A 71,774-nucleotide genomic window follows, 5' to 3' on the forward strand; every position below is an offset into this window, starting at 1 on the left:
CTCACTTACATGTGAAAACCCAAAACTCAGGTGTGCTATAAAAGGCGGCAGGTGAGTTCACCTGCCTTTAACAAAAATGGAAGAAGAAGAAGAAGAAGAAGAGTGAGAATGAGAGGGGGAGCTCAAAGAGGAGCAGAAGGAGGCCCAGGAAGAGGAGAATGAGAAGGTAGAGGAAGAGGCCTAGGTAGAGGAAGACTTGAAGAGATGATAGAACCTGAGCAAAGAAGACAAAGACCAAATTTGACTCAAGAAATCCGTGCATCACTTATTGACCATGTCATCAACCATAGACTGACACTGATGGAATCTGGGCAAAGAGTTCAACCAAATCTCAGCAGAAATACTGTTGCGTCAGTTATTCGGACATTTCATCGAGGAAACTGGTAAGCTAACCACACAGTACACTGAAACTGAAGCTTGCTCTACTTATCAATATTGTTTACTGTGACATTTGACAGTAGGCTGCATGTGTATTTTTTTTATATATATATATATTTTAATTATTATTATTATTTTTTTTACATAGGATTGAGGGTCGAGGACACCAAGGTGGAAGGGGCCCTATGTTCACTCGTGTACAAGAGGCTGCCATTGTGAACATGGTTTTGATAAATAATTGTATCAGGCTGCAAGAAATCTAGGCCAATATGTCAATGATGACCATATTTTCAATAACATCCAATGAGTCTCTCTGTCAACACTGGGTCGAATCCTCAAGAAAAATCAAAACTACATGAAGCAACTGTATCGGGTACTGTTTGACAGAAATTCAGAGAGAGTGAAACATCTGCGCAATGAGTCTGTGGAGGTACGTATTCATCTTACTCTGGTGTGGTATTGCACTGCTTAATGTTTTGGCATAAATACTGTGCAAAAGATACTGACATCACCCTTTGCGCTGCTGTTACACAAAATGGGGTCCTCCACCACTATGCAAATCTTGGACCCTATAATGCAAATCTAATACTTGCCTTTCTTGACAGATTGCATGAGATTGTCACAGCATTAAACCAAGTGGACCAGATGTGGTACATTGTCTCATTCCACCGGGCGGCTGTGGTCCAGAATTGGTTCTGTGAGCACCCTGAATTTGAAGTCGTATACCTTCCCCCATACTCCCCCTTCCTGAATCCAATAGAGGGTTTTTTTTTTCTTCTCTCCCCAGCATGACCTGCGGCCCTATGACCGTTTGCCCCCTCATTCAGGCCAGGGAGCAGACCTGTGATCATATCACAGCAGCTTCTGTGCAGGGGTGGATTCATCACACAAGGCGATTCTTCCAAAGGGGCCTTGCCAATGAAGACATATCCTGTGATGTGGATGAAATCTTAGGGCCTGATCCAGCCAGATGGAGAGATGAATAGTTACAGTATTGTTGCTTTTACGGTAGTTTTTTCTTCAGAGTCAAAGTGTATGTACTTCATGCAGTAATTTTTATTTGTTTCATTGTAGGTTGATTACTGTAACTGATTATGGTAGGAAATACTGTAAGTATTGAAAGAAATACTTGAAATATTCACTCTAAACCTAAAATGAAATTATTCTAGTTTTGCTTTATTGTAATTGAGGTCATAATGTTACATAACAATGCTCCAAATCATTAATATACATTATAACTCTTCTTACACTTTTTTTTTGTTTGTTTTTGTTTTACTTTGTAGATTCCCAAGCAACTTCAAACTTTTGTGCATGGGATATAAATGTTCTTTAACACAGAGCAAGCAAAACAGCAAAAATATACACGAACACGTTATTAATTAGTGTTTGCTTCCGTCTAGTGGTCATTCTGTGTAACGACAACTTCACATCTATTAAAGGCGTGTGAGTGTGTCTTCCTCAGAATCAACCTGGGACCTGGTCCTACTTTTAAAACTCTAGAAACCACTAGTGAGTCTGCACTTCCAGTGTTCTGTCATACTTTAAGTATGGGAGATATGACGGATGGTGGATGATAAGGAGAAGCTGCTTAAATTCTAAACTGGTTTTCAAAAGGAGCCAGTGAAGTGAAGATAAAATTAAAGAAATGTAATGTGTCTTGCCAGTTCCCACTCTGATTGCACTCATTTTGGATCAGTTGGAGGCTTTTTAGAAAGCTATTCTCATGTTGTACAGGTGAGGTTATTTACTACTTTAGCCACCTTGACCCGAGCGTCTCCCATACAGGGGGCTGAGGTGAGTTAAATGCGCATGATAGCATGCACCATTCCGAACATGTAATGCACCAAAATGACAGAGAGCCTCTATAAGGCATTGCCACCCAAAAGAAACACAAAATATGTGATCTTTGTGTTTACTTCACTCTGGATTGTCATTGGTGGTTGCTACGGCAAATCTGGACATGGCTTTCGATTCGCTAAACTCTGATTGGTCAATAGGTGTCAATCATTAAAATTGACTAATTGATTGTCGAGATACTCTCCTCTGAGTTTCGCAGAAGGCCTCCTTTTACACACGGTCTGGGCGAATGAGTTAAAACTGTTGTATTTGTTATTAGTGATATATTAGTGAACCTAAATGAGCTTTTCAGACTGGTACCTGAGAAAGGTCTAATGACACATATGGTACCAAAGTGTGAGAAAAAGGCATAATTGGTGGTTCCGCCTGGACATAAATGGGCTAAACATCTCGAAAACTACTTTTGCATGGTTACTCGTCAGATTTTTTCACTCTAATGTGGACTGTCCCTGAAAGAGAGGCAAAGCAATTAAAATGAAACACAAAAAGCATACAAGGGAACTACAGAAACACGTGGAAGGACCACAAACACAAAATAACCAGTCAGACTCAAATGCAAACAAAGAGGCAATGTAACCAAACTCAGATTCAAAATGTGACACATGAGCGCAAAATGTGATGCAAACTGTCAACAGAGACACATCCGCAGGATTCTCATCTAGAGGGAGGAATCAACTACAAATGACACAGCTGTGTTGCTTTCAGAGCCAAATCAGCTCATGACAATAGCACAGAGACAATGAAGTGGGAAATCTATCCGAGACAAATGTGTGAAGTTGGACTTTATTTGATGTAATTAAAATCAAGTTATCAGACATCCTGGAAGTCATCAGCGTTCGGGACAAACAAAGTTTAACTGGACACAATGTTTTGACTTTCAAGTCCTCCCTGACTGCACATTTAATGAAATATTGCAACAATAGTAGGTCTTTTTTATTTAATTATTTATTTTTGTGCTCTTGCACCGAGTTACTACAGTGCTTTATCAACATAATGCTGGGGAAAAATGTTTTCATTTAGTTGTATTTTGGGAAGTCCTGAGCATTAATAATATCACATTTGACTAAAAATAAACACGTTTATGCCATTCATATTTTAAAATATACATTTTTGGTCAAGTTGTGCAGCCACACCATCCACTGACATGTTATCATGAGGCTATCATTAAAAAATGAAACAAAAAAATTTTGCAAACACACCAACAGCTACACAGTCTGTTCTTTGCTGCACAGTTTGCTACAGTTTAAGGCAGAATTATGTTCCGACATGGAGGCAAACCTTTAACTCTTCATATATTCCTCTCTTCTACCTCGAACAACCTAGTTCACATTCACAATGACAGCTGAAAAATAAAGTTATAAAAATGTATCGTCTCCCTGCTTTTGAGATGGCCTCAGGTTGATAATAAACTGGACCAGTCTTCGTCTGGCTTTCAGTCTGTCTGTGACATATGAATGTACCCTAGAAAAGGTCCAGATGTTCCTCAGTTGTCAGCAGCTGTGACTGAAGTGGAGCCTGATGTTTCTGCTGCAGAGCCTGAGGCAGCGACCTCACTGTTGGTGTCCACTGAGAGCTCTTGCATGGAGTCTGTGGCTTCCTCCACTGCTTTACTCTGTTCTGAAAACGCAACAAGCCATTTAAGGTTACAGTCAGCCAACACCATGTTCACATTAGTTTAATAAAGTCTAATTTGCTGCTCGTCATTTTTTCACTTTGCTTATTGAACTGTATTGAACATGCGCTAGGTTACAACGCGTCACCCATTTTGTCTCATTCAAGGAAAAAAACAAAAACACAACTATTATAAATGATCACCTGACAAGAGAAAGGCACTGCTCATGAAGTCAGTTCATCAGTGATGACAGTCTGTTTTTTGTTATTTACTAAATAATTAATAAATCTAAAAACGTGGTGTTAAAATCATATTTCCTCAATCACTGGAGTAAAGTTCACCTTTATTACCCTAGATTACTGTCAGTATGGAGTAGGAGTTCTAAAGTGAGTTTTGTGCAGGTCAAACTATTGTCAGAGTCGAGGTCGGTGGACAATAAAGTGTGTCCCAAAGTCATGATGCAAAACAAAAAAATTTGCTCTGTTCATGGTCCTGAAATATTGCAGACAACTGCTGTTAAAATATTCTGCTGCGCCCAGGAGGATGTTGCTGTTTCTTTGCATACAGAGTACAAAACTGAGATGATATATGATTCGCTAAAGACGTATATTAATGTCAGGTGTGAGCACAGGCACTAAAAGTTAGCTACTTGCGATCAGATTGCCCAGGTTCTGGTTCTGAATAAAAAATGGCAACAGTATCTAATATAAGGACTTCATGATCAATGGACATTCAGGCATGAAAGAGTAATGAGAGACCTCTATACGGCGGAGAGACGACACATTGTGAGTTTTTTTTGTTTCACAACCAGTCATATTTGTTTCTTTAGCTTGGCAGTAATTTTTAATCTTTTTCATTCATTTTAGACATTATGGAAAAATTCATATTTCTGAAAAGAAACCAGATGAGCCTTTAGTATATTTTTCCATATGCGTTAGTGAATAACTTTCAAATATTATTAATATTTCTCAAAAGTTTGTACATAACTTAACCCGATTAATGGCTTAAATATAGCCCTTTCACATCCAGCTTGTGATAAAATAATAAAATTAAAATAATAAATGTAACTCTGATTTTAGTCTCTCATTGCTGACACATCATCAGCTTCTTCCCATCCTTGCAGACTCCTTTCTCTCACTGATTACTGGAAAATTACAATAATAATCCTAAATCTTAAGAATCAAATTCTGTTCAGTATTAATGTGGAGCAGCCTTGACGCATCTGTGAGCAGCTGGGGAAGTTTAAAAGCTGCTCTACAAAGACCTCATATTACTAATTGATAGGGGCCAAAACTCAGCATTGAGAGGATTTCTCCTACAAGTGGTCGAGGGTGTGAATTTAGTAATTCATAAGCAAAACATCTGAAATGTACTGTAGTACATCTAACCATTTTAATGTCATTTCATGAAAGAAAACTTAAACTTGTGTTTCTTATTTTGGTTCTTTGATAAATTACCTTTGCTCCGCTGCATCCTCAGTTTGGCTGTTTCTGCTTCTTGCTTCTCCCTCTGCTCTTGGAGCTTCTTACAAACTTTCTTATGGGTGAACCAGTGCATCTTTTGGCAAGCTTGGCCACAGTAAATCACCTGGTGAAAAAACAAACAAACCCTTATTTGAGTGATTTAACATAACCCCCCCCCCCCCCCCCCCCCCCCCCCCCCCCCACAAAAAAAAAAACAGAGTATTAGGCTTAGCTGCATTTCACTAATAAAATGATCTAAATGAAACCGATCTTTTTTTTGTGTCTGAGTCAGACATGTTCACATCAATGCTGTAGATCAGTGCTGCAACTTTTTTCCAACTGATCAGGGCTTAACCAGTGAATCGATACAAAATTGGATTGCAAAGCAGAATTGACAAAATCGAATCAAATCTTTTGAGTTTTGAGCTTTACCATTTTACAGATTGAGCATCTCTTTTCGGCTCCTTTCTCTCCACACGAGGTGCAGAATTCTGCGTCCATGAATCCCACCTGCCCTGTGATGGCCTGAGTCAGCACTGACAGAGCTGTGGGGTCATTGCCCTGCAATGATGTTAGAAGGACAAACTGGTCATCAGTCAGTGCAAAACGAAAAAAAACAAACAAGTTTTACATCTGGATCAGACTCATTCAAATTTTGTGCAAAATGCTGCAATGAAAACTAAGGGTTATACGCTTACAATGAGGAATAGTTACTCAAGTCATTTTTCAAAAAGATAGAGTAAGAGAGGAAATATAGGTTTTTAAAACTATTTTAAAGTTTTGATATTTGAACTTACAATCTCCACAGGAGCAATGCTCCGCACCAGCTGCTGCAATAAAGTTGCATCACAATAAGGGAACTTGCGGATGCACTCTCTGATAAACTTCTCCAGATACACAGGGAAACCATCACTGTCCCGACCCTTCAGCAAACTGGAGAACAAGGGAATGGAGATCATGACTTCTGAACGAAATTTCAAAATTTCAATCTTGACATTTAAAGTGAAAGTTAAAAGTTAAAACAGACAAAGACAATGACTAAAGCCCCTTTCACTTTATCAGTTTGGCTCAATGCAGCCTCAGTGTGAACAGGAATGTTGTATCGACCCGGGTTTTTCGCTGAGACGCTGATGTATCTGCCTGTCACATTCTGACTCTACAGCCTGACAGACTGTATCATTGTAGAAGCTTCAGCTCAAAAACAAGTGTTGGTCTACTCCCATAAAGATCGATCTCTGAAGGGCTCTGAAGGAGATATTTGTTCGTTTTTTTCAATCAAACAAATCAAATGTGTTGTTACACAATCGTTAATGGAAGTGCACTGGTGAACGGCGACTGTGTTTACAGCTTGTATAGCGACCTCCCACACTTTTTTTAACAATCATGGCAACGCTCTGCATTTGAGGAAAAGAAGAGATTTGACAGCAGATATGGGGATCTGTGCAGGACACAGTGATTTATTCTAATATTAGCAGTCTTTTGAAAGAGCGGGGGTTTGAGCATTCTTCAGGTTATCAACGAACTGCAATGTACGCGATGACGTATGAGGGAGGAAAAAACAGGCACACAGCTCTCACAGCAGGAGGTCCGACCCGGGACTTCTGGTGATGTGAAAGTGCACCAAAGGTGAGTCGACCTGGGTCTGATGTGAATGATTGCACCCCACTGTGGCATAAATAAAGGATTATCATATCATATCTTAAAGAGTTTTTGAATTTTTAAAATTTTCTTATAGGATAGGTTTTGCCTAGGAACTTCTAGTAATTTGTAATAATTGCAGAGTCATCTGTTATCTTAATCTTGTGCTAATCGGCTAATGTGTAAAAACTAAAGGAAAAATAGTAAAGTAAAGTTAGCTTTACCTGAGGACGTCCTGTGATTCAAATATTCCACCCTACGTCTGCTTTCCATGTGGCGTATTCACATTGGACAAACAAACTCTGTGTTTTACTCAAATTCAGCTACTTTCCGTCTCACTCCATTGCGTGTCCAGAGACAGTCTTAATTACTTTTTCAAATTATAATGAATGATAAAAATATATTTTTGAAGAAATTGCCAACGACCTGGCGGTATTTAAATCAGCTCCACTTTTGCCAATGGATATGTTATTGGTTGATTTAATGAATCAATCTGTCTAAACGGGTGAATAGTTCAGCGACTCTGCACTGATATCTGTCCAAATTATAGCACAGGCTTCAGAATTATGGTAGTTAATTTGCAGTGTAATTTTTACTTTCACAGATATGGATGATCTGCATGGGATTAAGATCACAGATGACCTTAGTAATTATTACAAATAACCGGGGATCCCCTAACTAATCCTGTGGGAGTAGGGCTGTAGTGCTGATAAGCTTTAGAATCATTCAATAAAAGAAGTGTATTTTAACTTATCTGTTAGTTTAAAGCAAGAGAAAAAAATAATCACGGAAAAGTTAAGGTAAACTGCTCCTCATCTACTCTTGTGTGACATCAATCAGCTAAAACAAAATATTCTTGCCACATGACCTCACCTCTTTATGAGGCCGTCCAGCTGGTCTTCACGGTCCTTGAGGAAAGAGGCGCATTTTCCTAACACGCAGCTGATGTAGTGCATCTTCATGGCCAGCACCTCATTCATGTCTTGCTGCTTTATGCACTTCTCACAGATGAGTTCCATCACTCGGCGGCATTTATCCAGAGCTTCCACCTCCGCCAGTAAGGGGTTCTCCTTCACCAGCATCACCATCTAAGAGGAGAACAAGGTAAACTTGTCAAGGCGTTATACTATTTTTCACATTGTTTTTCCTTATAGCAGTCACCAGTTTTGTTTTTCGTTTATATGGACAGCAAAATTATTTTCCAGTGCATATTTCAAGTGTTATAAACTGGTATGAATATATGAAGGCTTCCTAGGCAAAAACAAAAACATTTATTACAATGTAAAATGTTTGCAGATAAATAGCCCACCTTAATATTTCTGGTTTCAAAAGGATTATTTAAAAAATTAATAATCACAATAACATTTTCATTACAGTGTTGGATTTACAGGTGTCAGGGTGATCATGTTGAATTCTGAGGTAGTAAAATATTAAGTCAAAAACTATGTATAAAAGTCCAGACTGTCTCCTTTATTCACTCATTGTGAATGCAGTTTTACTTACTGCATTAAGGAATATAATAAGCCAAGGGAAATGGCTGCTGGTGTGTTTGGTATGATGCATATGATAAATTTTACTGTTAGAGGTGTCAGGGTGCAAAGAGGATGTACAAAGGTCCTTGAAGAACACATATTTGCTCCGTGTAACCCACATTCCCACATTCTACCTACCTACCTACCTTTACAGGGTTCAGGTTGGTGCTCATGATGACTTTGTGGAGGGGCCCGGCCAGTTTGGGTGGCAGCTTCGGCTCTTTCTCCAAACCCTGAGGTTTCGTGTAATAATCCAGGCACGCACGGGAGAAGAAGTTGTTGATCACTGTGACACAGTCATGCTGCCCTGAAGATGAAATAGGGGAAGTGGGTTATTTTTGAGTACAGCATGATGGCACTGGGAGTGGTGTGTGTTTATGGCACAATGTTTATTGTCACCATCTAGTCTAGTGGTCCAAAAGCCATAAAATCACATGTCATTGTATCACATTAGACTTAGACAGACTTTAATCATCCACGAGGGAAATTACTTGGTCACAGTAGCTTCATTGCACATAAAAGTAAAACTCTTAAAAACCACAAGAAAAATAAAATAAAATAAAATAACAAAAACTAAATATCATCTAGTAAATTAAAATATACAGTGTAATAAAAAAAATACAGAATTAGAATTATGAACAAATGTACATGAGTATCACGCCACATGGCGTCTCCTTGTCCGCTGCGGGAGGGACATAAACGCCAACAGAGGATGTCCACCTGTAGAATCCCGAAGCCAAGCACAGACGTACTGTGGTCCATATGAACCCATTATTTGTGAAAATCAGTTTAAACTCTCCTAGGAAACAGTGCGTTTTGTTTTTAGTACATACACCAAAAAAATTCCAATAAATGGCTGTTAACATTAATGTAGTGTTGTGAGGGTCGCTCGTAGCTTGGATCCAGAAGCTCCAACAGACAGAAATGTGCTGGTCATCCAACACCATCAACTCATAACTCTCACTGGAATATTTTTTGAATTGACGCTGAAACTTTTGTCTTCTTTTAAACACAATGTTCAGTATAACGCAGATGGCTCTGAGAGGACAGGTGTGGAGCCCAGTGGGTCATTGCAACAAACCAGCAGCGGTTCAATTTGTGGAAATACTTCACTTAAGATGACGCCCATTATACCAACATGCACAATACATAAGTCAGTCCTGAAATACAACAAATGTACTACTGCAAAAAGGAGGCAGCACAGGAGTTGAATTTCATAGTTTAAAGTTATTAGATCTATAGCTGTTATACACAGAAAATGATTCCGAGATATACCATTTTTTAAAAAATTTTTTTTAATCCTGGCTACATTATTATTGTTACATTATTTTACAACATGCTGTACCATTAAAAACTACTGACTGTGTCAATTTATATAGGCTAAACATATCTGCAGCACACAGTATTCACACAGTATTAATAAGCTCATGTGTTTATGTTAAGTTATGTTGTGTTCTGCTCATTGACATTGTTGCTTCTGCCAGAGACAGAAGTTATGGTAGAGCTGAGAGCTGAGCTGCATAGAAGTGTTAGAGTGACAAAGTTTATGGTGTTCAAGCTTCAAAGTACATTCTGAGTACATTCATTGTTATTACCAACATGTGTAAACTGTAATTCTTCACCATCAAACAAAGAGAACTAAAGGCATATATTTAATAATTGTAATACATGTTAGTTTTTCTGACTGATAAAGGGCATACGCGGTTTTAGGATTTATAAGTCGCAAAAACCTTGAACTCTGTGAGAGTGAGGACAAGTTCGATCCAAACATACCTACAAAAGCTGCCATCTGTGCGGCGGTCCTTCCTACAGAGTTGACCACATCCGTTTCCGCCCCTGCATCCAACATCATCCATGTAATGTCAGTCTTTCCTGTGAAAAAAAAAAAGATAGAGAAGAGTCACCAAATGCTCCAGAACAAGGGAAATTTTGAATCATGTATCTGTTTTTATCAACACAACGTGTTAAAAGTTACACCTGACAGGCCAGCAAACATCAGTGCTGTGTATCCATGCTCATGCTCATTGCAGTTGACATCTGCTCCATGCTGCAGTAGCAGTTTGCACATGTCTGCTTTTCCTTTGTAAGCGGCGTGCATGAGAGGAGTCATCCCATACTGTGAACAAAAGCCCAAGTAGAAACATAAATATTCATGTTTTTATTGCAACCACAAACATTTGAAACACCATACGAGCTAGAGCTAGGACTGGATGATTAATTGAATTTTGATCGTGATTTTGATTTTGGCTCCGCACGATCATAAAAACACTGTAATCGAAGAAAAACGACTAATGTGCCGCATGGCACGTTTCCAAGTCCCTGCGCTGTAAAAGCACTGTGAATGCACCTCTGTCACGTGCAGCTGCAGCCAGTGTGTGACGTGTGTGGATCAATTGTGGAACGAGTGATTGACAACAAGGCAGAAAGCCAGGCTGAGCCTTTAGGTGAAAAGAAAGGTGGATTCAAAATGTCGGACGTGGAGCAGAAGGAGATTGTTTGCAAAGTTTGTTGTGCCGTTGTGTCTGCACCCCAAAGCAACACGACAAATTTATTTAACCATTTAAAGTTCTGCCATAAACTGGTCTATGACAAAGTATTTAAGGAGCAAAAGATCCAAAAAAAAGCGCGTCAACTTCAACCAACGCAGTCCTCCATTGAGGACACTCTGTGGCTGTGACATTTACGCTATGAAAAGTTATATTTAAAGCTGAGTTTTGGTGGTTCAATAACTACTTTTTTGTTTTTTAAAACCATTGTGATTTCAAAATCAATCAAAATAATCGTGATTATTATTTTTTCCATAATCGTCCAGTCCTAACACAAGCTGAGTAGTGTTACTTAGACTTTAATCATCCACAAGAGAAATTGCTGTGATTTACTTGCATTAACAAATATCGTCATATTATTTTCACCCTTACCCTCTCCAAATAAATTATCACATGATTAAAGCCATTATACAGAATAAACAAAACATGAAGGTGAAGTGAATGGACAACTGACATTTGTGTGTGGAAATATGGCAGAAAAAACATCACAAGACAAGCTGTATTAGGACATAGTTACAACCACATTATTTCCTTAGTGTGAGCCTTACTCTGCTTGTATTTTTACAATTTACAATTCATACTAGTAAAAACACATGCATTCTACTGGAACAGTAGTGGACTAAGCATTTATCTTCATGAAGGTATTCGACATTTGTAACTGAGACAGATTTTTATTCAACTGTGTTTTCACTGTGGAGGCTGTGGTTTGTTGTACTATTAACTTGTATTGTATTTTGACATATCTGTGAATGCCACTGCCAAAATAACGGAAACACTTTGGTGTTTAATCAATCCAGTTTAGCAGCAGCACAAACTACACTAACAGTCAAAAGTTTGGACATACCTTCTCATTTAATGGTTTTTCTTTACTTCCATGACTATTTATATTGTAGATTCTCATTGAATGGATCAAAACTATGCGGGAACACATGTGGAATTACGTAGTGTTGAAAAAATGTTAAATAACTCTAAATATGTATATATATTTTAGACCCTTGGCCTTCTCTCAATGAGCTTCATGATATAGTCACCTGAAATGGTTTTCACTTCACAGCTGACCCTTGTCAGGGTTCATCTGTGGAATGTCTCATCTTCTTAATGGGGTTGGGACCATCAGTTAGGTTGTGCAGAAGTCAGGTTCATACACAGCTGACAGCCCTATCTGACAACTGTTGGAAATCATTTTATGGCAAGAACCAATCAGCTAACCAAAGAGAAATGATAGTCCATCACTACTTTAAGGACTGAAGGTCAAGACGAAACTGGCTCACAAGAGGACCGCCCCAGGAAAGGAAGACCAAGAGTCACCTCTGCTGCTGAGGATAAGTTCATCCAAGTCACCAGCTTCAGAAATCATGAGTTAACAGAACCTCAGATTAGAGCCCAGGTAAATGCCACACAGAGTTCCAGTAGCAGACACATCTTTACACCAAATGTTCAGAGGAGACCAGACGAATCAGGTCTTTACGGTCAAATAGCTGCTAAGAAACCACTACTAAGGGAAAAACAACAAGCAGAAGACATCTGTTTGGGCCAAGAAACACAAGGAATGGATATTAGACCAGTGAAAATCTGTACTTTAGTCTGGCAAGTCAAAAACTGCGATCTTTGGTTCCACCCGCTGTGTCTTTGTGTGACTCAGAAAAGATGAACGGATGGTCTCTACATGCATGGTTCCAACCATGAAGCATGGAGGAGGAAGTGTGATGGAGTGCTGTGCCTGATGACCTGGTCTCCACAGTCACCTGACCTAAACCGATTGGGATGTGATGATGGTAGAATGTTGGAAAACCATTTCAGGTGACTACCTCATGAAGCTCATGGAGAGAATGCCAAGGCTGTGCAAAGCGCTAATCAAAGCAAAGGGTGACTATTTTGAAGAATCTAAAATATAAAACACGTTCTGAGTTATTTTACATTTATTTGTTTACTAAATAATTCCATACGTGTTCACTCATACTGATGCCTTCGGTGAGAATCTACAATGTAAATAGTCATGAAAATAATGAAAAACCATTGATTGAGAAGCTGTGTCCAAACTTTTGAATGGTATTGTACATCCTTCAAAATGATCACCCAGTTGAATTACCAACTTTCTAACTCAACAGACATGAAGCATTAGAACAGACACAAAGTTAGCGAAGTACTGTTATATTTGAAGACATTTGATTTATCTAGTGTACCAAATGAACTGGCATGTGAGTGCATGTGCCCAAAAGAGTAACAGAAAAAAAAACCTACTGTTTGCAATCTTGCTATGCAGGCACTCATATAACAAAGCAACACACTACACCGATTGCTGCTATGGTCTTCTTAAAATGCAGTGTGTGGCTTTGAGAAGGCCATTCCAAAATACAGCAGCAGCATTTTCAGTGTTGTAGGTTAACTCATGTTTTCCTTGTTATTTTACATTTTGCATTCTTCAACATTTCAGTTTTGCACCAACAAAATGTTTTCAGGTTTATGCTTTGTTAAATTAAAACACTTTAACAACCACCCATTGGAGCTGTATTAATTAAAGTTCAGCTACAAACACCTGATTTTGACAGGTGTACACAAAAGAGTGACAAAAAGAAGAAACAACATGCTCCTCCAAAGCCCTTTAGTGTGGTGAGTCATGACTCTTGTCCCACGCATATGTCACTGAACACAGGAACAGCTTTGTTACAAGAGGTTGTCATGTCTTCACTTTTACGAAAATAAAATGCAGTCATGATGAGATGCATCCACACATACTTTGTAAAGTGAGCCCTAGTTTTTATTATTCTCCTAAACTTTAGAAAACCATCAGGCATGAATCTAAACCTGTTGCCTTAAAATGCATGACACTAAACCTTTGAAGATCACTGAAGAGTCTTCAAACAGGTTGATTTTTGTTCTTGTAACATAAGCAACATTAAAAAGCATCTTTGTGTGTGAATGGCACGAGTTGCAGGCTATCTGTAGAGGAGTCTGCCTGTATTGAGAGTACTCCTGTCAGAAATGATCTGTTACCTCATCCAAACAGTTGACTCGGACATCTCTACAACCCAGCAGCCTTGAGGCCTCCTGAACATTTCCTAAAAGCAAAACAGATTTTCTTTTTTTAAAAAAAAGTAACGTTATATATTATGTTACCATAAATGGAGTTAACTGGCCATTTGACAATGAATAATTTTTCAATAAGGTCGTGTATTATTATGTAAATGTTGTGCATTACGCACAGAAAACTCCACTGACATTAAGCAAAAATCATGTTGATGCAGTGAGGTGGTAATAACAGAAAGCTAACACAAGTATATATTAGCTTCTAGCTAACGTTGGCTAGTACCCAAACCTTACCTAATCCAAGTCCTTTGAATTTATTTATTCATTTTACATAAAATGAAAAGAAAGCAGAATCTTTTAAGTTGACATAATTCTATATAATTTTTATCTCGATTTATCCTGCAAGATATGAACCCATATGCAGGGATTAGCGTTAGCCGAAGAGGCTTACCTGCAGTGATAACCTCAAACAACTCCTTTTCGCTTGAAGACAAGTCTCCTTTCTTCGGAGCAGACATGTTGGGGATTAATAGTTGTAGACGAAACTATAAGAACACAAACAGCACGCCTAGTTATTGACCAAAACCGTACTTTCCGTGGTGCTGACAGCCTCTTGCTGCTTGGATATGAAGGCTTGCTCAAGACGAGCTGTCATTTGGAATGCACCATTGTGAATTACTAACAGGGGGACTATGGTACACTACCGATATGCATTTAAATGCTAACTCGAACAACCCGAATAGACTAGATCGAGTAACCTAATTAAAATTTAGAAATGATACACAGGTATATTTATATTGGTGAAATAAATTATTTATTACCAGAATATGGTTATTAGACTAGACCCATTACCCCCATTCCTTCATGAAAATAATTAGTTCCACGGAAGTCCAGAAGGTTCATTCAGAACTAAAGGAGGGTGGGGAACATGTGAGAGTCACCCATTCAAACTTCAGCTGCACCTAAACAATTTAACACCTAACCCCCAATTTGCTTATAGGGAGCTATAAATTTAATTACTCATTGCACTGACCATACAGCGGCACAGTGGCTCGGTGGTTAGCGCTGATGACTCTATTCCAGGTTCGAGTCCAGCTCGGGCCTTTCTGGGTTCGCGTGTGTTCTCTACGGGTACTCCGGCTTCCTCTCACCTCCAAAGACATGCTCGTAACGCTAACTGGTGACTCTAAATTGTGTGTGAATGGTTGTCTGTCTATGTGTTAGCCCTGCGATGGGCTGGCGACTTGTCCAGGGTGTACCCCGCCTCTTGCCCGATGCCAGCTGGGATAGGCTCCAGCAACCCCCGCGACCCCAGTGCAGGATTAAGCGGTACGGAAAATGAAATGACCATACAGCATGGAGCCTTTTATAAGTAGTAGAAGGGTACTGAGTTATGTAACCCAAATTACATACTTATTCTTTACATTCCAATGACTATTTTATTTATTTTTTTATTTTTTTGGATTTTGAAAAACAATTACAGAGGCTGGATGTGTGGAAAATTATAATTTTATTGATTTACAATTATATCTACTACAATAGATTTGAGAAAGGTAATGACAAAAACAGGACTGTAGGGTCTTTTGTATTAATGCACTGAATTTGAACTGATTATTATCATATAGTGAGTCAGTATTCCATTTGCTAACAGTCAGTTCTTTTCTAACATGAACACAACACACAACTTCAGGTGAAGTGGTTTTAAGCACCCACAAGATGTCCACCCCCATGGATCATTAAAGTCTAAGTTTAATAAAGAAAAGACTTACTGGAGATTTGACCATCCTCTTCTGGCCAAGGATTCTTGCACTCCCAAGTTGCTCCCTCTCATCTCTGTTCTGATACTGTCATTCGATTTTCCCTTTTATAGGTAACACACTAGTGCTGGGAACAATTCTGTTTGGAATGCAAACTTCTCCAGATTGCTTGAAAGATAACCCACTGTCAGTAGTAATATGGATGTCTTGTATTCATGGCCTAAATATTTATTTAAATTTGTATCTTCATAGGTGTACTGACTATTTGATTGCTTTTGCAAAGGTTCTTCAGATGGTAAAAACATGATGACGATATGGAAATCAGAAATCTCTTATTTACTAAAGTGCTGAGCAAGTAGTAGTGGGGTGTATTTTCAGGTTTAAGTCTGTGTGTGGCCCACCACCTTTAACGTGACAGGATCTGCTGGGAAGAATGGGATATTTATGGATTTTTTTTCCTTCTCTGTATACTATTATTAAACTTATAAACTGTAAGGCTTTACAGACTAAGTAATTTGAAATATGTCAACTTTTTTACATTGAATTTACAATAGTATTGAATGTGCAAAAAATAAATATTTGATTAACATGAGTCGTGAGACTAATTACACATATTTCTGGAAATAAAAGCTTGAACTGCCCATCCACCTTAAGATGTAAATGTCAGTGTTCCAGATGCTACAGTAACTTTGGACATAACTGTTTGTCTTAAGTAGAAATCATAATTCTAACTGGATTTACTAAGGATATAAGGATCTTTAAGCTCCTTCCATGAACCTTGTGATGGAAACAGATAACTCGACACAAAGACGGTGACTGCTGCATCACAAAATGCTGCAAATAATTATAATGAATGAATGTCTTTAGGTCTTAAAATTAAGTCTGACTGTAAAACCCAAAACTGAAGCTGAAAAATGAATTAATCAGTAACCCATTATTAACTTTATTAAGATTTAATAACAGAACAAGAGAACAATTTAGTGGATAATCTCAAAAACGTTTACAGTTTACTAAATGCTAGAATTTAATTTTCAAGAGTGCACATTACCACCTATACTAAGACTGCCATAACATGAAAGAAACATAGTGACATATGGTTCTCTGTTTCAGGTGAAAAAAATCTGACAGGTGATTCAAATGCTCCAATCCTCTCCCACTGCTTCTCCTTCTCCTTTACATCCAGACTCTACTTCATTCCTGTGTTCATCCCTTCACAGGATGTAACACATATCTTTTTAGATCTTTTCCAACAAGGATAGCATAACAGGAAATATAGGAATATTAGAGATGCTACTCAAGTAAACACAACAGTACAATAATCCCATATATGAACTTTTAGTAGACAGTGACGATCTATAATGAACTCTATGGCTTTGATTATGTCCAAAAACAAAGAGAACAGCAAGGCTGTGAAATAAGAGAGATCCTGTTCCCCGACTGTAGCAAGCAACAACTTTTAAGCCTACACATTTATCTTCATGTTGCAATCACACAATGAGATGATGAAAAGCTATAATCAGGTCTGCATTGTCAGCTTTATGTTGTAATTTTGTATTGACGCACTGATGCAATGTTGAAGTTATCCATGCTCATGTGCACAATGCTGGGCTCACACTGTGCGTTGAAAGTTACAAAACAGCCAAGCATGGCCACCTGCATTGTCAAGCATAGCTCATGCGCTAGTTGACATTGTTGGATGTTGTTGCCCTTTGGAGGAAACATATAAGTATTAAAGGTTGGCATTAAATAAGTTGAAGCCAGCTAAATGTAGCCTGTTATGTAGTGGCAAGTGCTAGAGGTCAGTTTGTTGCTTTATATTTCTGGCTACCATTAAAAACTAATTAGGGCATGTTTTTTTCGAGAAGTATGAACAAAGTATAAGCAAGCAAACATTAAACACAAAACACAAATTATAGGCTTGTCTCGCCCATTTCTAGCCCTGTGTTACTGAAGTTTCAGTAGGAATAGTTACTGAATTTGTGCAATGTAAAACTGTTTAATATTTTATAACTTATTTTATAGTAAAACCATGTTGAAAGTGTGTGCATCAAAATTGCAAATCTGTCAGTAGTCATTTTATTGCATTTCACACATCATGCTTTCCATAAGTTTTTCATTGGTACGTGATGAAACACTGTTTATTTTTTTATGTAGGTTACAACATATTGATTGTATATGTTATTGTTTGTTTAAACAAGAGACCACTTAGCAATTGATGGCTTGGAGCAAAAGAGGGGCATAAGTGGCTTTTTTTTTTAATCATTATCTTTTTTATTGATTCCACATATCAATATTCCATCGACATTTTACATACTGTACAAATTTCCAACTAGAATATTCCCATACTTCACCACAGAGCAGAGACATAAATCGTCAAGTAAAGTTACAGTAGAATAAATGTGAAGTGAAATGAAACATTTTTTCACTCCTGTCCTTATATTCACACCTCTCTTGCATTGTCCCTTTTCTCCTGTTGGAGGGTTAACATATCAAATAAACTTATGAACACTGAACAAGTTTGTAGCCTGAACCAAGGGGGTCACTAATCTACAATACACAGCAACCTTACTGCAAAAAGTCTGCTCTCAATTGAGATACAAAATCAACCCAGTTTTTCCAGCAGTTTTTAAAAGTATCTGTTTTTAGTCTAGTTGTGAAAGTCAGCTTCTCCATTCTATATATATCGAGCATTACCTCTGCCCAATCCTCTATTTTTGGTGCACCTGTTTTTAGCCAGTTTCTGGTGATGGCCATTTTAGCCGCCACCAACATTATGTGAAATATGTATTTTTTTCCTGACCTTTTAATCTCCTGGTTCTCTTTTCCCAAAGGTAAAACATCAAATGTAAGTGGAAGTTGCACTTTCAGAATTTTTTCCATACTTTTCTGTAACTCCTGCCAATTAGGTATAACACCAGGGCATCCCCAGAAGATATGAAAAAGATTGGCCTTATTTTGCCCACACAGTCTCCAACATCGTGTGTCTTGAGATTTCTGTTGTGTTGGTGTACTAAAGTATCTTACAATGTTCTTCCAACCATATTCTCTCCATGAGAAACATGAGCATGTTGTTTTCCACTGTCCTTCATTTACCTTCTCCCATTCCTCCTCTGATAACCCCCTCCCATTTGTCCTTTATATATGTTGTATTCTTGCCCTTTAATCTTTCAGCTTCTTTATATAGTTTTGTGATTCATTTCTTTCCCTGGTCTGAATCATGCTGATATGAATATAATTTAATGATTCCTGACTCTAGATCATCTGAATTACACTTTTTTGTAGTCTTGTAATCAAGTGTTGTTATTTGATGCTATAGAAACAGGACTTCACGATGACTACCAGGTGCTCTTGACAACCGCTCTGAATTGGAAATAAATAAATAAATAAGTACAGTGTATAATGGGAAGATGGGTTAGGGATGGACATGCAAAGTGAAACATTGTCACACCAGACACATCCTGTCGGTGTTCAAGAAATGTACTTTGAGTAAGATTCGGACAAGACTATAGTTTTAGCTAAATGCTGAAATAATGTTGCATTTGACTGAATTTGAGTAGAAAAAAATATCCCTATACACTTCATCAGGTTGATGGGTTTTGTCTTGTTTTCAGCCTAAGGATGGTCCATTAAACTTTCATTGAGATCTCCTTTGACAACAACAGCTTCTAAATGCAAATGCCACACCTAGAATCAACTCCCGACCTTTTACCTGATGAACGATTAATCAGGGAATAGCACATGTAGCACACTTTTCAACTGTCCAATTACTTTTGTTCCCTTGAAAGAGAGGTGGCTACATCTTGAGGAGCTTTAATTCCTAAACCCTTGATCCAATTTCCTCAAATCCTCAAATTGCAGCTCAGAGTCTGCACGTAAAGCCCATCTTGATTATATAACTGCATTTTACATGTTTTGATATACAGCTAAAACTCTTCCATCAGTGTTTTTCCTCCATGTTTCCATTTGCCAAAGCGAAAAGACCATAATGCATAATGCATAATGATATTATGACATAATGCAATTGAACATTTATGTAACAACCAAATTCTTGAGCTGAACTATAGACTGTAAAAAAAAACGTGGACGACAAAATAACTCCTCAAAAGTAAAGAAGTATTTTGATTTTTGAAATAAAAACATTTTAATTTTTTTCTCACCACATTTATAGATGAATGGATAAGCATTGTCACACATGACTTCTGCACATCTACCAGATGTTTGCATCAATAAACCACCACAGTTTTTGCTAACCGGACTCCATACAGTTTTGTCTGCTTCCAACTACCTCAATGAGGTACTGAGAAGTGCGTGAACATGTGCGCTCCAGTCCAGCAGGGGGCAGTGATACTCTCACGGTCTACTTTATCTCACGGCTGTTTCTTTAAACTCCACACGCAGAGTGCTGAAGAGAATACTTCCTGAGTAGTCTGTTGTCAATGTTTTGGAAGGTGTCACAGAGTTGTTGTTAAATGATTAAAATATTTGCATTCAGTTTTGTTTGATTCAGTGTTGCCATAATAACATCAGCATCATCTGTGAGAAGGGATTATTTTTGCTGTCCGGGCGCAGAGCCCTGAAGATTTAAGAATTAGGTAAGCGGCTCTCTCCAGCAGTGACACCTTGCAATAAATAACGAGATGATTTGTTTAACTCTGTGCTCCCTCTTCATTCTGATCAGCCCTGGCTTTAGAAATGAAACAGGAGTACCAGGATCTCATTTTGCAGGCGTGCGGTGCTTCATCTCTGCGAGTTGGTGCTAAGATCCAGACCCTGTGGAGCGGTTACGGGGAGATAGTCCGGGTCCACCTGGAAGGAGGTCGGCCGTCTGTGGTCGTCAAACATGTTAAGCTTCCAGAGGAGGCCGAGCACCCCGGCGGCTGGAACACAGACCGCTCCCACAGACGGAAAGTGAGATCCTACCAGGTGGAGACACACTGGTATCAGAACTATTCCACCAATCAGAGCTGTCGCATCCCTGCCTGCCTGGCCGCCTGTTCCCATGGAGACGAGATGCTGATCGTGCTGGAGGATCTCGATGTTGTGGGTTATGGTCAGAGAAGGTATGAAGAGAGAAAAAAAAAAAGAGCTGTTCCTACCTCTGCAGATAAAATGATGAAGCTACGATGTTTATTGAAAATGATCACTGTCAACATCAAATATTTACAGTAATTCATCCAAAAGTTAATGAATTATGTAGACATGTTAAAGTTCCTCCACTCAAAAAATAAGATTTTAAGTCGCTGTTGATGTTTGCAGTGTTAAATTATAATGTGGAGCCTGGAAGTCAGCATTGCACATACTGTACATTCAGAATAGACATCAGTGACATAAGAAACTTCTTAAATAGCATGAAATTATTATTTACATTTATGTTCATAAATTCAACTGATGGTAGAATGTGCAGATAATTTACATTTTTAATGGAAACTCCATTATGATATATAAAACATTTTTGCAATCCTGAGAATTTTAGTTACCTGGAAGAGATCTTTAGTTCTTTTATCCATTTAACTGGTCTCAAACATTATTCTTGAATTTTCATCCACACGATGCTCTAAATGCTGTTATCACTCTTAACTGTCATCTCAATTTATTATTATTATTTTTTATTTAACCTTTATTTAACCAGATAAGAACCCATTGACATTAGGATCTCTTTTCAAGGGTGACCTGGCAAAGAGATCAGCAGCGCATATCTTACGCACAGTTACAAGAAAATGACAGTATAAATGAAAACATACAGTTTTAGAGGGACAGTGGTATTGCACGTTTAAGGTTTAAAACACAGGCACTCTTCAATGGTCTCACACTGCCTGTCCTTTAGGATAAAGTGGAAGGCTCCAAGTGGAATTACTTCAGAGAGTTTCAGTTCAGACCGGAGAGTATTCTGTGCAGAGGGGGCAGCAAACCTCAAAGCTGTTTTTACGAATTCGATCCTTACCTGAGGAATAGATAAAACAAGTGTTGTGCAAGAATGCAAGGTGTAGCAACTGCTTGTTTCCTGCAATAAAGAATAAGGAATCAAGCCAGGGCCTTATAGATTATGGTCAGCATATGAGCATGTCTGCGTGAACTCAGAGAAGAAAATTCACAGTGGTGGGTGAGACAAGAACAAACTAGTCTTTTTCGTTTTTCTCTTGGATGGTTAGGATGTGTGTGTATTGTAAGTTTGTTCTTGCTGGATAAATAAGACGTTTTTTCTCCGTGTCTAGGACCAGTGTGAAGGACAGAGAAATAAGGGCTTGCCTGAGCTGGCTTGCCCACTTTCATGCTCTCTTCCTGGGTGTGACCCCAGAGGGCCTCTGGCCTGTTGGCACCTACTGGCACCTGGACACCCGACCAGATGAGTTGGAGGCCATGGACGATGCTGAGCTCAAAGCAGCAGCCGGCGACATTGACAAGATACTCAACGAATGCCGCTTCAAGACGATTGTTCACGGAGATGCAAAGTTAGCCAATTTCTGTTTTTCTCAGAGTGGACAGGATGTGGCTGCTGTGGACTTTCAATACGTGGGTGGGGGCTGTGGGATGAAAGATGTGGTGTATTGTATAGGAAGTTGTATGGAGGAGAGGGAGTGTGAAAAGAGAGTACCAGGACTACTGGAGTACTATTTCACAGAGCTCAAGCTATCTGTGAAAGAAGATGTGGACGTTGATGCCCTGGAGAAAGAGTGGAGGGAGATGTTTGCTTTTGCATGGACAGATTTTCATCGTTTTCTGCTAGGATGGATGCCGGGACACTGGAAGATAAACAGATACAGTAAACAGTTGACCAAGGAGGTTTTGTGCAAACTGAAGCACTAATCAGAGTCTTGAGCTAACACAATAACCATAACAATAGAAAAACACAACTGATGATATTTGAACTTGGATATAGATAAAAAAATAAAAAAATCTCAAGTCCATTCCTCTCCTGTGTATTCTGAACCATGTTTATCAAACCAGAAATAAGATGTTTTGAAAAATACTCAGTCCGTTTCTACAGATTGCACCTCTTTTGAAAAATTATCATTTTTGTTTGACATGTATCAGGATGCGGACTTTAAGCTATTGAAATTATTTCTACACTTCCATCAAATCCTGGAAAAGGGTGAATGACTACAGTAGCCTTCCAGTGGAGAAGGCCATTTTCTCCTTGTTATCCCTTGTGTATAATCAATTCAATTCAGTTTTATTTATATAGCGCCAATAACAATACAAATTGTCTCAAGACGCTTCACAAAAACCAGCCTGCAACCTCCAGAGCAAGCCTGAGGGCGATGGTGGCAAGGAAAAACTCCCTTTTAATAGGAACAAACCTTGGGCAGAACCCAGCTCATATGGAGGGACCCATCTGCCGAGGGCCAGCCGGGTAGAAACAGAGAAGATAGAGAGAAAAGAAGAGCAGGAGAAACAAGATAAACAAACTTCTGTCATAGATACATACATCAAGCGGAAGGAAACATGTAGGATCTAGTAATATAACACATAGCTGATGATCTGTGACAGTTTCTGAGTATAACAGGAATCATGGGCAGGTTGGTGAATTGTTCATCTAGGTAGGAGTGGACAACTGGAGGAGGCCATGATGACTGGGGCAGATGCAGTTTATGGAGCTCCACAGGTCTGATACACAGCACTCCAAACCATGAAGACTGGGCTGGTTGATGAGGCCACGGCAGCAGATGTAGCTTAGAACTCCACAGGTCAGATATTCAGCACTCCAAACCAGAGACCCTCACAAGATGATGGAGGGGGAGGGGAGCGGAGGGGAGAGAGTAAGACACAGTGGTTAGTAAATTATAAGAGATAGAAAATAAAACGATAAGATATTAGAGGACAGGAGCCAGAGAAGAAAGAGGAGAGGACATGTCCTCAGTGCATCGTCCCCCTGCAGCCTAGGCCTATAGCAGCACAACTAAGGGATGGTTAAGTCCAGCCCTAGCTATAAGCTTTTTCAAAAGTCTTAAGCCTGACCTTAAACGTAGAGACTGTGTCTGCCTCCCGAACCCAAACTGGGAGCTGGTTCCATAGGAGAGGAGCCTGATAGCTGAAGCCTCTACCTCCCATTTTACTTTTAGAAACTCTAGGAACCACAAGCAGACCTGCACTTAGAGATCGTAGTGATCTGTTGGGACTTTCAGGTATGATGGAGCTAGGCCTTTCAGGGCCTTGTATGTAAGGAGGAGGATTTTAAATTCAATTCTAGTTTTTAAAGGGAGCCAATGAAGAGAAGCTAATACTGGAGTAATATGACCTCTCTTGCTAATTCCTGTCAGTGCTCTTGCTGCAGCATTTTGAATCAATTGGAGGCTTTTTAAAGAGCTACTTGGACAGCCAGACAGTAACGAGTTACAATAATCCAGCCTGGAAGACACAAATGCATGAACTAGTTTTTCCGCATCACTCTGAGAAAGGATGCTCCTAATTTTGATGATATTACGAAGGTGAAAGAAAGCAGTCCTCGTCACCTGCTTTATGTGAGAATTAAAGGACATATCCTGGTCAAATATAACACCAAGGTTTTTCGCAGTAGTACTGGAGGCCAAGGTAATGCCATCCAACAAAAGCAGGTGATTAGATAATGAATCTCTGACATGTTTAGAGCCAAATACGATAACTTCAGTTTTGTCTGAGTTTAAAAGTGGAAAAAGTGCTTGGAGTTTAACCATCGGATTAGTTTCATCTGGTTTCATGAATAAATATAACTAGGTATCATCTGCGTAGCAATGGAAGTTTATGCCGTGCTTTCTAATAATATTGCCTAAGGGAAGCATGTATAATGTGAATAATATTGGTCCTAGCACAGAACCCTGGGGAACTCCATAGCTTACTTTGGTATATATAGAAGAGTTGTTGTTTACATGGACAAACTGGAATCTGTCTGACAGATATGATTCAAACCAGTCTAATGCAGTTCCTGTAATCTTGATCACACTTTCAAGTCTCTGTAGAAGAATATTGTGATCAATAGTATCAAATGCAGCACTGAGATCTAGCAGGACAAGTATAGAGACAAGTCCATTATCTGAAGCCATGAGGAGATCATTGGTAACATTAACCAGAGCTGTTTCTGTGCTATGATGAGCTCTAAAACCTGACTGAAACTCTTCATACAAACCATTCCTGTTTAAATGATCAAGCAACTGATGACAACAACCCTTTCCAAAACTTTAGAGATGAAAGGAAGGTTGGAAATTGGCCTATAGTTGGCTAAAACATCTGGATCAAGAGTGGGTTTTTTAAGTAATGGTTTAATTACAGCAGTTTTAAAAGACTGGGGCACATATCCTGTTAATAAAGATAAGTTTATCTGTTTTAATATGGAGGTATTAATTAATGGAAAAACCTCCTTGAGCAACTTAGTCGGGATGGGGTCTAGAAGACAAGTTGATGGTTTAGATGCTGCAATAACTGAAGTGAGCTCAGCAAGATCAATTAGGGAGAAAGAATCCAAATATTGACTAGGTCCTACAGAGGTTTCTAATGGCACTGTACTTACATCTTTGACAGATGGAAGGGTGCTATGAATTTTATCTCTAATGCCAACAATTTTATCAGTGAAGATAGTTGTCTTTAGTTTTGCTAAATAAGAGCAAACAATTGACAAGCCATTGTTTGATTCCTATATATAAATCAAAAGTCCAAACATTCACTGGTTATAGACTCTCTGATGCCTTGTTGTGGTCTTTGTTTTTAGTACAGTGTATTGGTTAGTTTGGCTTTATAAAGTATTTGGTAAATAATAAATGTGTATGAATGTATTGGTTGCAGTTCTATTTATCAAAAAATAAGATAAGAAAGGAAAATAAGCCCAACGTATATGTTGGGAAGCACGATGAAGAGCTTTATTTAGGGTTTAGTATCATAGAGGAAAGCTGCATAGAATGTCAGAGAGCGGGGTTCAAATACTTTCTTAATAATCAAGTTAAAGAAATTCAGTGAATAAAAATATAAATAATTGTTTTTGTTTTATCGGGTGTTCACACTAAAATAATTTGGATGGATAGAAGGAAAAATAACAAGCCAGATATTCCAGTTTGGGGATAAAGAATTTTTGTTTAGATTTTTTTCTTACACTTGATATTAATATGTACAGTACTGTGCAAAAGTTTTAGGCAGGTGTAAAAAATGGACGTGTTAATAGTTTATTTTCATCAATTAATAAAATGCAGTGAATGAACTGAAGATAAATGTAAACCAAATCAATATTTGGTGTGACCACCTTTTGCCTTCAAAATAGCATCAGTTCTTCCAGGTACACTTGCACACAGTTTGTGAAGGAAATCGGCTGGTAGGTTGTTCCAGACATCTTTGAGAACTAAACACAGATCTTCTGTGCTGGTCTTCATCCTGGCCGCTTCACACTTGGCTGCGAGCCGCCTCAGTAAGAGCTGGGGGTTGTAGAGGACCACATCATCGGTTATGGAAGCTGGCTCTTGGAACATGCTTTGCATTTTGTAAATTGATAAAAATAAACAATGATTCTCTATATTTTTGAAAGCATCTTTTCCACAGTACTATATATTTGTTTTAAATGATAACGTGATAATATTTTTATGCACAAATATGGCACCATGTTAAGCGCTCTCAGAAGGAGAAAATATTTATTTGTTACAGTTTCTTATCAGGTTTCTGTTTTTGCCCTTTATCATTATTTTTTATATACAGCCACAGATAATTTTGTGAATATACATAATTATCTGTGTGTGTGTGTATATATATATCTATATCTATATGTATATATATATACATCTATATCTATATCTATATCTATATATATATATATAGATATATATATATGCAATTAATTAACACTTCTCCATGAACACTTACTTGCTAACTAGCTAATGGTTATATTAACTTGGGTGTAATGTAATATTGAACTAATGAAATTGTTTATTTTGATCGCACAACACCACCATCCAAATCAACTGTTTTGTGTGGACAATCCAGCCAGAACATATTATCCATAATTACAACCATATAACATACACACACAAAACAAAACAAAACAAACAAACAAAAAACTACAGTGACTGAGAAAGGAATGACCTGAAGCCCAAGGCTTAGATTTGCCTATCCTATACACTCTATAAAACAATCCGTAAAAGACTTTCTTGAAACTCAACAGAGAACTACATAACTTCAGCTTATCACTCAGCTCATTCCGTATTTTTACTCCCAAAGTTGAAACACATTTGTATTCTGCATTAGTTCTCACTTTACACATTTCAGAAATCAATAACCCTGTTCAATTCTAGTTTCATTTTCTTAATTTAAATAACTTTAGAATTGTATCAGATTTTTATTTACCTATCCTTTAGACTTAGACAGACTTAAATGATCCACAAGGGAAATTAATTGATCATAGTAGCTTAAGTGTCACAAAAAATGAGCTGTGCAGCTGGATAGAATATGAAATAAAAGAAGTTTTGTAGCGTTCACTATGGTAGTTGAGCTGAACCATTCTGCTGGAGAATAAGCTCCTCTGACCCTCTGATGTTTAGTGTAGTGGATGGGATGGATTGTCCTCAATCGAGTGTGTGTGTGTGTGTGTGTGTGTGTGTGTGTGTGTATGTGTGTATGTGTGTGCGCGCGCGCGTGTCTGTGCGTGTGCGTGTGTGTGTGTGTTAATGTGCGCGCGTGTGTGTTTCCCTGATCAGCTGTTTTGAACAGGATGGTGACGTGTATCCGGTCTGACACCCGACATTACAACAACAAGGCAGGCTAGCCGAACGGGTAAGACGAGACGACGCTACCAGAAGACTTAACAGGTACATAACATGAGAACATTCTCAGTGTAGATAGCCTGGCTCTAGTTTACACAATTAGGCGGCTACACGTGTTGTCACGTCGAGAACTGTTCCCTAGTTTCACCGAATTGCTAGCTAACCGCAGCGAAGCTACCATTAGCCGAGAGCTAACCGTGTTTCCATGGCTTCCTGACGAGGGTCCAAATAAAAAGCAGAGCTACTGGAGTGGCCACCCTCATAACGCTAGTTTCTAGGGTGTAAGTGGATTTGTGTGATTCACTATTAACCGATGTATATAGCCAAATTAACAAATGGGTCAGCAGGACTTGTAATGGTGTATAGTTAGTGAGTTGTTTTGACAGTTTACTGTAAATAAAATGGCAGGTGTCGGGGAGTGTGAAGCGAAACTTTCGACCCCACCTCCGCAGCAGTTACTTTATCGTTAAATACAGAAGTATATCAAATTTCCTAGATCACTTAACTATATATATGTCAGTTTAGTGCGCCAGTATTTCTCAGCTGTGTTAATGTCAACAATTAATAAATCTGTAATCTGTTATCGAAAATAGCAATTAATTGATCTTAATCACACCTGTTGACTGTGTAGCCACAGCCTCATGTATAAATGTATATTTCCCTCTGCTGCAATAAAGAGCAATAAATAAACCATCATGAGATGTTTCTTACTTTTTGACAGCAGCAAAAATTAGGAACCACTCAACATAGTATATATGTTTGGAAAATAGCACCATATTATTTGAGAAAGCTGATGTAATTATTAATGGAGATCACCAACTGCCTGTATTAGTTCGTTTATTAGTACTGTGTTTAAGTTCCTGTTTTATAAAGGCATGCTTTGTCAGAACCTGTATGCCAGCCATTGAACATTGTATTTGTAATTATGATGGGAAAGCCGAACTATAAATAATAAACGATACAGTTTAACAGCAGCACAAACTGCAACAAGATTACTCAAATAATGACCACCTGCCTAATACCATGTAGGTCCCCCTTTTGCCTTCAAAACAACTATGACCTGGTGAAGACATGGACTCTTCACTAGATCCTTTAATTCCTGCAAATTGCAAGTTCTACCCTCTATAGATCAGACTTTTGTGTCCAGCACGTCCCTCAGATGCTCAACCGCATTAAGATCTGGGAAATTTGAAGACCAAGTCAACACCTTGAGCTTGTTGTTGTGATCGTCAAACTATTCCTAACCATTTTGGTTCTGCTGAAAACTGGCATTGTAGTCAAGGAATACTGTTTTCATGAAAATGTATACACATACCTTATATATCCCACCTACTGACCCATGACAACATAATAATATTGTATTAGGTTAACAAATAAGCAGAATTTTATCATTTCAACTGTAAAATATAGCTGAAATCACTCATGAGCCCACCAAAACTATGAAAATCATGGTTGCAAAAATAATTAATAGAAATATTTGAAATTAATGTAAATCTAAAAAGATTCTTCTCTCTTTCCTCTAGAAAGCCTAACAACGTTGACTTGAAGAATTCTCACTGATATAGTTGGAAACCACCGACAGATCTACAGATGAAGCAGATGTTGTAGAGGGGGAAACCACTCCCCTACCCACAACAGTGTCTGTTTTAGGTTTTGTGCAGAGGCCAGAATGGAGAGAATTTGATTGTACTTTCTCCTCAGGTGAGTCCTGAGCTGTGACACTAAAGGTTTTTCAGAGCCCACTCTACTAGTAATATGAACCATGGACTCTGGGACAGTTGATACTCCTGTAACCCTGGTCATTAAGGCCCCCAACCAGAAATATGAAGACCATACGATCAACTGCTTCCTCAACTGGACTGTGGAGAGGCTGAAGAGTCACATCTCGAAGGTGTACCCCAGCAAGCCGGTAAGAAGCACTTTGTTCATCAGCTTAGTATATGAATGAAGTTTTCAATTTTTAGAGCAGTAGATATGCAGTCTACACAAATGGATTATTCCCCCACCCCAGGCAAACAAGCCTAGAAATAAATGAGAGACAAAGAAATGACTCCAGATCCTTCAAAACCAATGAGAGACAGTAAGAGTATTTGAAGATCATACTTAAGCCAAACTGTATAAATACTGCAGTGGGTTATTTTTTTCATAGTTTAATTAAGTAGTTTATCAAAATGTAGCGATAAAGGTCCCAACAAATAACTTCTGTAGATGAAGAAAATAAGATGTTTGATCCAGAAGTAAATGAAAAGTTAGGGCAGTCTTATCCTGGCAACACAATACTTGTTTGGCAAAGAACTTGAACCATTAGACCTTTTGTATTCTTTATTTTTAATTTATCAAAGTACTGATTTGCCATGGAATTCAGTGAACAAGCACTGAATTTAACATCAGCAGTTATTTCTCCTATAAGGTTATGTATTGATTGATTACTGAAAATTACAACTGGACTAGATAGACTTATTTTGTCTTTGAGTAGAATATATTAAAAGACAAATTCAGGGCTGAAACTCATTATTATTATCTATTATTTACCATTTATTTTGTCTAGTAATTTTCTATGCTGTATCAGATGCACCAGGCACCTAACACAACTTCATAGAGCCCAGGTTGAGGTTGTTTTATTAATCCACCTGTCTATTATCCAAACATGCTTGATTAACTGCAATCTAGAAAACAAATGTTTCCTTGAAAATGTGTAACATAAAATAAAAATAAAATATGTACAGAGCTATTCCTCGGGATAAATAAGGTATCAATGGTATGCCAAATGAAATATCTCCCCGAAAATAATTTACATTTTAACATGGCCTTTAGCATCGATATTAAACACGGCATTAGTTTGATAACCATTTAGAGAAAAAAGATGAAATACTCTATAAATCTATCTAAATCACGATAGATTATAAAGTGTGATGTACCCTTCAAGGAGCACAAAGGCCGCTTCCAGCTTGAGTCAATGTCAGCTACAATAGAGTTTGATATAAATTTATATTTAGATTAAATATATGATAATATTTGTCCTTGCATGGGATCTGTGGTTTGAAACCAGACACTCGTTTGCCAGTTCATTAGGGATACTTATTGGACATTTACATATTATTCTAATGCCCCAGTCCTGCACTAAATCTTAGCTTCATGGAGGTGTTGTATTGTATTGAGTTGAGTCATGTTTCTATTATCATCACATTTAAGTGGTGGGCTGGGCTAAATAACAGAAACTCGTTTGTTTGTTTTTCAATCCAGTTTAACATCACCACAATCTACATCAGGCATGTCAAACATACGGCCCGCGGGCCGGACCCGGCCCGTTGGGTCATTTAATCTGGCCCGGCATAAATTTCTGAGTATGGCAAAAAAAGAAGCGAGTCTCTAGCTAATTTCTATTAAAAGTTGTGATTTTTTAAAATAAATACAAACCAAATGCTCCCTCCGGCCGCTAGAGGGCAGTAAATGTGTAAAAGCGGTCACGTCAAGCATGCGGCACTGACACGAGTTAGTCACAGGAAATAAACATTCGCCACGTGATGTGTCCAAGTAAAAATAAACCGGCAATCTTGCTTCACCATTCACCACTACTAAACAAGTTATCGGTCAACACACCCTTCCCAAAATGGCACTGTCAAAAAAAAAAAGAAGAGTGGACACGGAGTGCAGAGTTTTCCAGGAGAAATGGACCGAGAAGTATTTATTCACAGAAGTGAATGCAAAACCAGTGTGCTTGGTATGTAATCAGCAAGTTGCAGTGTTCAAAGAGTTTAATATTCGGCGCCACTCATCATAAAGACAAGTATGTCATATTAAAGACAATTAATATTGTGCAGTATATTCTCAACTTCAGTAGGCCCAGCATAGTAGTTTGATCTGATGTAGTCTAATCTTATTGCCCATGCACTGCTATAACTTTTTTATTTTATTTTATTTTGTATTTCTTTTTTTATTTATTTCAAAGCAGTATAACAATTAAGGCGAAAATATATTTTTTATAGCTCCCACTTGAGTTTGTTTAGTGTGGTGAGTTGGTTCAGGTGTAAAACTGCATTCACTCAACTGTTAAAATAAACCAGCTGTGAACACATTCACGGCCAAACATGAAAAATCTTTTTTTTCCCATTGTTTTTGAATAAATGTGTTGTGCTTAGAAAAGATCCCTTGTCATCCGTGATTATAATATGTAGGGTAGGCTACAAATGTAGGCTGAATGATAAAGCATAGTACTGAAAAACAAAGCTAAATATTTGGAGTTGACATTCTTTTACTGATCCGGCCCACCTGAGAACAGAAAGTCTGGATCCGGCCCCAGAGCCAAACTGAGTTTGACATGCCTGCTCTACATAGTCCAAGATAATAATACTACTACTGTTCTGATTCTGTTTTAACATAAACTAAATATAAAAATAGTCATAAATCTAACCTTAGGAGGCCTGATTGACACCTCATACTTCAGTTTCCTATAAAGCAACACGTTGTCGCAACTGGAAGTGATTTAATTCAGAATGATGTTTATACTATGAATTAGCTCCGAGGACTACTGTGGGCTGGTCTTCACAGAGAGGGAGCTGGCAGGTTTGCCCATATTTTGGGTTAATTTGAAGTGTGGGGCCCAGGTCTGCTTGCAGACTCTTTGCTGTATCAGCCAAACTCTCTTACTGGTGTGTCTGAAGGAGCTGCATTTTTAACATCTGTATTAATTCACAGTAAAGAAAAGGCTAAGAAAGCTGGTAGGGCGCCTTGATGAATGAGTATGTAATTCACACTGGTATTAACACTGGTAGTCTTTTGTTTTTTGGGGTGTTTTAATAATAAAAATAAATAAATAAATAATATAAAAAGGATGAATGTTCTGAATGTCTAAAATGCCCTTATGCCATATTAGAGTAAAATTGTAGTGTCCAGATGTGCAGGACCGTTGAGACCTGTCCACTAGCGATGTGCATATCGATCCGATCTAGATGTGCGTTTTTAGAATTAATCTTCAGATCAAGATATCGATACCAAGTCTGCTTTCACAAGAAATACTTAAACAAGTAATACTTTTATGACACAGAATCTGTAATCAGTTCTAAAAAAGTAAAACATGTGACAAAGAGGGATTGCAGGGAAATGTAATGGTAAATGGTCTTGCTCTTATATAGCGCTTTTCTACCTACTCAAAGGTACTAAAAGCGCTTTTACAGTCAGAGACACATCCACCCATTTGCTCACACAAGCACACACACATTCACACACCAGTGCCAGTTGCACTGGGAGCAACTGGGGGTTCAGTATCTTGCTCTTGCTTTTCCTCTACGATGGAAGCCCTTTAATTCAGAGAGGCAGGAAATATCCAGGTATATAGTGAAAATACATCCCAGGCATATACAAGTAGATCATGTCAACACACAGTTTTTTCTTAATAAAAATATATAAATATAAAAAGATAGAGAATTTAGAATGTGACCTTTGTTGTCGAAGTTCAAGTTCTGTTAAGTTCTAACCTGAAGACCACTGTCTGGTCCAAAAAGAATTATTGAAGTCCAAGCGCCTGTTCTTATTTTCATTTTAATGTGATTTGCTCAGATTTTCTGTTGACTTGTTGATTTGCACAGATTGTCTTTAACTGCTCTGATTAAAGAGAAGTATCTCAAGTAGACATCTAAAAGTATTGATACTGGTATCAGGACATTATCCTTAGTGGTATCCAAAGGTCTGATTGTTAAACACTGACTTGAATTTTCCATTATAGTAAACAAAAACAACAAATTATTATGACCACAATTATTTTTATAAAAGCAATAATAGGGGAGAACATCCGAGGGACTGACTACATTTTACAGGCACTGTAAATAAATCAATAGAGCCCTCACTGTCATTCCTAAGGCTCACCAAATGATGCTGTTTGTGTTGTAGCTGTCCAAAGACCAGCGGCTGGTGTACTCAGGGAGGCTCCTTCAAGATCACTTGCAGCTCAGAGATGTGCTCAGAAAGGTAAAGGCAACTGTAGCAGCTATTTATTGACTGAATAACACTTTTTTTCAGCAATTTGTCCAAATACATTTATCCATTTCTGCAAGTAAAATAATATTGTAAAAGTTAACGTAGTGCTTGCTGGATAGTTAGTTAAAATTTAATTTGATTAATATACTAAATGGCACTAACAGTGTGGTTACTTAAAGAAGCAGAGAAAGCAGATGTTTAAAGGTTCCGTATTGTGCAAAATTGACTTTCTAAAGGTTTTCCAACAACAACTTAGACTTAGACAGACTTAATGATCCACGAGGGAAATTACTTTGTTACCATAGCTTTGATGCAAATAAAAGTAAACACTTACAAAACAATAAGGAAAATAAATAAAATAAAATAAGATAAAATAAAATGATATTAAGTTAAAGTAAAATAAAAATGAGCAGTGTAATCAAAATGTACAGAATTAGCATTATGAAAATATACAAAAGTAGTTGGCAAAATAGTGTCCAAGGTGATGTGATGCATAGCAAAGGTGGTGTGGATCATGTCGTCATGGTGTTTCTCGTCAATGGTGTTTCCTTATTGGCTCAGGGAGGGATTTAAATTCAAACAGAGTGTGTCTGCCCGTAGAGTCCCAAAGCTGGGCACAGACGCAATGCCGTCCCATCAACCAGGTTTCCAAAGCTCCTCTCAAGACACACTCCCTCCGGGTCCCATCATGCGCACACAGTCCATCCATCTTGCTGCCGAAGACCTCGCGCTCCCTGTGAGGACAGATGGCACCGCCAACCCAAAACACCTTCTCCACTCCACCACCACCAACTCCAGCTTGGCATCCAAAATACTTCTTCTGAAGTTTAGCGGGAATCCCAGGCCTTACTCTGGGCAGCTCAGAAGACAGCGCTAGCAGCGCTAGCAGCTAATAGCAGGAATTCACCAACAGACACAACGGCCACTCCACCAAACTCCACAGTCAACGACCAATGACACAGCCAAAAAACAAAAAAGTCCAGAAAAAACTAAACATCACAAAAAGACAAAAAAGACCAAAAACCATTTGATTGGTTCAAGGCACAGAAAAACAACAAGTCAGACAAAAAAAAGACCATCAACACCCTAAGAATAACCTAAAAAGGCTATTCTTTGTGGATCTACTGGCGACATGCAATCATTCTTTCAGGTGCATTTTGTAAAAATAAATAAATAAATAATAATAAATGGCCTCGAAGGTGAAAAAATATTGTCACTCACTTGCTTGCTCCACTTTTTAGTGAATGTGTGCACAAACAGGTGCCTCTGAGATTTTTCCCTTTGTGACCTCATGCAGGGAAATAACCACTCCCTCCAGTATTGGATACTGCCTTTGACCTATTCCCCAGATAGATGAGCCCACTCTCTAAAATTACAGAGCGGGCACCATTTTTTCTGCTCGCCAACCTTCACGGTAAAGGCACGAGCAAAGCACGGCCATTGCTCTGTTGTTGGTTGCATCAACGAGCACAGAAGTCTATTTTACTCCCTTTATCTGAGCCTCTGAAGACCCAGTAGATCGATTTTATTTTTGCTGGAAATGTACCAACTAAACTTCCCCAAGTTTTGCATGTGTACACCCAGCATTTCACAGATGACTGATTTCTAAACATGGGTCCATACAAAGCAGACTACTCAACAAGTAAGTGTAAAATTCTTTTAATTTTCAATCAGAGCATGTGTTGAACTTGTTGTTCTAGGTATTACTCTTGCATATTAAAAAGCATTTCAAAACCAAAACGTTAAAAATTATGAATGAATAAATAAATTAGAGCCAAGTACCAAGATGTATTTAGGACATTTTTAGTGTTTTGTAAAAAAAAAAAAAAAAAAAAGTAATAAAAGTAAACGAAATCTTTGCACTTGTGTTTCATGAAACAGGGTATATGACATGATGGACCTCATATTTGAAAAAGTCTTCGTGGACCCTACACCATGCAAAAAGCACTGTTGGCCATCCCTGTCAGGAAACTATGCGGATGCATAGGACCCAGACCAAGATTCTGCACGCCAGGAAGCCCCAGCACCAGCTCATAAAACTCTGATAGGCCAGTTACCTGTAACAATTAAAAGCGGTGGACACAATATTAAGTATTGCGGAGGTTTATAATCGGTGTGTATCACACCTTTTCAATGTACATTGCCTGGTAGGTTAGCCCTTTGTTTAAATTGTGACTCTTCTTTTTGCTCTGTAAATAAATACTTGAAAGTGTCTATGGAAATGACTCCAACATTTGTTTATGGAAACTAAAAAAACTGCACAAAAAGGCAAATTCAGTATATTAATAGGTTCTATGCTTAGATTTGTCATGTGTTACTAGAGTTTCATAATTATGCCTGTTGAAGCAAAGCAAGATATCAGAACATTTTTGATTTTATTCAGAGTAGGGCATTTTATAAAGCACAGTATACTAGTGTATTCTTCTCAGCTGCAAAGGACCATAGTTGGCTCTGTATATATGGCAGACATTCTGCAGGGAGTAGACATTGAGGCAGACAGGCTGAAACCCAGGATGGTCAGCCATACATGACAGCTCTTAGTTGACCTCCTGCAGCCATCTGGTGACCTACAGTGAATGACAAACAGAAAATGTCATCGTAATTTGTAAGTTTAACCAGTAGCCCAATTAGACAAATTAGTTTTCAGTTTAGCAGTGAGATTGCTACCTGTGGTATCACCAGACAGCAAATATTCTCAGCTTCTGTGACATGGTTGTGCAGTTTCTAACTAAGAAAGTGTATAGCTTGTTCTATCCATAACAATTACCCTTACAGTTATCCGAAGCTAGCATTAGCTAAATGCTAGTAAATGTAACAACACATAGGAACATACTAAGTAACATATTCAGACACAGTATTTTTAACTAACCATTCAGAAATGTCCTGCTGCAGCCACAGAGTCTGAACTTCTTCAGGAACCTCTCCTTGTGTGTCAGATTCTGGTTAAAATTGTCAAGGTTGAACGACTCCACCAGTTGTAGTCATAAATCCACCATAAACATTAGGGCAACACGGTAATGCCAGCGAAAGCTGCATTCCCTCCCCAAGAGGGGCGTGGAATGGGCGCGGACAAACACAGCTTATTAGAGCAACTTTTTGACTGGCTGAAATTCAGGACCAAGGCTGAATTTGGGGTACTAAATGTTAAAAACAATGATGTTGGACCTCTAACAACTATAAGAAATTGTTTAAAATATGTATAATATGGGACCTTTACCTGAAATAGGACCGTTAATCATTATATAGAACACTAAATTAGAACTTGTTAAAGTTGTTGTACATGTTTTAATACAATGGAGAAATTAAGATGAGCTTGTAGTAACATGGTGTAAAGGTTTAGTCCTATAGTAGAATATTAAACTTGGGATGCATTTCAGTCCAAGTTGAATTTTTATTTTTAAAGCATACTTGTTCAATCTATGTGTGCATGTCTCTGGGTGTCCATCTTTGCCAGGACTGAAACAGGCCGCCTAGTGAACAATAGCTCATCTGATGTGTGTTATCAACAAAGGGTGAGCATTGTGTCTGAGTTCTAGTCATTTCCCCACTAATCCTTCCCTTCCCTTTGTGCTTTGCCTTGTCTCTCTGCCATGCTGCTGCCTTCACGTCCTCCTCCTCTTCACCTTCCTTCCACATTGACGGCCTTGCTGACCCACAGCAGGATGAATACCACATGATGCATCTCGTTTGTAATTCTCATAGTCCTCCAGGCTCACCCATGCCTCGGAGTCCCTCCAGCTCTTCTGCTTCTGACTCCAGCGTGAGTAGACCAAAACACTTTCTTCTGTATAAAACTACTTGTCAATGTTGTACTGTACAAAGAAACAGATTGATCATTAACGTTATATTAAATTGAGATCACGTTTCTCTGACTTCCAGTGAAGAAAACTGTTTGATTTGTCTTGAATTTTCAGTGATCTGATCACAAGTTGAAAATATTTTAGTTGAGTTATTTTGAAGACCCGCTGTTCAGATTATACTTTAGATCTTGGAAGCTTCCAGTTATTATAGAGTAATAGAGTAATGTCACTGCTGCAAACAGAGTGCACCTTTGCAAGTCGCCTGAGATAGGATCGCTCAAATATGTCTTCAATGCATTCTCTGGGTGTGTACACACCTGTACTATGAGCTGGCCACTTGTGATTGGATTACCCAAAAAATTAGATCGGAGCAGGGCTTTTTTTTCTGCGTCATGCTGCTGTTGTCCTAGAACGGGATTGTTTTGTTTTCAGTGTATTGGTAAGTTATTGATTGGTCTTAACTGGTGTTCATATCTCCTCACAGAGTTTGGATGGTGCCGGTTCCACCTCACCTACCACAACACCAAATCAGGACAGTCAGCTAGCCTCTGCCTCTTCATCCTCTGTCCCAGGAAGTTATGATGGGCTGAGGTATCGCGGTGATTTCCCTCAGCATAATCCTCAAAGTGCCACTGGTGTCCCTCAGTGGTAAGCATATCTCCACACCACAGTATGATTTACACTGTAGCTCCGTACTATTTTGTTCAAGCTGGGCTTAGTTGACTTTAGTACAACCAGAGGGTAAGACAAGATGAAAAGCCTCCACGAAAAGGAAAGAGAATGCTTTGTTGGAAGTACTATGAGCTTTTCCAAGTTGGCCATTATTAGCAAAGCAGCTAACAACATATAACAACATATTACGTGTACTTTGCAAATCTAAAAAATACATAGCACGCATAGCAACAAACAGAAGTGGAGCTTTGGACTACACTTGATGTATGCAGCAGTCATCTTGGATTTAAGAGGATTGTGTTTGTGAGGTTTTTCTGATGCCTCATGTCTGAATATCCAATTTGTAGAAGCATTCCAGTGGAAATTTCCTTCTAGGAACTCACAAATTCTGCTTTCCCAGTCCAAATGGAATGTACTATAAGTAAATAATGAACTAATTACCAACAGGTGCGCTATGTGGCTACCTGCCTATCTGTCTGTCTGCCGGTCTGTTTCTGTCTATCTGTCTAACCCATCTAACCCTATGGCACACATGTCAAACTCAAGGCCTGTTCAATGGCAGCACACATGGCAAACAGAAAATTACACTAAAATATAAATGACAGCAACACTACAGCTAAACACCAATCTGTTAACAATTTGGACTAGATAAAAGGTATAAAAGGTAAGGTAAGTATATATTGATCTGTGCTAAAAAACAGATTGGAAGAGATTGTTGAAGGTGCTGCTTGTGGTCAAGATTTGTGGTGGTGGTGTATTACACTAAAAGCAGAACTGTGAAGTAAAGTTTCAGGTCAGTAATTCTTGCACTACAGTTAGTTGAAGCACTCTAAAGACAGATGAACAATTTCTGTGTATGTATATGTTGGCTAATTCATTCATAATTAACCACATCTTCCTTTTACAGGCCAGATGCAGCCCAGGTCCCTTTACAAGGTGGCCTCCCAGCCAACGTGCCACCCCACCCCATGTACATGCCCATGCAGATGCTGTGGTGGCAGCAGATGTATGCACGCCACTACTACATGCAATAGTAAGTGAGAGAAGGTCACGGCTGGTTCCTGCTGCCATGTTATGATACCTAATACTAGTGATGCTTCACATTAGACTACATTTAATGTACTCACTGTGGTGGTCTCCTGCTAGTCTATGATGCCAGAACCCTGACTTTAAACTTTAGCATGGTAAAAATAATCTTTGGCTTGAAAATAATAATTGGCATTTTGAAAAATGAGGGAACCAGTTTGGCTGGAGCTCCCCAACCTCCAGTAAGTCTGCTATTCTCTTTTGCTGTTATTCATGTGGGACCTTGCAGCGTTACAATTTTATGCTTTATAAGGGCCAACATGGTCTGATACAGGTGCACATAGCTTAGCTAGCTAAAATAAGTAGTTTTCTAGTATTGTTGGGGTGAGTTGGTCCTTATGAAGCATACAATAAAATTTAACGCCGCAGGATCCTAGATGAATAACAGCAAAAGAGAATAACGGACTCCAAGCGAACTGTCAGATTTTGCTACCGCTGTTCTTTCCTGTGGCTGTGTCTATTATAGTTTTGTCTATTCGCACTAATGTCACGCTGTTAAAAATCAGTTTTTCTGTTTTACACAATATTGCAGGGGGAGCAAGTTCAACAATGCCCCATCAAATTATGCTCCCTTACTCAGTGCATTCATATGAAGTCAGTAGCCACCCCACTACACCCTAGAAAGTGTAATTCATCTCAGCATGTATTGATATGACTGTGTTGACATAAGTGTGAAGTAAGCCCAGGCATGTATGTGGTACAGCAAATGCTAGATGTTCACTCCATAATAGGGCAAGATGGGGACATCTAACTCCAAAGTATGACAAAGTCACCGCTCATCAGCATTTCAGATATCGTATTGCTTACTACACACTGTGTGACATCAGTTTTGAGAGACAGAAGTAGAATTTAAAAGTCCAGTATGCTAAATCACGTACATCACAACATAACAGCATAGCTTAAGTTTAAGTCCTGAACTGTCCTGCTTGCACTTCAACTCTACCCTCCACGCCAAAATCCGAAATAAGTTGACACTGAAAAAAAAATTGAAACTGAACAAAAAAAAAAACATCTATACATCGAAAAACAGTGAAACTGAGGCTACAATACCAAATATTATTTTCAATGCCAAATTCTTTTTTCAGTGACAAAGATTTAATTCAGAGTTCTGGCCCCACACTAGTCCACCTATCATAAATGTTTTGTTTGTTTGTTCTTATCTACTTGTAAAACCTCCTAAAGACCTGTTTTTCTGTCACTTCTTCTTACTTCCCATTTTCAGCCAAGCAGCAGTAGCTGCCTCTCAGCCTACCAGCACCTCCCCTCTTACTCCTCCCTCCTCCTCACCCCATCAGCCCGCCCCACCCAACGAAGCTGTGCAGCCACCACTGGGGCCAAACCCGGCCCCCAACCCCTTACCAGAGAACCAGCCGGCCAACCCCATCCAGATGAATGCGCAGGGTGGGGCGGTGTTAAACGAGGATGACCTGAACCGTGATTGGCTGGACTGGCTGTACACGCTGTCTCGTGCCGGCGTCCTGCTCAGCATCGTCTACTTCTACTCGTCTTTTAGCCGCTTCATTATGTTGGCCGGAGCCATGTTGCTCGTCTACCTGTGAGTAACTGCTGCAGAACACATAAAAAGTACTTCAGAGAATTTTGAACTTTCCATTTGTGTTCAAATGTTTCAACACTTGATTGACTTTTTGAAATGCCAGTAAACTTGATTTATTTTAGTAAATAAGGTTTATATTGTACCCCAAGAATTTCAGGGTAATAATCTTAAATGCAAGTGTAAGAGTATGCTTATGCTCTTTAGGCACCAGGCTGGTTGGTTTCCCTTCAGGCCAGAGCAGCAGAACCTCAGAGGAGGAGAAAGGCCTGGGGTTCCTCGGGAGGAAGCAGAGCAACACCAGGATATACAGGAAATGGTCAGTTGAACAATGTCTTTCCAATGCTCTACTTTTCTGTCTCTCTTACAGGCGTTAAATTTGGCATACACTTTTTGCAAATACAATCTAAGACTGACAGATGACATGATAAAAACTGTCTACGTCATGTCTAATACATGGTGGATGGAAAAATGCAAAGACTTAACCTTAATTCTGCAATGTACTGCTTATATACTTTATACTCTCGCAGTATAAAACTGTGCCAGAAATACCTATTCTCACCTGTTAAAGTATAATTATATGCATATACAGTTCATACTGGTTACAAAAGAACCTGCAATTGCCATTTCTGTGCACAATTTTCCTCTTTGCCACTGTCTTTATATCAGATATGGATAGTCATTACCTAGTTTCAGGGTTCTTGACAAAAGTACTGCCAAGATTTCTTGTCTGAATAAAGCTTTGGGTCCCCACTATTTTCAGCGTCTCCCAGTGTAATAACCCCACTGACCACAACATCTGGATCACTTAAATATGTGTCCTTATATACAAGTAGTCACGTAGCCTAAAATAATTAGGTTTTTTTAATATCAGACACTTCTCTGACCACGATTGTCTCCGCTCACCTGTGTTCCAGGAACGTCTGATGGACGAAGGAGTGGAAGACGATGACAGCGGTGAGGAAGGAGGTGGAGGATCAGAGGCTCAGGCTGCAGCTCTCCTCCCTGAGCCAAGTTTTCTCACCACTGCATGGTCCTTCATCAGCACCTTCTTCACCTCACTCATCCCAGAGGGACGACCCCACCAGGCCAACTAGGTAGACCACGTGCCTCTTAAATAGCCTTCTTGCTCCTGCCAGCAGGTACCATGCTACAGATTCCCACCTTCATCTTTACTGCCCCAAATTCCCAATTCACCCAAAAGCATCTTCACATACTGTACATCCATGCGGTCAATACCCCCCATTTTGCCCCCAGGCCTGACAGTCAGCAACAGATGCCCTACCTGCTGCCAACAAATGAAATGTAAGAGCAGCGTGTCAGTACAGAGAGAACGAGAAGATGTGAATTTAGACAAGAAATGTTGTCATAACAGAATAATGTTTCAGCAATGAAAGTTTTTGGTGATGATGGCGAGACGTGGAAGGAGTTGTCTTCCATTTTGAGCAGCAGTGATAAGGCCGTGCTTATCATACTTTTTAGACAAGTGACTTGACCCAAAAAAAAAACAAAGAGGAGCCTCCCTAAAGGAGAGGGAGAAGTACATCCTCAACAAACCATCCCTAAAGACATTTTCACGTATGCACTCAGTGTGCATAGAGACATTGCAGCTACTGAAGCACATTGTTTTCCCACTTTGTGTATTTGACATTTACACATTTAAGTATATGCATCTTTATTCCTGAATATATGCTTTTTTTAAAAATAAAAATCGTACTGCAGTTTGACTTGTCTAATGTGGCTTACTTCCTGTACTTCACTCTGTAGTATCTTAAATGTCCTGCAGGTGGCAGCATCCACACACAAATGTTCCAGATATTTTGCAGTTTAAACATTTTGATGACACAGTTATATGTTTCCTAATTTTTGTGTTCAGTTGTAAACATCCATCCATTTTTAAAACATTAATAATGCATATATTACCAAACACATGTTACACAATAATTTGCAAGAGGAACATGAAAATATGTTAAACAACAATGTGGGTCAAATTCAAATAGAAGAATAAGCAAATATAAAATGCAGCTTTGAGTTCTCAAAGTTTCTAGTGAAAGCTGAAGCTTTGAAATCACAAGAAAATATGTATGAAACTTCAGATGGTAAACTTTGTCAAGATCTGTATACTTTGGTCTGGCATAACATTATGCCAAAAGCTAATATTGTGTAGGTCCCCTTGTGCTTCCAAAACAGTTCAGACTCATCAGAGAATGTACATGGCTCTTCTGAGGGTGTCCTGTCCTGTGGTGTCTGACACCAGAATGTTGTTAGTGGGGTCCTGGGTTGAGGGGAGGGCCATCAAGTATCTGTAAGATCATCATTCCACAGATACTTGATCAGTTTGGATCTAGTGAATTTGGAGGAGAGGTCAGCTCCTTGTGCTTGTCCATTTAAATTTAAATTGTTTTTGTGTGTGTCTGTGTCAGGCTGCATCCTGCTAGTGTCATTTCTATGGGATGGGGGTGTCTGGTCTGGTCTAGGTGAGAGGTACATGTCTAAGTAATGTTCACATGAATACCTGGTCCATCGAATCCCGAACTGAGCGGCCTTTCCTGCCTGCCACTGGTGATACCTTCACTTTTCCTCTTGGGTCTCGAGGAGGCTGATGTCGGTGGCCTAGAATGAATTAGTGTTGTAGCAGACATTTTTGCTGTCACAGTAGGGAAAGCAAAGATGTATTAGTGATGGCTCAGTTCTAGTGAGCATTCCAGTAAGCAGTGAATAAAGCCTGCAAACACAGAAGCAGGACATCACTTCCACCGCAGGCGTGCATCCCCACGCATCACCAAGGCATTACAGCACCTCGCCGACCACACAGCAAATTGAGAAGAGTTGAGTTCTTGATGTTAAACTAGACATACACTGGTAGAGTTAATTATACTCTGGGTAGAGTTAATCCATTATAATTAACTCTCAGTCCATAAATAGTTGTTGTCAAAACTGAGTGTAAAAAGAAAGTGTCACTAAATCAAACCTCTAGTAGTAAATTTTTAAATATTAACTCCGAATGTCTTACTCTAAACTCTGATCCTGTATTTAGCACCTCAAGTGTTAATGCCCCCTAATGATGCTAATGGTTCGGAGTTGCTAGCTAGCGTGCTAAAGTGGTGCTAACACTACATACATACATTGTGCCTTAGTGCATGTTCTAATATTTGTGGTGCAAGTTTGAAATTAAATGTTTTCATAAAACGTGATAAGATGATGCTAATGGTTCAGAGTTGCTAGTTGGCGTGCTAAAGTGGTGCTAACGCTACACTGTCCTTACTGTTGCATGTTCTAATATTTGTGGTGCAAGTTTGAAAAGAAATGTTTTTGAACTGCATGACTACGTTTTTATTTTAGTAAAGTTAATTATCCAAGTATTTTTTGTAGGATTATATAAGAATTATATTGACACCTTTTAAGTGTTATGGAGTAACGCTTGTGTAGTTAAGAAATAGTCCTCTAGAGAGTTAATTGCTAACACTACATAAAAGTGTTAAAAAAGCTAACACTGGTAAGCTGCAGCCTCAGACCTGAATGAACTGACTGACACTGTGACATCTTACATCAGTTTTTGTGAGGACGTGTGTGCAGTTCCCTCATGCCTCAAACGCTCCGCCATCATCCTGGTCCCCAAGAAGTCCCCTATCACAGGAGTAAATGACTACAGACCAGTCGCCTGTGGTCATGAAATCCTTTGAACGACTGGTGTTGACCCACCTGAAGGACATCACTGACCCCCTGCAAGACCCCCTGCAGTTTGCTTAAAGGACAAACAGATCAGTGGATGATGCAGTCAACATGGCTCTGCACTACATCCTGCACCACCTAGACTCTGCAGGGACCTACGCACAGGTTTTGTTTGTGGACTTCAGCTCGGCGTTCAACATCATCGTCCCTGAGCTTCTCCACCACAAGTTGTCCCAGCTCACTGTGCCCCCTTCTACCTGTCAGTGGATCACCGGCTTCTTGACTGACAGGAGGCAGCAGGTGAGACTGGGAAGTTTCACATTCAACACTGGACTCTCAGCAGTGGCGCCCCCCAGGGGTGTGTTCTCTCCCCACTGCTCTTCTCACTTTACATGATTGACTGATCCTCTTGGGTCCCTTCTGTGAAACTCCTGAAGTTTGCAGATGCCCCCATCGTCATTGGACTCATCCAGGACAGGGACCAGTCTGCATACAGAGGGGAAGTGGATCAGCTGGTTCTCTGGTACAGTCAGAACCACTTGGAGCTAAACCCACCCAAGACTGTGGAGATGACTGTGGACTTTAGGAAGAGACTCCCGTTCACCCCTCCCCTTACCATCCTAAACAGGACTGTTCCCACCATGGATTCATTCAGGTTCCTAGGGTCCACAATCTCACGGGACCTGACCTAACACCTGTGCTCTATCTGTCTATTTAAATGGCTATTCAAGTGCATTGGTTGTTTCTATATTTGGTAATGTAGCTCCAGTGGTAGAGCAAGCTGTCCACTAACTTGAATGATTGGTTGTTCAATCACTGATCACTGCTGGATCGTTGGATCTTTGGGTGTCCTTGGGCAAGGCTCTGCACCCAAAAGTGAGCACCTTGCAACAATTTTCATCAGAGGTGTGTGTGCGAATGAGGAACACTGACAAGCACTTCAAGTGCACTGCTGTGTTTCTTGTTCTTTACCTGCACGTAATTTGTATTTCCAGATAATACTGCATTTAAAATAAAATCCACACATGATTCTCTGAGCTTGTCCTAACATCAAACTGTACATTCACTCTGCTGCCTTTTTGAAAGTTTGAGTTTTCCATCTGTAAGATGTTAAAAGTTTAACATGCGCAGGCCGACGTCGCTCTGACACAATCCTCGCAGATAGGGAGGTGAGCGGGGAAGCAGCTCAGACAGCCGTGCACTTCAGAGTCCTCCGAAACCCCCTAATCAAATGACCATGGATTTTTGTGTAGTTGGTCGTAGAAGGCCCAATTAATTATGCATGACAGCGGCTTGACGGCCATTTGATTTCGTTACGTGTGCCCCTTCTGAGCTGCCGATCCAATCAAGTTAGGACGCCCCCTCCACCTTCTTCTCCTCCTCCTCCTCTTCCTCCTCCACACAGATCTCGAGCGAGGGTTAGATTCCCCTTATCAAAGGGAGAAATTTCTTTAAGAGGGTGTTTGGGGCCTTGTAGGACATTTCATCATCATAATAAGTCCTTGTTATGCTGCTGGCTCGCTCCTATTTCCCTGCTTGTCTTTGGAGGAGCAGCAGTTGGGCTGGACACCTGCCACGGTGGAGAGAGACGAGATAGACTGAGTTTATTAGGGGAACAGAGAAAAGATGGGGAGAAGAGATGGAGTGTGACAACTTTGAGGATGGGATGGTGATACGCTGCAGCAGTGCTTTCATTGGGAGTAACCCTGACTGAGTGCATGACGCAAACATGTAGACTGGTTGTAACTGGAGATGTTATGTAGCAATTTCAGCTAATGAATAATAAGATAATTAATAAGTTAAGTTATATTTACAGTTGCAGTGACTAATTAGTGACGAATGTGTTAATTCCTTGAAAGTATTCTGGCTTAACATTATGGTCGCCTTCCTAATATTGCTTCCAAAACAGCCCTGATCAATTGAGACATGGGCTGTGATGTCTGGCACCAAGGCATGAGCATTGGATCCTTTAAGTCCTCCAAACTGTAAGGTAGAACCTCTATGGAACTGACATGTTCATCCACACATTCAGTAGTGCTGAAAGCTAAAGTTACATTATTTGAGTTTTTTTTTCTTCATATTTCTTAGCAGTTGGATTTTGTATTTGGTGTGTGTGCACAAAAGCAGTATTGAGTCTGTTAAAAAAATGCGAAGCGAACGAAGTTACTGAAGTGAAGTGTTCTGGTTTTAATTTTAAATTGCAGCTAATTGAGGGTAAAGGGGAATAGTTCCCTCTCTAACATCACCACTTGCTGGTTGTTTTGCTTTATTATTACATTTGGTTATGCTGTCATATTGTGGTATTATATTCTACTATGTCAGGTACAAACCGCACAATCAATTCAATTCAAGTCAATACCTAGAAGTCATGCTCTTCAACCCATTCCTGAACCATTAGGATTTTGTGGCACGAAGTATTATCCTGCTGAAAGATGCCATCACATCACAGCCATCAGGGCATACCGTTTCTATGAAAGGATGTACAGGTAGGTGGTACATGTCAAAGAAACAGCCACATGGATGGCAGGTGTCCCAGCAGAACACTGCCCAAAGCCTCACCACACTAGGATGTGGTGTTTTTCTGTGTTGTACATGACACCTAGTAAAATATTTTGGGGGGCTTTAAACAATTTAAACAAGCACACTATTTTATATACACATAACAAGTAATCAGTCAATTAAGGTAATTAAAAATAATTATAATAATTACTTCAAATTTTTATAAAAAGAGGGCAGCTGTATAAACGGACCTTAAAATTTAATAATAAAAATATTACTACCACAACAATGTTGTGTGTCATTAATAAAGGTAATTTTATAGGTATTAGTGACGTTTTCTGTTAGCGTTATGTAACTGATTATGTTTTAATGTAGCCACGAAATCCTTTGCTACTAATAAAATTCCAGCTCTTGTATAGACTCGGGCAGTTGCCAGAACTAATATTACATGTTAAGTAGATTTCCTTTGCTGTATTTGACACTGAAAGGAAAACTACTTCTTAAGTCTTCTAGCCAGCGAAGTCCTCCCACTCAGGACAGGCAGACACACTGTGCATACAAGTAATGTTCTTATTAACATGATTAAACTGTGATTCAATTTGCTCCCAAACATACCTGCCCTACAGTCTTTGCATATGTTTAGTCCTCAGATTCGATATTTTCCCAAAGAGTTGTAGTGTTTTGACCAACAAATGTCTCTACTCTAGTTATGGTAATTCAATTTTGCTGTGTTTAACTAAGTAAAAGTCCTTTAAAACTTTCCAATTTTGCATTTTCTTTTTTCTTTTTGTTTTTGTTTTTTCATGCTTAATAATTTCATATGTTCTTTAGTTGACATTTCCTTATTTTAGTTGATTCAGGACAAAGAACACTTTATTTCAGATTGCTCATTGCTAGTACTCTTATAGAGTAAAGTGTGTAAAATGGGCAATTTTCTCAAGAGAAACATTTTTATACATTAATAATAAAGATGGTAGTTTATTTAAAGCACATGACATACATTGTGTTGATGACCTCTGGTGGCCTAAAAATACACATAAAATATTACAAAGACAATAATGAAACAGTGTAAGGAGAGGCAAAAAAAATTGAAGCCTCCACCGTATCATATTATTATAATATATTAACATTACAATAATGTAGAAATAAAACCGAAAAAGTCAGTGGATGAATTTCTCAACTCATGAGAAATATGATAATGATATGTATTAAAGATGTTCTCTATATCTACCATTGAGTGGCAAAACATAGATACACATAGCATGACAAAGAGGATTTTTGTTTATTATTAAAATTGCAGTTTATTTTTCTTTATTTTTTGTGTATATTCATGAATAAGGGGAAAAGGTAATTGGAATTGTATTATGATAAAATCCCCAGTAAGGGTATCTAACTTACTTTTAAAGAGGTTTATAAAAATTCTCCTAAAATATATTAGTGTTTATCCTCATTATTTATCAGGTCAAACAAGCAGGACAAACTTTTATTCAAGTCTTTGACAATAGAGACAGGAGGGCGATATATAGCGATATATAGCATCGATAATAATATTCCAGAGACACCAGAGAGCTCTATAAAGACAGATTCCACCTCAGCCCCATCTAGCTTCAGAGAGAAATCTTCTCTAATTTTAAATTCATATTCTTCATGAATAGACAGAGACACACCACCTCCATCTATTCTCTCCTACATAGTGGACTGCTGTGTATTTAGGTAATTTTTAAATTTCTTTAGAGGCTTCTGTAAGCCACATTTCTGATAGAGCAATGATAGAAAAATCATGTTTGAGTGAATATAATGAATTTATCATAGTGTTCTTATATTCATAAGAAGTATATCAGGAAGCATAAAAATACATAAATCATTAAATTGAGATTCATTATAGAAACCACAGAAGTTTGAAAATTTAAATGATTGAATTCAGGTCACTTCCATGGACATGTGTATAAAAATCAAGCACCTAGGCTTTCAGACTGCCTCACACATTTGTGAATGAATGGGTTGCTCTCAGGAGCTCAGTGAATTACAGTGTGGTACTTTGATAGGATGCCACCTGTGCAACAAGTTCAGTGAAATATCCTCACTACCATATTCCACAGTCCACTGTCAGTGATACAAAGTGTAAGCAATTTCAAATAACAGCAACTCAGCTACGATGTAACAGGCCATGTAAAATGACAGAGCAGGGTCAGTGGATACTAAGGCGCATGGTACACAGAGGTCACAACTTTCAGCAGAGTCAATTGCTGCAGACCTCCGAAGTTCATGTGGCCTTCAGATTAGCTCAAGAACAGTGCATAGAGAGCTTCATGGATTGAGCAGTGGAGACATTTTCTGTAGTGACGAAGTCATGCTTCTCCATCTGGCATTCTGATGGACCAATCTGGATTTGGTGGTTGGAGGGAGTACGGTACTTGTCTGACTGTGTGAAGTTTGGTAGAGGGGGTTTACGGTGTGGTGTTGTTTTTCAGGAGCTGGGCTTGACCCCTTAGTTCCAGTGAAAGGAACTCTGAATTCTTCAGCATACCAAGAGATTTTCGGCAATGCCATCCTCAAAGCTTTATGGGAATAGTTTGGGGATGGCCCCTTCCTGTAATCACATGACTGTGCACCAGTGTATGAGGTAGGGTCTATAAAGACATGGATGAACGAGTTTGGTAAGGAAGAACTTCACTGGCCTGCACAGAGTTGAAACTGTTACAGCTGCAAAGGGTGGACTGACATCATATTAAACCCTATGGATTAAGAATGGGATGTCACCTAAGTTCATATGCATGTGAAGGCAGGTGAGTGAATAGTTTTGGCAATATAGTGTATGTTGTTAGTTCCTTCTATGACTAGCTCTGAGGTCAGCTAACGTAAGCTAGCTGTGTTGTTAGCTAACTTAACTTCCAAATATCCCTACAGCCATCATGTAATGTAGTGGTATAAAATCTTTCTGAAATGAGTGAAGTAGAGAAAAGGGAGAAATGCTTATGTTGATTTATGATGGCATTACTAAAACTAATACATCAGAAGCAATAGGGAAGCCATTTGGTCTGAGAAACTTTTGGCAAAATCCCTTGCTCTTGAAAAGAAATCTGACCGTTTGTGGGCAGGAAGGGAAATTAGTTCGAGCTCTGTCAGGAAGTCCTGTCGTCTCTCATTGTCCTCAGACGACTCCGCATTCAAGGTGTATTTCCTCTAAACAAATTTCCATTGTTTGCCAACAGGTTTCACATTTCACCACAAACTCTTCCCTCTGTTTGTGTTCTTTGTCCTGCCCGAAGCACTTTATCGCTAAATTTGACTTGGCACGTCTTGTCTGGAGAGATTGCTGCTGATGAGACTCCTGACCTGCACATAAAAACATCCATTAAGTGGCTTTTCAGGGGGCGATTCTGTACTCTTACACTATTAGCATATTGTTAGCCATTTGCAAGATGGTGCAGCGGTGGATGCACACTCCCATGCTGCAGCCAGTCACCACACCATAAAGAACCACCTCTCACTCTGTTGCTGCGCTAAATGTCGTCTCCGACATTGTAATGCTCACTGGCTGTCCTCTGCCAGACGATTCAAATGACCGCTAAAAGCCCGAGGGAGGGAAAAAAGGGCCAAAATGCAAAATTGATGGAAATGACATTAGATTCAGCTCATGCTCCTCACTGTGTAAATTATGCCCCAAAATGGACTCTCTGGCCCGACTGTTAGCTCCAATTTGTTGGGCCATAGCTCACGGTGCCTTGTCTTGCCCTTCCCCTCTCTCTTTAATCCAATCAGAGCCACGCTGGATGTTATTTATTTGTTTATTTATTTATTTTCTAAGGATGTAACCGATTTTTATCAGGGCAGAAGCAGGGCCTTCTTCCTGGTGAAACGGTGACTAACGTCCAGCCATCGATCCGTCAGTTCGTCTGCGGTGGTGGGTGAAGGTTCTGGTGATAGACGGCTAAGCGTGTGTGTTTTGGAGTTAATAGTGCACATATAGATGTGCTTTTCAGGCTGTGGATTGGGCCTGAGGATGTAGCTGAGAGTGTCAGAACTTTACTTTGAGCGCATTGTGTTTGTTTTGGTTTATTTGGTTTATTATTTTCAATTAATCCATTTGACACATTTAGACAATGATATTGATTACTACCTGAATGTTTTGCTCATAGTTTTTGATTATCTTCATAAAGGCAAAATGCCTAAAATGTAATTGTATGACATTGGTGGACAGTGGTCTTATTTAAAAGCCTTTAAATGCATTTCACTAGCTAGCATTACAGTAGAGTACATTATGTTGGATTGCAACAGAAAGGTATCCTTGAGAGATACGTCATGTTAGCTCAAGGAATACAACACCCTCAGACTGAGTGATTGATTGTCTCACTTATTTTCTCCAGGGCAAGAGTCATTGCGTAAGGAAACTTTCTCAAGCTAATGATTTAAATACTTGCACATCCACCCAAATTACTATTGACTGACTTTAGCTAGCTGTGTACTAAGCTGTCTTCTTAAGACTTGTCTGTGACTTTAGCTGTGTGGCTAGATGTATGTGACTACGTTATTCACTTACTATTACCTCCTACAACTCAGGAACATTTATGTAGGAGCCCTGCAGCAAAGAAGACCAAACAAAGATGGTTGCATTGCTGGCTTACTGACATAGTTAACTGGGGCACATGACAGAATAACTCATCCTTAATTAAATTGGTCCCCCTTTGCACTCCCTGTTATCACAAATGAACATATATTAAGCCAGAATAGTACAAGTATACATGCTACTTATATGTTCTTTTTATAGCTAAAGCAAATATTTTGGTTGTACTGAAACACAGTTGAACTTTGCTGTATTTACCACTCTCCTAGATTTGGCAACACAAAACCATTCTCCTAAATATGTCTCCTAAATATTTCAGTAGAGGAAAACAGGACCATGAAGTTCCTCTTTAAAATTATAAATTACCTTTCTTTCCTTGTAAAAATACTGGACCTCTTCAACTTAAGACATTTGTCAAGGCTCTTTAAGAGAAGAACAGGTGTAAAGACTAAAATTAACTGTCATTTATCACTGTCAGCATCAGTTAATAAAAACAAGTTGTGCAATCGTTAAGGTTAGTGGGAACACCTGTGAGAACTATCCAGTCAAGTAACCTTGTTTATTTTATTAATTTGATCATATAGTTGTGTTCAGAATACAGTAGATACTTTATCTACCATATTTTATAGTTTTATATTTTTGTCAACTAGTATGTGCTGTTTTAACTAAGATGGACTTCTTTCCCAGTTTTGACAAATCATGTGAGACTCATCTCAACTTTAATTGGCTGTACAAAATTTGATACTGAAGGTGAAAACACATAATTAATATTTAATTTATTCCAGCTGCATTCTATCATCTGGAGTCAAGGTTTCATAAGATTTAACCTTATACATTTTAGGTTTTGCACAGACAAGTGTGTAAAAGAGTTTTATTCGGACTTATGATGCTGATGATCAATAAAGTGACTGATTCGTCCTCAGTTAAGTCAGAGGTTTCAGCTTGTAAAATCTAGTGTCTTAAATTGAGGACCTCAGACAAACCACTAGATGGTGCTCTAGGAACTGAGGAAGGACCTTAAATCAAGGTGACTCTTAGAAGAACTCAAGTACCTGTATCTCAACTAAATGTTTTAAATTCATCTCATCTCATCTCATCTCATCTCATCTTCTACTACCACTTATTCTCACTAGGGTCGTGGGGTCGTGCCAATCCCAGCCGTCATCAGGCAAGAGGCGGGGTACACCCTGGACAGGTCGCTAGTCTATCACAGGGCTAACACAGAGACAAACAACCATTCACACTCACACTCACACCTAGGGTCAATTTAGGGTCACCAATTAAGCTAACGAGCATGTCTTTGGAGGTGGGATGAAAGGTGGGTGGAGTACCTGGATAGAACCCACGCAGAAACAGGAAGAACAAACTCCACCCAGAAAGGCCTGAGCTGGACTCAAACCCAGACCTTCTCGCTGGGAGGCATCAGCACTAACCACCACCTGACATAAATCTGACAATTTATTATTATTCAGCATGTTTTCAGTTAGTGACAAAAACTCAGTGTTTGATGGTGATATATATATTTCTCAGTTTTCAAATAACAATTTAATGCGGCATAGTACATTACACATCATTTCCAGAGCAAAATAAATATATTGCACTTAAAAATCATCAAAACACAATCTCATAGGGTGTAGTATTAAGATTATGACATACAAATTCAAACAAAACATTCTTTTTTTTTTTTTTTTAAAGAGATTATTTTCAGTGGCAAGAAGTTTTTAACATTTACATCAATGGACGTCATCATTCAGTTCAGGCTGTACATCAGAAAAGGACGAGGATTTGATTTGATTTCTCTGCTCACTGAACAAATGAGAAGAAATCAACTGCTTTTAAGTCCGTATGCTGTTGTGACAAGCTTCATATGACACAAGTCAAACTGGGACATTTTAGTTTGTCTCACTAGCTCACGCAGCTCTGTCATTCTTTTGAACATCATATGGAGACTGTTTGTTGCACTGATCATCATGCAAAGAAAAACACTGTTCAAAGTAAAAAGGCTGGAAACCACTTGATGCCTGATTTTGTGAAAGAATGTGAGGCTCCAAAAAAAAAAGCTCCATGCAAAGTATTAATTTTGTATTAGGATTTTTTTTATTACTTAAACTAACTTGTTTTCAGTATAATTCAAATTCAATATTAAAAATAATTGCATCATGACAGGTTGAACAAATCCAGTTGTTCAGAGAGATTCTTTTCATGTTTTAGTATAAACCAAAATAATAATAATAATAATAATAATAATAATAATAATAATAAAGTATTTTACTTGTTTTTATAAAGAAATATTTTTGATACTGGTTCTTCAAATTTTATTTTTTAAAACTATTCTTGGGCGAAACAATAAAAAAAAACTCAACAGCTATTTTCATAACCAATTATTAAAACAATAATAAAAAAAATAAACCACCCTCAATAGTTGTAGCTTCAAACATGTCAGGATTTCAAACTGTTCATCTGTAAATTGGTAATGTTTCATCAGTCTGGCTGTTGAATTTAGGACTTAATCATAAAGAATATTGTTTTTATTATTACCTGTTCAACCAATAATTTCATAGCTTTTTCAAGTAAATGACTCCACTGTTGAGATACTATGCATGAGAGTCGACTGCACTTCTCTCTGCCTTCCCCAACCAGCAGAGAGCCATTATTTGGAGGTGTGGATACCCCGTCCACACACTCTGACGGGACCATGAATCATTTCAGTAACACCTGCTAAAGACTGACTACTAATAGGCTACAGAAAGCTGAAAACAAGTTGGAGTCAGAGTAAATGCCTGTTTACAATGAAAAACATGTTTCTGTGCTCAGACATAAAACTAATTAGAGAGTGATTGCTTACTAATTGAACCTATGTGAGGCCAGTGGAAGCAGATCTATAAGGGCTACAGCCAGTTTCACTCGCTTAAAGAAATTTAAATATGGCTATTTTCATACAGATGTCTTTGAACTCCTCTTAGTTGAGGCCCGGTCACTCCAGACAGCAACCATCCATCTGCGGTGAAATTTTTTTTTTTTGCTTAAACATGACTAGTTTGTGTGATGCCTGTTCTGGAGCATTTAAGTTTAAAGCCAGCTAGTTTTCTCTCCTCTGCACACCTGGCCAACCAGTGTGTCAAACTATTTCTTTTGTACATTACAGAAGACATAAACTCTATGATAGAAAGCATGATAGAACTAAGCTGTCACACTAGCTCTTCACAGTTTCGTTCTCAAGTTTTTCACACAATTTCATTCACAGTATAGTGTTACTTATTTGATTTGTTGTTACTGAACTGGTGATAAATGTATTGTGATGCTACTTACTTGGTTTCTAGCGTCTTCTACATCCCATAAAGTAACTTCTTCACAAGCTAAAAAAGCTTAATTTATATTGGATTCAGTTTGGTAACCCAACTAATGGGACTTGTTTGTGAGAATAGTTCAAAATTTGATTCCAACATGAAAACACCCCTATTTGATGCAGGATTTGAAAGAAGGCAGTGGTTTACTTGAATGAAAATTGCTTGCCAAGCCCAAAATGTTTGAACCTATTTAAAATTTCTTTTCAAACGTGAAAAATGTGAATTCTCCATGTAAAAATAATAATAAAATAATCATCATCAATCTTGTTTCTAGCTCCTTTCTAATTTTGTTTTTGTTTGTAGACCTGCGAGTGGCCCAAGAGAACAAATCTTTCTTGTATTCTACTTTATTTACATGTTTCTTGCCTATACTCTAATTAGTATTTATTGCAGCGCTGGTGTAACCGGGCCTCTGAACAAAACAAACAGTGTGTTTGTCTACTGCGGTCAGCATGCGTCCTATATATTTCTTTTTTTTTTTTTTGTGTTTGCACTCAAAAGTGATAATTTACCTATGGATAAATGTAGCATGTTCTTCTGTACAATGAATTCTAACGTACATCATTTTCAACAGAGTGTGGAGTTTTGTCTTTGAACTGTACATATGGCTGGCTTTCTCAAAAACACAGGAAGGCTGAGGAGGCTGCTCTGCCTGTCTGGCAAGCTCAAATGTTCAGACTGCACCACAGTGGCACCAGATGAGTGTCACCACAAAAGATCCCACAGCAGCCTGCCATCCCTGGCAAAAAAAAAGATCCCTGTTGTGTTACAGGAGTAATAAATGTTTAATAAATGAGACTGTGGGAAACCTGTTAAAATAAGTTGAAGATCCACTTTCTGTTTGTCGAAGGCCATGATGAAACATGCTTGTGTTATCGTCTTGCATTAGATTTTATAGTTTGTACTCTTAAATTGCCCCTCCCCCCACCCATTCACCCCTCTGGACAAAAAAAAGTTTTCTGAATCTGAATAAGTACAGTGTCTCTGAAGTGTTCATAGACACCACAGGATCTGCTGGTGTTTCCGCAGGTCTGCAGGTCAGGACTCACTCACTGCAGGTGATTATTTTCAAAGAGCAGAGGGGAAGATACAAACTTGATTAGCAGTGATGAACCGGAGCACATAAATAAGTTGTTGCACATGATTGGGTTGAGCATCAGAGCAAGGTTCAGCTCTCTCCTCCTGAGGTTGAAGTCATACGAAGGGTGTCATGACCGTAGAGGAGTGGCGGAGTCCCTGGATGGCGGCATAGGGGCCCTGCTGGAAGTAGTGGTGGTAGCGGGGCATGTGGAAGGAAGGGAAAGACGGTCCGCTGCCCTGCATGGTTCCAGCCAGAGCGGTGGGTGTTAGTGGCATTCCCAGACGACTGTAGGGGGGCAGGGAGCCCTGGATGGGGTGGGGCAGCGAGGCGGTACTGCTGCCCATGGCCGACAGGGCCTGTGGGTGCTGGAAGCCCGAGAAGCCCGAGGTGGTGGTGACCCAGGAGCTCAGAGAGAGGTTGTCTGAAGCTGTGAAGGCTGAAACTACAGGATACAAGGGTTGAATGTAAGCGCTGGAGTACGCTAAGAGGTTTTCGGATAAGAATGGAATATATTTTTCTTGGTGCTAACTTAAAACATAAAGATGCCAAACGGACAGCCTTCTGTTTGCGTTAGGCTATTTTGTCGTTATATCTGTGCTATGCTTCTTATGAAATATTTGTTCTTAAACATGTCATTTGATTTATTGTAGCAAATACTCACCAAAAAAAGTAATTCAGTACTTAATGGCACTAATTTGTCTTTTAAATGTAGGACAGTTTACTTAAATTTATTTACAAGAATACAGCACTTAGCTGTTTGAGATTTTTTAAAGCCATATATTGAAGTTAAACACTGGTGGTTTTAGACTTTTTATGGATCTGTGATAAAACTACACAATAACACCAACCTTATCCTAAGATTCGTTCAAATTGTTGACACAATGTGTTCAATGTGTGTGGGTAACGAGCGCTCACCTCTGGCATGCGATGAGTGTCCATCCTCGCTCAGGTTTTCCTCATCACCAGCGTAGGTTCGTATCGGCGACCGGGCGTACGAGTGCTTGTGGATTAGATTCTCAACACTTTCCCTGCAGCAAAAGCCGAAGAGAGAGCCCCAAAATAAATCTCTTTTTTCTTATTAGACATACATTTGGTTGATGTAAAGTTATTAAACAAGTTAAACACATATGAAACAAATAAAACCACCTATTTGTTTCCATCTATTGTCACATATTTTATAAGTCACTGGAGAAAACTGTGGCCTCTAAAACTTTTTTAATAACTGAATTTAACTGACCCTCTGATTAATTTAATTTTAAGTTAAAGTGAAGTTTAACTTTAAAGTAAAGTAAAGTTTTTAATTGCAAGCTCCGTAAGCATAATTTTCCAATTCTAGAAAAACTGAATTCTATACTCTTCTTCTTGTTTTTGTATTTCCACAGGCATACGTGCATATTTCTGCTCACAGGTTTGTTTTTGTTAATGTGTCTAAATGTGTGTGTTCACAAAGGATTCTCATGTTAGTGTCGACTACATCTAGATTTCTGTCTTGTGTGTTGTGCGTGTGTTCCCACTATCCCACAAAGTGCATTAGCTCATTTGAGTCTTGTCAGACAGCACTTCACAAACACAGCGACACAAATTGTTTGTGGGAGGTAGAGTGTGTTTGTGTGTGTGTGTGGGTGGATAGGCAAGTGGTCTGCATCATGAGAGCCATGCGTCCACATTAGTGGCCCCTCTCGCAGCCCCTACCCCTCCAATTAGGTTAGGAAAGTGCAATATCTGTCAGCAGAGGAGTACAAATGTGTGTGTTTTTATCAGCGTCAGGCCCCTCCGGTGCAGAGGCCACAGCGAACTCCCACAATGCATGGCAGATCGGGAGGGATGTGAGTAGGGAGGGGTGGGGCATGCTGGTTTCAATCAGTCACTGCAGCCAATTGAATTACAGCGTGTTTTAGTGCAGTGGCCGACTCCAGACTAATGTGATTTCTGCAGCTCCCGAAGATCAATTGATCAGGTCTAATTCACAGCCCTCAAAAAGAGAAAGACAGAGAAGAAGAAGAGGGAGGAGGAGGAGAGGATTGAGGGGTTGTCTGGGCGCGTTTCGGCAGTCTGGATTTGAGATGTTTGATTGAAGGAAATGGGCAGATGGTTTGATTTTGTCAGCTGATCTTGGCCGTAGTGCCGGAATCAGGAATTACGAGAAGTGTGTGTTTTGGCAGTGTCCAGAAAAATGCGCTGGAGGTGGAGTGTGTGTTTGTGTATGTATGTGTGACAGACTCCTGTCAAATGGAGTAAAATAAAAAGGGAAAGCTCAACTAGAAGACCAGAAAGGGAAAGAGTGGAACTCAGAAAGAGAAGGCACAACAAGGGAGAAAAATATAAAGATAAGGAAAAGAGGAAAGAAGGGATTCATCTGAAATGAAAAAGTGAAAAGCATATGGAAGAGACAAGGGAGAGAAATAAGGAGCATGACAAAGGAAAGATTTAGGGGAAAAAAGAACATGGAAAATGAAAACCAAAAATGTCTAGACAGGAAAGACAGAAAGGGAGAAGTTAAAAGGATAGTGTGAAAGAAAGAACAATAAAAAAATATATATAAAAAAGTCAGAAGGCAAAAGAAGAGAAAGGAAAGACAAGAAAACAGGAAAATATACAGAAGACAAGAAATAAAACAAAGAGAAGGGCTATTAAGAAGAAGAAATGACAAGACAATAGAGGAAGGAACCCAAACTGGAAAGGATGAAAGAAGGACCAACAGCAAAAGAAAAAAAGGTTGAGAGTAGTGTTAGGAAGGAAATATGATATGGAGTGTGGATTATCTGTTTCATTCTGACACAAACAGAAAGAAATAAACACTGTGGCTTCTGTATTTACTAATGAACAGCAGTCTTGTATATCTAACACTCCTCCCTCCTTGTGTATCTTATCGGCAGTGTCGGGGACAGAGGTAAACAAACAGTACAGAACCCAGAATCCCCTGTACCTCTCCATGTCTGTCAGCCGCGAGGAGTCCCGGAAACCTTTGGCGAATGGATTGCTGTCAATCTTCAGTTTGGTTATCTGGCAAAACACAAGTCAGGCACATCAGGCTCTCTCCTTTTTTTACTTAATATTTTTTTCCGTTTTGCTTCGATATACATGCAGCTTCTTTCCAACATCAACAACAACGCTAATAACACAAAGCACACACATTATTCACTCCTTATTTCTCTATTGATAAGCCTCATCCTGTAAACTGTGAGCTAAGAGACACCAAGAAAGTGTCAACTTTATCAACTAGAAATGGAGTGTTGCTTATTTGTCATGAATGAACAGTCATAAATATACAGCTTTTCATGTTTTAAACAATGAGAATAAACATCTACCCTTATTCTAAATAAAGAAATGTAAAGGCTCTGAGGCCAGGAATTATTTCGACAAATATTTTATAGCTTAATCCGTTTCCACAGTCACTGTTGGCTTCATTTTTACAACCTTTCATTTAAAGCTTGTAAACAGAACAAAATCATAGTTAATGTCCTAAATTAAAGACGACACACATCCTTCAATATATAATCCTGAATTATTATTATTTTATCTTTATCTCCATGACACAATTTTCTTCAGTTGTTCAGTTCCCACAGGTCTTACTCATAAGAGCACCACATTTTAGGCTGATATGAAAGTATGTTTTTGACTTGGTTTATATATATATATATAAAAAATTAAATTCCAACCAGTTGTTGGAATACAGAGTCTTTAATTTACCAGATTTCAAACTGGTGTGGCGTTTTATTGTTGTGTTGCATTGACTGGTTTGAAACACTTTGAAACATTTATTTACGGAATAGACACCTTTTTGGTTCATGAACAACTGTTTTCACAAGTAAGCAAAGTGCAGGTGCCAGCGTCAGCACACTAGGAGGCACTGCAGAAAAGAGTTTAGGTTAGGTGTATGACATTTTTCAACTCAATCAGTAGGAAGACAATAATATTTACACTATATTCTTCAGAAATAAACATTGCAGTTAAGATTTAACTTGTTCATAAATGCTTGAATCCAGTGGTAACCTCTGAGGGTTTGTTGCCTAAAAATACAGTGTGCATTTTGTGAATCCCCAGTTGTCGGCATCTTCTGCTGTTCAGGTGTTCAATGCGTCAAACTCCATTTCTTCAAAATGGTTTGGTTGGCTCAGACAATTTTTAATGAGCAATCAGTCTTTATCTGTCAAAAGTCTTTGTGAGTGATGAAAATTTTCTTGATTTTTTTGCTGTTCACTGGACGCTATTCTGAAGCTTTCACGTTATATCATGTGATGAAGTCCTTTAAGTACTCAACAAACTGCATGTTCTTATGAACCTCTTGTGATAAAATCAAAAACTCAAACTCAACACTAAATGGAGCACGGAGCTATTTTTAAGGTTTTATGGGAACCTGCGGCAGAGGTTTGGCCCACAGTAGTCACTCACCAGCTGGTTCTGATAGGCTGTGACGGCAGTGAAGACGGTCTCAACAAAGACAAAGGTGCGGAACTCCTCAGATTTGAGATTGAGCAGCGAGGCGGTGTGGTCCTTCTTCTTAATGATGTGGACCCGTGGCTGGTACTTATGCATGGAGTTGAGGATAATCTGCAGAGGACGATGATAGCAGGAATCAGTTTATAGTGAATACAGAATGATAGATGACATACAGCACAGAGTAACTGGTGTAAATACAAAGTTCAGGTCTGGTGTGATAGAAGAAAATTTAAGGACTTTTAACTGTGATATTTTTATTTTTTCATGTTGCTGACAAATTCTATGAAAAGACTAAAAGTAACTCAAATGCCTGTATTTAAACCCTATTCAATCTTTTCTCTTCATGTCACAAAGATCAACTGAAATACACTGTTGCACAGGCTAACATGTTCCATCATTACCAAGAACACAAGTTCCATGTGCTGGAAATACGTGCAAACATGACGTGGAATAATCTGACGCTGAAAATAGTTCCCTTATAATGCAGTGTTTTCTCCTCTTTGATGACCAATTCCTCCAGAATATGACAGTGACAGCTCTTTTGGGAAATTACTGAAGATTTATTAAAATTAAATTTGTGATTTGTGAAGACTTACATATTCAGTAAGAAATATATGGTTTGGAGCCACAGACAGATGGAATTACACCTGGTTAATTTTTATCTTTATACAGAATTTGTTGCCCACAAAAATGACGCAAAATCACTGGGCTCATGTTTAATATGCTCAGAATTTCACATTTTAGAAATGTCTTTAAAAAAAATATTCCAAAGTGGGGTCCAGTTGATCGGGCAATCTGCCTTAATCTGTAAAAACTTGGGTTTTAATTCAACATGAAAGAGAAATCCTCCAAAGTTTGCTCCAAAATCCAACAGAGCTCTCTCCATACACTGATGAGCTGGCAGGAGTATTTTCAGTGACAATCATTCTATTATTTAGAATTTAGAATAAAGAGTAACAATAAAAATGTAATGTGAGTCACGAAGCTACCTGACCTTTAGACATGTGATTGTTGAGTGTGTAGGATGGCAAAGATGAAGCACATTTCTGCAAGAATGTAAAATGTATTTTCTCATCTGTTTTATTTTAATTTATTTCACTTGCTACATTATCACGCTAAATATATTACAATTGAGGATATTTTTAAATGTATTTATTAAGTGAAGCTTTAATTTGTCTTTCTCCTTTCAGTCGGTGTAGGTTCTCAGTCAGCCAGGCCATGGTGATCCAAAAGGCATTTTAGACAGTGGACTCTACAAGTCACAGTTGCCTTTTTAAAATCGCCTTTTGGATCTGCTGTCAGGTTACTTCTTTTGTAAAACGTCCAGCTAAAGAGTATATATTTAATTAGTTGAATATGTCAATGAACAAATGTAATTCTAAATGACACATATGAATAAAAATATCAACAATGGCAGCATGGTGATAATAAATCGTCCATTCATTGTATTGTTGCTGCTGATTTAGTTCCAGATTTTCAGGATTCATTTTCAACAGCAAAATAATGGACCAATACAAGAGCAATACAAATAGAGCAATACAAATACTATTAATTTATGGGTAAAATATGCTATCTTTTTTTTTAATAAATAAATATCTTCAAATAAATAAAGTCATATGCCTCTCTTTAAGTGTACATAACTTAAATCTACTTGCATATTAAAATATACAATATAAGTAAAAATAAATGAATGGGATGCAGAGTAGCCTACATTTGGTTTAAAATGTTCATCATGGTTTTACATTGTTTGGGATAAATCCACGAAAATAATGTCAGAATGCTATTTAATGACTGAAAGAAGTGCACACACCCTTTAAGACAATGATGACTTTATTTTTCAGACCGTATCTGACTCAAATTAAAGGATCAACCTGAAATGTTTGTATTTTTTAATATTACTATTTGAACATCAGTGAACGGAGGCGTAAACCAACGGCTGATTGATTAATTACACGTTTTACTCAATTGTCTGAGTGGTATTCAGGCCTACAACACCTCACAAACCTTGAGCGTATTCACAATTACAACCTGCTAAATATATGTTACACCATAAATCCAACAGGACTTTAAATATTTTATGCTTGGTACGGCTTTAGTTTTTTATTCAAAAGTGTTTTGCAACAGGTCAGAAAAAAAGGAAATTTCCTTTTAGTCACGAAAACACGACGCGTACTTTTTATTTTTATCAAAAATAAAGGTAAAAGAACTTACGTGTCCGTGTTGGTCCAGTTCGTTGTTTGTCAGTTTGACTTTCTCGAAAGAAACCATTTGCTTCATCAGTTGCTCCCCGGTAAACGGCGAGTCCGGATGGACGTACAACCTGTCGGAGAAGAAGAAAACGAGACCTCTGATTGGCTGAGAGGTGTCCGAGGCCAACGTTCATTACCAAATCTATGCACAGCCACGAACACCGCTAACTGACAAATGAGGAGTCGCTTAGCAACAGTCTCCAAATAAAATATGGTGGAGTGAAAAGGCGCTTTTAGAGGATTTTTTCAAAGCTCGATAACACGACGGTAACAAAACAAAACATACAAATAAAGTGTGGGCCTATAGATGTTCTATACTGAACATAAAAGCTAAAACATCGAACCAATAAATGCCCAAACGGAATCATTTATTTTGACATTGCTCCATTTTATTCCATTGTGTTTGCTTTGACCGAGACTGTTTCGGACAATCTGGTTTTAGAGGAAACGGGCAAAATTCCATTAAAAAAAAGAAAAAGAAAAAAAGAAAAGAAAAGAAACAATATTCTAATATGTGTTTTGTAAAGTGCATTTATTCCGAGCAGGATAGGCTATAATGGTGTTTTTGATCCACCTCCCACCAATGAGATATGATTTGACAGATTATGATAGATTATGTTTTACTGTATATCTTTTCTTGTTGTTGCTGCTGCTCAAAGTGGTCAGATTTTTTTGAGACTAAAACATAGGATTCAGCTCTTGAATTAATCCACAGTGCAGCCACAGTGCAGAGTGAAACCTCCTATAGGAGACTATTTAAAAAGACAATAACCTAGGATTGCATGGGCTAAACACCACGTCTTAAGATAGTCCATTCTTGAATTGACATCAGTCAACATGAACTAAATAATCCCAGATGCTTCCTGGTAAAGATTCAATTATTTCATTCAGTGTTTAGCCCCAAGCTCTTTGGTCTCTGTTTTTGTGTGTATTCAATTTATTGCAAGGGCTGCTGGAGTTGTGACCTTTCTAGAATATGTTCAGTTAAAACGGAAGGAAAACAGACGTTTGTAGTGTGAAAGTGAGACATGAAAAACCTGGTCCTGTCTTGGTGTCTCCATGAAAAGATCTGTAATATTAAAATATCGGCGATTGGTGACACAAAAACCCAGGTCTAGCATGGCTCAAACATACCAATCAAAATATTTCCGAATTGCTTGTGATTTGTTTCTTCTCTCGCCGTCATTTCACCAGTAAAAACGCATTGCACTTGTAACCTGTATGTGGTCGTATGAAGGTAAGTAGGCTACCTGGCAGGCAGAGGAGGGTCGGCCTTGCCGGCTACCAGCCAGGAGGAACGGTGGTAGGCGTACCGGTACCGCTTGTTGTCCACCGGGACGATGTCCATCAACACGATGTACTTGGAGTCCTGGTCCACCCCGGAGAAAGAGACCCGGATTGTTGGAAACATTCTCCTGATGGTGACAGGTTATATACCCTTATTATTATTATTATTATTATTATTATTATTATTATTATTATTATTATTATTGTTGTTGTTGTTGTTGTTGTGGTTGTTGTTGTTGTTGTTGCACTGATTACGGATATGGATATATTTAGCGTGAATCGCGTTTATGTTTATATGTTTAAAATTTATATCACAATATTAATTTGAATAAACAACCCGCAAAAAATATCATCAGAAACATTTCACCATTTTAAATTTAATATTTATTATATTGGCACAATTCGTGAATTTCTGAATTTAAGTTACACATAATAATAATAATAATAATAAAAAAAATGATATGGATAAAACCTCTGAGATATGTGGGTAGGCTACATTTATTATTTTTTTATTATTTATTCAATTATTTCTGATTAAAGTAAAGTTTAAGCATTACGCACTGAGCCTGTCATTTATATTCTCTTAATTTTAGACTGGAAATGCTCCGCACGACCTTACTGTCCTCTGTAGCAGCAACAATGTGTAGAAATATAAATAAACTTCTAGTCTGGGCACATGTGGAGTAGCCTACTTATATGTCTTGGTAGGCTATACTTAGAGTGGCTGATATGTCTTTGCTGCTTTTTAAAGTGCAGTCTTTCTTTCCACGTGGCTCCAAGGTCAGTGAAACATTAGATGAATAAGGCTGCTGAGGAGCTTTTATTTTATAATATATTGGTAAATCAAATAATACATAAAATAAAATAAAAATGCACCTTCCAGACTTGGTGATGATCATTTCGGTGCCGAGCTCGTGAAATTTGTCCCACAGCTCTTTGGTTTCAAGGCTGCAAGAGATCTTCGCCATCTCCTCGCTGGGGACGCCGGGATTGGTGGGGATGAGTGGCTCCGTGCACACCGCCGGCGCGTTCCCGCTGAAGTCCCCGTGTCCGTCCAGGGAAGACAGGTCAGCCAGAGACTGCTGATTGCAGGAGGACTTCTCCACAAATTGCTCTGTTTTTAAGAAAGTGAAGATTATTTCCATTTTATTATTAATTACAGTCAACAAGTCTTCAGAGAAAAGCCTGTATGTAGGAGTAAGGTTGTAAGGTTGTAAGGTTGGGTAAATAAGTGTATGAACTTATTATTGTCATTGTAACCTAAAAAATAGTTCTATATACATATATAAATAATAGTCAGTGTAGCCTATAATATCAAATAAATACAGTGCCTCATATTTGATATTTTAATCTATAAATAATTTCTGCCATTATTTGAAAGACTATAAATAAACAAACCTGTCTGACATGTCTGACGTGTCTGGCTGTGCTTTTATTTTCTGTTTTATTATTATTCGTGATTTAATTTAGAAAGACAACTCGTGTATCGTGAGTAGATTTCTTCAAATTACATACACTATAAAACATGAAAATTAAATATAATTTTGATGTAAAAAAAATAAAATAAAAGCATAATACTTTATCTTCGTAAAATTGAGGCGATACGATTTGTAAAAAAAAAAAAAAGGAGGGGGGGGGGGGTGTCAAACTGAAGGTGCCCATTTTATGTCTCAGATCATTTAAGTGTATTTGAAGCGATATTTGGGCAGTTGCCCACTGGTAACTAACTATACGGTTAATATAATGTCAACAGAATTTTTGGTTTGTTTTTGCAATATCCCCTATACTGCCGCCGGATAGTCCATCATTATTTATTTCATCTTCTCTCCTCATCATTATGTTCTTCTCTTCCCATGACTCATTTAAATCCTTTTTTTCATTTTTCCCCCTTCTATATTTTCCTGTTTCAGGGTCGAGGTTGACCTCAAATCGTAAACAAACGTTTTATAGTAACAACTACAATACCCTATTTAACGTTAAAGCACAATAAAAATAAATAAATAAATAAATAAAAATAAAAAAAAATTGATGAAGTCTGGATAAGTTTCCTTTTTTGCTTTTCATCTTACCGAGAGGCTTGATGGTGTTCTCCTCCGCCTCCTTGTCCTTACCGGGCTTCCCGCTGGACATCAGTGCGGCTATGGAGAAGGCATTTGCCCGGGATGACAGCTGAGGTTTCGGGGAAGATGTGTACTCCATGTCGGTGAAAAGAATTCCAAAATATTCCCTTTTAATTAAAAAACAATAAGAGAGAGAGAAATCCTCCAGAAACGCTAACCCCGCCTGGTTTTGGCTCCCAGCGAAGCAAAAGGAAAAAAGTCGAAGGAAATACGCACAGCTTCTCCTCGATTTCAGCCTTCACGCGCAAATACTTTGCCTAAAAGGATAAATGCTCGCCACTTTAGAATCACTTGTCACTGCCAAGCTGGAAGTCTTGTTGGATGCATGGTGAAGGAAGGCGGTGGACTGACTCTTCTGACTTGTGCGCGTACTGCGGTGTCAGATCTGAGGCCGACTGCTCTTTGGGACGCCTTGGTGCGTTTCACCCTCCCCTTATAATTCCATTCTGCTCTCCAATCGCTGCCTCTGACTCCGCGTCACGCTCCCACTGTCCCAGAGCAGCTCTGATACCGAGTAGCCAATTAAATAACCTGGGGCTGTCAGTCCCCCTCCCTCATGTCGAGGACCGCAAACAGAGGGTGGACTAATGTGAGACTTTATTACTCTTTGTACTGGGCGGTGACAGTAGCAAATTACAAACATATAGTTATTTGCTGTCAATTCACAACATTTAGGAGACAAATTAATAGAGGAATGTACTTTGTGTGTGGAGATCTCTTGAGGGCCCTCAGATCTCATCTCATGAACAGCAAAGCCAGGATGTCAACAACAGTTTTTTTGGAGAAGTTTGTCTAAGATGGTATCATCTGATAATCAAAGGTATTCTTCTGGTAATCTTTGCACCTTCATGTATCAAAGGTTGAACTGGAATCCTTTCCAGTCAATATCACAGAATAATAAGGAAGACGAATTGAATCATTTTAGTTTAATATAATTATTAGACTATGTTTTTTCTCCTCATTTAAAAAAAAAATGTATAAATAGTAGCTAATTTGAATAACTGTGTTTACATCAGAAAGAGACGCAGCACAAAGGAAAAAAAGCATAGAGTTGGGTATGTACAAACTGATAAATGCACATTTATGTACATATCTTTGTTTTCAATTGCTGTATTCAACTTTTAGTTTGGTCTTCTATGTGTGAATAAATTCTTAATAAATGTGTTTGTAAACTCACCTCTAACATATAAATGTCTCAGATTACAAATTTAAAAAGAAGAATTAGAAATGTGTGGGTGCTTGTCCAAGGCCCTTTGTTCCTTTCAGTAAATGCCACATATTGTCCTGTCTCTGTCTTTATTTGGACTGTTATACATTGACATATATTTATTTGGACCAAGTGTCAGTCCAAAGAAACCCATGGAAATCAAAGGGAGGAAAAGTTCCTTAAATAAAAACTGTAAATCTGTGATGAGACAGAGGATTAAGAAGAAACCTAAAGGGAATGTTTGGATGCCGATAAAAATGACCACAAAAATAACACCAACAAGTTCATAAAACTAATACACACAGAACATTTATTAAAGGGTTTTGTGGATTCTTCTTCTGCTAAGTTTAAAAGACACTCACTTGAAAATTGGCACCACCTGCTGTTTTTCTTGATATGCTAAGCATGTCACATTCACAAAACACTGATTGCTGCAAATATCAAATGCAATCATTTGCATTTTCTTTCCATCATATTTAGATATAAATTTGCTTACACGAAGATAAAAAGGTGACTGCTGTGGTGAGGGGTCAGCCACTTGTGTAGAAGTGTAGAAATGGCGAAATAAGTATTTTGGTGACACTGAGCCTCTTAGAGATTATACTGCATAGCATGAAATATTCAGTCATGTGTCCAGTCTTAAAAACAATCATAGACTATCCAAAAAGTCTTGGGGCATGAAATGAAAATAAAAGGCAGAAATCTGGTGCCAGTGGGAGTGATGCCTTTTGCTCGCTGCCAGTTGTTCCCCTAGAAAAAATTGCAAACTGTTTTTGAACCTGTTCAAGGACAGTCGTAAGCATTTTTCTGAGAGGATTTTCTAGTATGTTCTCCTCAGTAAGCACTTATATTAACAGGTTTTTGGAGCTCCATTTGATGAAGAGTTTTCTGATTCTCTGAAATTAAATGCATAGTAAAAATACGCTGACAACATTTATAGCCTTTGACAATTACAACTTTGAGCTTCCATTTGCTAAAATATCCTTTGTACTGTATACAAAGGATATGTATTGTATTAAAATACCCTTTTATTTTTATTACAACATCATGCATGATGTGAAATTCAAACCAGGAAAAATGGTATTTTATTTTTCTTCATTTGCCTTTACTTGGATAATATTGCTGTGCCGTTTTATTTGTTGAATGTTCTATGTTTTCCTGGAGGTAAAATAATGAAATACTTTTAAATTTAAATGAATGTGGGCCTCCTTCAAGTTTAAAAATTATTTTTTATTTTTATTCAACCTATAGACAAAGGAAAAATCTGGTGGAAAATGGTTCTAAAACTGCTGACGCACGTGTGGACAATTTTTAATTGTGCTTCATGTGAAATTGTTACCACATCACTGAGTGAGTAGCTACTATTAAATATATATATATATATATATATATATATATATATATATATATATATATATATATATATATATATATAATATATATTTTACAAATATCATAGTTTACACATTGCAACAACATGCAGTTGAGGATCACTGTTAATGTCTCCGCTATCAGACAAGGTCAACTGAGCTGTAAATGACAGATTCAAGACTCAAGTCAACTGTTCACAAAAGGGTTAAACGTATACTTGGTTCCAGGCTGAAAGCAAGTCTGAAATCCCCAGCACCTTTTTGAAGCTGTGTCATAAAGGGAGAACTAACAAAAATGTCCTTAAAAGTACACACACATGCACAGATCAGGAGCACAGATTCTGTACTGAGTGCAGAAGCAGCAGTTTTGGGTTAATCCATTCTATGACACACCAGCACACAGCTAATCTTATACCCACACAACACACGCACACACACGCACACACAGAGCTTTCACATGACAATAGGGAATTAATAGAGTAATAGTGATAAATAATAGTTCTATCATAGCTGACTTTACTGGCAGCAACAGACCAGCTTGTAGACTGAACTGCAGAGTTTAGACAATAACAAAGCAAACTGCCTCAAGACACAGTCTGGCCTAGAACCCCCAGAGCAAGCACAAAGGTGATAGTGGCAAGGAAAAACTCCCTTTTAACAGGAAGAAAGCTTGAGCAGAACTTGGGACCCTTCTGCCTAAAGCCAGTCGGGCAGAGACAGAGAAGAGAAAGAAGAGAACCGCAGGAGAAACAAGATAAACATACATGTCATAGATACATACATCTGAATTAAGCGTACACGTAGAATGTGATGATGATACAAATACAAGATATAGCTGATGATGTTACATGACAGTTCGAATGAAAATAAACAAGAGCAAAGCAGCATAAAACCGTGACAATAGAATTTCTATCACCAGTGAGTTAGCTGTTACAATGATTGAATATAAGAGGTATCTTTTTACTGCCCTTAGTCATTCATTAAATTTATACTCAAGAAGAAAGCTTTCAAGACAGATTAAATAAATCTTTTTCTTTATTTTCTTTACTTTTAAGTTGATATGGACTCAATCCAGTCTAGACGTTATCTAATGCAGTTTTTATCAAGGCAAAATGCTTTTTTTCTTTCTTCTTTAATATGCTGTATGTGTTTGTTTAACGGCAGCCAACCATGGAAACCACTGTGACACATCTGAGCTCAGAAACTGCGGATTTCTAGGAGCACCTGAAAGCAACACGGTTGGGAGGCACTGACTTCATGTTTTTTTTTTTTTTTTTTTTTCCTAAGGTGTCTGTGTTTGTGTGTGTCCTCAATGTCACTTGCTCTCCTCTCTGAGAGATGGAGGCTCACACAAATACAGAGCCAGAGACCGACTGAGCCGCTAAACCCATTAGGAGACTCCTGAATGCAAATCCGCTGCTGCAGATATTTAATAGGAGACCTGTGCAGGCAAATTAGATTATCTTGCAATTGGCCAGTGGATAATGTGCTAAAAGCTTTCCCACTCAAACGTTATTCCTTACTGAATATTATTCACACTTTGAGGGGCCGGTGCAGCCTTAAAGGAACAGAGGGCAGTGGAAGGGAAACACAGATGGTGGTTAGTGTTGGTGCTTTTCACAGCTGAATAAAAGATGAGTCACAGAGAAAACTAAATGATGGAGGAGGCTGCTTTGGATGTTGACTAATTAGTGGTTACATGTAAGGACATTTATGTACTTGTACACATATGTCTGATTTAAATAATCCTGATTAGTGTTTCTAACTTAGCTGTTCACATGGATGTTAAATAAAATGATCTGATAGTGATGTGAGAGGTATGTGTTTACGTGCCCCTAAACACCAGTCAGAACCCAAATTTTATGACATGCTCAAAGTGGTTCGTGGAGTGTCAGATCAGATGCTGGAAGAGATGTTCTTTTTCCTCAACTTTGCCCAGCTCCCCAAAGTTGACCACAATTAATTCATTCAGTAGAAGAATTAGAAGAAGATGGACACGATGGTGGGGTCACATCTCTAAACACGGCCAGAGAAACTGTGGACTTCAACCCCATATCCTTCTGTTAGTTCAAATTCAACTTCAGAACTCCACAATTCAACTGTACAGATTTTCACAGAAGTAGATCTGCTCATAACAACCTCCACTGAGAATGACAAGTCAGTGGCCACATTTAGAACTTTTTGTCACTCCTAGAGACTCGTCACTTGATGTTTGGAGGAAACATGCTCAGAAAGAATGGATTGATTTTAGCCAAAAAGAACTAATCAACTGATCAAGTGTTTACATGGTTAATATGAGCTGATGCTTTCCTATTGAATGGATTATCAAAGGTTTACACCACCCTCTCAGTCTGACTGAAAACTCGTTCTGATCTGGTTGGTCTGTGGTCTGATTATTGGTGGAATACTAGTTTCCATGTAAATGCAGTGGCTGTTGACGTTATCACCAACTGACTCAAAAACATGGGTGCGATTGAGAAACGTTGAATAACTTGACCTACATCTCTGCACTGATGGTCACCATCATTAGTTTACATCAGTGTTTCTCAATTCCACCTCAAGACCCACTGCCCTGTATGTTTTCGATGTTTCCCTTCTCCATCACACCTGATTCAAATGAATGGCTCCTTATCAGGCCACTGAAGGGCTTGATGAGGAGCTGATCATTTGAATTGCATTTGAATTGGGCAGTGGGCCACGAGGACCGGAATTGAAAAACACTGATTTACACTAAGAAGGAAAATATTTTTTCCTTTTTTTTGGTATGTAAGATACCAGGGCAGTGTTGGCTGTGAACATGAAGTTGGAGGAATGGACTGGCCTTTTCTTCACAATTTGAACCTCGGGTGGAAGCTCCGTCTTATTTTCCCAGACTGTTCCAACCATTGTCAGCTTTGTTTTGAGAAGCTCCTGTCCCAGGCTGTACGATGTAAAAATATTGTCACAGGTAATGTTGTGGCCACTGAGGCCATGTGACGTATCTAGCACCACTCGTGTCCCCTGGTTTCTTTCAGCAGCTCCTCCTTCCGGTTTCCCTGTATAAATTTGCATGTTCCATGCATAAGATGAAACAGCATGACAGGCAGCCCAGATTTTGATGCCATACCTCGCTGGTTTTGAGGACCCGAATACCATGCAGGGGTTAAGTTATTTCCATGATAAAATAAAAACAAAAAAATAAGCCAAGTCCACATTGTACTCATCACTTGGCCCACATCGTTCACGTGACATTCACATCATTCACTTAAAATTATTTAACTTTTATTTTACATTTATGTATTTATTGGACATGTCACTCCAAAAATATTACTTTTTCTTTCAGTTTTTAAAAAAA

The 71,774-nt window shown here is 38.6% G+C and overlaps 4 protein-coding genes and 1 long non-coding RNA gene across 9 annotated transcripts; 3 read left to right on the plus strand and 2 right to left on the minus strand.

The window, feature by feature from the left end:
- Window positions 1–2,991: 2,991 nt before the first annotated feature.
- Window positions 2,992–14,710, minus strand: ankmy2a (ankyrin repeat and MYND domain containing 2a). The gene is made up of 10 exons (XM_047599838.1): window positions 14,505–14,710; window positions 14,021–14,085; window positions 10,458–10,596; window positions 10,254–10,352; window positions 8,627–8,787; window positions 7,822–8,036; window positions 6,108–6,243; window positions 5,743–5,871; window positions 5,305–5,434; window positions 2,992–3,852 (listed from the first exon to the last, which is right to left on the minus strand). Exons 1-10 carry the CDS (start codon window positions 14,569–14,571, stop codon window positions 3,719–3,721), a joined length of 1,275 nt encoding a protein of 424 aa, XP_047455794.1. The 5' UTR covers window positions 14,572–14,710; the 3' UTR covers window positions 2,992–3,718.
- Window positions 14,711–20,155: 5,445 nt separating this feature from the next.
- pkdc (protein kinase-like domain containing) lies at window positions 20,156–22,715 on the plus strand. Its single transcript, XM_047598919.1, has 3 exons — window positions 20,156–20,402; window positions 20,489–20,870; window positions 22,023–22,715. Exons 2-3 carry the CDS (start codon window positions 20,503–20,505, stop codon window positions 22,612–22,614), a joined length of 960 nt encoding a protein of 319 aa, XP_047454875.1. The 5' UTR covers window positions 20,156–20,402; window positions 20,489–20,502; the 3' UTR covers window positions 22,615–22,715.
- A 4,742-nt stretch (window positions 22,716–27,457) lies between these two features.
- herpud2 (HERPUD family member 2) lies at window positions 27,458–42,331 on the plus strand. 4 transcript variants are annotated; one of them, XM_047599167.1, is made up of 10 exons: window positions 27,458–27,566; window positions 29,045–29,222; window positions 29,329–29,430; window positions 33,408–33,485; window positions 37,153–37,254; window positions 37,779–37,942; window positions 38,874–38,999; window positions 40,275–40,607; window positions 40,812–40,923; window positions 41,522–42,331. In XM_047599167.1, the coding sequence occupies exons 5-10, from the start codon at window positions 37,168–37,170 to the stop codon at window positions 41,699–41,701; spliced, it is 1,002 nt and encodes a 333-aa protein (XP_047455123.1). In that variant the 5' UTR covers window positions 27,458–27,566; window positions 29,045–29,222; window positions 29,329–29,430; window positions 33,408–33,485; window positions 37,153–37,167; the 3' UTR covers window positions 41,702–42,331. The 4 variants fall into 4 exon arrangements, with proteins under 4 accessions (XP_047455123.1, XP_047455120.1, XP_047455121.1 ...); XM_047599164.1 differs by having other exon boundaries at window positions 29,045–29,430; XM_047599165.1 differs by having other exon boundaries at window positions 29,045–29,430; window positions 37,156–37,254.
- On the plus strand, window positions 34,321–35,706 carry LOC125016594. The gene is made up of 2 exons (XR_007113710.1): window positions 34,321–35,136; window positions 35,376–35,706. It is a non-coding gene; the product is annotated as an uncharacterized LOC125016594 (long non-coding RNA).
- A 10,505-nt stretch (window positions 42,332–52,836) lies between the features above and the next one.
- Window positions 52,837–66,343, minus strand: tbx20 (T-box transcription factor 20). 2 transcript variants are annotated; one of them, XM_047597725.1, is made up of 8 exons: window positions 65,813–66,343; window positions 64,620–64,857; window positions 63,707–63,871; window positions 62,419–62,527; window positions 60,160–60,318; window positions 58,694–58,770; window positions 56,683–56,795; window positions 52,837–56,209 (listed from the first exon to the last, which is right to left on the minus strand). In XM_047597725.1, exons 1-8 carry the CDS (start codon window positions 65,940–65,942, stop codon window positions 55,881–55,883), a joined length of 1,320 nt encoding a protein of 439 aa, XP_047453681.1. In that variant the 5' UTR covers window positions 65,943–66,343; the 3' UTR covers window positions 52,837–55,880. The 2 variants fall into 2 exon arrangements, with proteins under 2 accessions (XP_047453681.1, XP_047453680.1); XM_047597724.1 differs by having other exon boundaries at window positions 56,683–56,798.
- Window positions 66,344–71,774: the final 5,431 nt, after the last annotated feature.

This window comes from Mugil cephalus, chromosome 11 (assembly GCF_022458985.1).
Source record: "Mugil cephalus isolate CIBA_MC_2020 chromosome 11, CIBA_Mcephalus_1.1, whole genome shotgun sequence".
Taxonomy (NCBI): Eukaryota; Metazoa; Chordata; class Actinopteri; order Mugiliformes; family Mugilidae; genus Mugil; species Mugil cephalus.

Excerpts from the sequence above, each read along its gene's own strand:
- ankmy2a (XM_047599838.1), bottom strand. The coding sequence starts at position 14,571 with ATGTCTGCTCCGAAGAAAGGAGACTTGTCTTCAAGCGAAAAGGAGTTG. Across the intron at positions 14,086-14,504 it reads GTTTGAGGTTATCACTGCAG|GAAATGTTCAGGAGGCCTCA; the intron begins GTAAGCCTCTTC and ends TTTTGCTTTTAG. Across the intron at positions 10,597-14,020 it reads GAGTCAACTGTTTGGATGAG|TATGGGATGACTCCTCTCAT; the intron begins GTAACAGATCAT and ends TTTTGTTCACAG.
- pkdc (XM_047598919.1), top strand. The coding sequence starts at position 20,503 with ATGAAACAGGAGTACCAGGATCTCATTTTGCAGGCGTGCGGTGCTTCA. Across the intron at positions 20,871-22,022 it reads GTGGGTTATGGTCAGAGAAG|GACCAGTGTGAAGGACAGAG; the intron begins GTATGAAGAGAG and ends CTCCGTGTCTAG.
- herpud2 (XM_047599164.1), top strand. The coding sequence starts at position 29,284 with ATGGACTCTGGGACAGTTGATACTCCTGTAACCCTGGTCATTAAGGCC. Across the intron at positions 29,431-33,407 it reads AGGTGTACCCCAGCAAGCCG|CTGTCCAAAGACCAGCGGCT; the intron begins GTAAGAAGCACT and ends TTTGTGTTGTAG. Across the intron at positions 40,608-40,811 it reads GCCATGTTGCTCGTCTACCT|GCACCAGGCTGGTTGGTTTC; the intron begins GTGAGTAACTGC and ends TATGCTCTTTAG.
- tbx20 (XM_047597724.1), bottom strand. The coding sequence starts at position 65,942 with ATGGAGTACACATCTTCCCCGAAACCTCAGCTGTCATCCCGGGCAAAT. Across the intron at positions 64,858-65,812 it reads GAACACCATCAAGCCTCTCG|AGCAATTTGTGGAGAAGTCC; the intron begins GTAAGATGAAAA and ends TCTTAAAAACAG. Across the intron at positions 62,528-63,706 it reads GACCCTCCTCTGCCTGCCAG|GTTGTACGTCCATCCGGACT; the intron begins GTAGCCTACTTA and ends CTTCTCCGACAG.